Source organism: Marmota flaviventris, chromosome 6 (genome assembly GCF_047511675.1).
Source record: "Marmota flaviventris isolate mMarFla1 chromosome 6, mMarFla1.hap1, whole genome shotgun sequence".
Classification (NCBI taxonomy): domain Eukaryota; kingdom Metazoa; phylum Chordata; class Mammalia; order Rodentia; family Sciuridae; genus Marmota; species Marmota flaviventris.
In genome coordinates this window covers 46,349,569-46,414,637 of record NC_092503.1, presented here as the reverse complement: position 1 = coordinate 46,414,637, position 65,069 = coordinate 46,349,569, and the positions used below count along the sequence as shown (strand labels likewise).

At 36.1% G+C, this 65,069-nt stretch overlaps 1 protein-coding gene and 1 pseudogene across 3 annotated transcripts; one reads left to right on the top strand and one right to left on the bottom strand.

The window, feature by feature from the left end:
• The first annotated feature begins 7,567 nt into the window (after nucleotides 1–7,567).
• LOC139706196 (amine sulfotransferase-like) lies at nucleotides 7,568–34,361 on the top strand. 3 transcript variants are annotated; one of them, XM_071613878.1, is made up of 4 exons: nucleotides 7,591–7,630; nucleotides 24,877–24,971; nucleotides 31,867–32,053; nucleotides 34,045–34,361. In XM_071613878.1, the coding sequence occupies exons 1-4, from the start codon at nucleotides 7,612–7,614 to the stop codon at nucleotides 34,164–34,166; spliced, it is 423 nt and encodes a 140-aa protein (XP_071469979.1). In that variant the 5' UTR covers nucleotides 7,591–7,611; the 3' UTR covers nucleotides 34,167–34,361. The 3 variants fall into 3 exon arrangements, 1 of the variants encoding a protein (XP_071469979.1); XR_011707846.1 differs by lacking the exons at nucleotides 24,877–24,971; nucleotides 31,867–32,053; nucleotides 34,045–34,361 and adding exons at nucleotides 18,733–18,884; nucleotides 20,483–20,621 and having other exon boundaries at nucleotides 7,568–7,630; XR_011707847.1 differs by lacking the exons at nucleotides 7,591–7,630; nucleotides 24,877–24,971; nucleotides 31,867–32,053; nucleotides 34,045–34,361 and adding exons at nucleotides 16,273–16,339; nucleotides 18,733–18,884; nucleotides 20,483–20,621.
• Nucleotides 34,362–60,809: 26,448 nt separating this feature from the next.
• LOC139706195 (amine sulfotransferase-like) overlaps nucleotides 60,810–65,069 on the bottom strand; it is a 15,562-nt pseudogene continuing 11,302 nt past the window's right edge.

Here is a 65,069-nt window from a genome sequence, read left to right as displayed (position 1 = left end):
GTAAATTTAAATGCCTCTTTTGATCATATGAAAGACACTAAATAGAGTAAATTTTCTGGAATGGGCAGTGTTCATGAGCACCACTTACAGGTTGAAGTTTTTATTGTGTTCCAGCTGCCAGTACTATTATCTGTGACTGGCTCCTGAGAGCAAAGGGACACAAAAATAAAAAACAAAAAAACAAAAAAGGGAAAACTTTACCCTCCCCATTCTAGATTCTTCTTTGAGTTTTGTTTCCCCTCCACAATCTTCCTGCCTTTTCTTACCTTTCTGTATCTTCAGCTACTTGTATTTTTGTTATTTGCCTAGAGTTTACAGATGTTTGACAGAGGGTCTCAAAGGGTGGTAAATTGCCATAATGGTATGGAAAATTGAATGGTATGGTTTTCGTTGTAGGGTTTTATGAATTTTTGAATAACCACATGGAGTTTTAACCTCCTGTAAGCCTGATTTATTTGAGAAAAAATCCTGGTCTCTTAAGTGGGTTTCTCTCCTGTATGGTACTTTTTTTTCCCCCACAACTGGCATCTGTAGTTTTTCCTTGGATCCTGTGCTTTCTTGAATTCCCTACTTTCCCAGAATTCCTGATTTTTCCAGTTTACAGTTGTATTGAATTTAAACTTCATCTTCTTCCCCATTTATCCAAGATTCTAGAGGTAAGGGATTCCTTATTTTCTCCTTCAACTTCATTGAAAGGTGAGAAATAGATAGACTCTTGACCTTACCTTCTTTTAAATATATTTTTTTTTTACTTGTCAATGGACTATTAATCTTTTAAAAGAAATTGAACCCAGTGCCTCACACATGCTAGGTATGTGCTGTTCCACCGAGCTACATACAACCCCAGACCAGACCTTGACCTTATTAAGGGGTGACCTGAGAGTTTCAGACTTTCCCAGATAAGTGTAAACCAGTGTGTTTACTTTTATGATAAAATAAAATCCATATAAATGAAAATTTATATTCCTTTTCTAGATCTTTTTAAGGGTCCTGTGTATTTCAGGTTCTATACAGATGTTTGGCTTAAGAAACATTATCTACCTCATTCCCTAACAGTTACAGGGAAGATATTCTTTTTTAATATATATATATATATATATATATATATATATATATATATATATATATATATATATATATATATATATATATATAAGTTATAGGCGGACACAACATCTTTGTTTGTATGTGGTGCTGAAGATCGAACCCAGGCTGCACGCATGGCAGGTGAGCGCGCTACTGCTTGAGCCAATACCCATCCCAACATTCTTTAATCCTTGCAATGACATCCATCAAATTCAGTCTATAGGGGGCATACTTGATCCTTCCCTTCTCAAGATTCTCAAGGTTAGGAGACTTCTGCCCATTTTTGAGAGGAAACATTAAAATTAACATTTAAAATATAATCAGTCCTTATTTTCAGTGGTTCTCTAAGAGCCCAATGCTTTGTTCTCTTTCTTTTTTCCTCTGGAACTTTTTGCATCTGAGCACATCATTGAGTATTCCCTAATTTTTAAACTTTTGCTAACTATGAATTAATGTTTTGTCCATTTAATTACTGCAAGATTTTTTCTGCTCTTTGGAAATGTTTTCTTATTTATTTTATAAATCAAATAAATGTATGGTAAAAATCAGAAAAATATACAAATCCTATGTACACTGTCACACAAATATTCCCAAAAGGAACAGTACTAAGATCAAGGGAAAAGAAAAAATGCTAACATCCCAGAAGTGCTCTCATTTACCTGTTAAGTTACTGCATTATTCCTTGAAGGTGAACACCCACCTTCTAAAACCATCATTAGTTGCACCTTTTTTCGAATCATATAAGAAAACATGCAATAAGTGTCTGGCATGTTTCCACTGAATATTATATTTCTAAACTTGTGTATGTTTTTCAGAGAATTGTAATTCATGCTTCTTTATAGATAATTTGTTTCATAATGTGAAATATCACAATTTACTTATTTATTTGGATGTACATGGATATTGGTTTGTGCTATGGTTTGGGTAAGTGTCCTCCAAAAGACCCCTGTGTTGAAAGCTCCATCCCTACTCCTTAGTGCTCTTGGGAAGCAGACCACCTGTCGGGTCTAGATGGAGAAAGTTAAGTCATCAGGGCCATTCCATTGGGGAATATTAGGACCCTGGACTTTTCTTCTTTCTCTCTTTTTCCTTCCCAGATGCCTTGAAGGGAGGAGCTTTACTCCACTACACACTGCCCATCATGAAATAATGTTTCACTACAGCCCATAATCCACTGAGTCAAGTGACTGTGTCTGAAAACTCTGAAACAATGATCCAAAATGGACTTTTCCTTTCTTATGAATTTATTATCTCAGGTATTTTGTTATAATAATGGAAAGCCAAGTAACACAGGTTGTTTCCATTTGATGACTTTGTATGGTGCTACCCTTAAAGGCTTATAAATCTACTAAACTTTTATTAAATATTCAACTGTTCAATTTCTGTGATGTAATTTTATTGAGTGATACATTATGGATAGAACTTTGTTGTTGTGGTGGTAGTGTTACTGTACTGGGGAATAACCACAGGGGAGTTCTACTACTGAACTATATCCCCAAGCCTCCTTTCCTTTTCTAAAACTTTTGACACAGGGTCTCTGTATGTAGCTGAGGCTGGCTAGAACTTGCTATCCTCTTACCTCAGCTTCCTAGGTCGTGAGATTACAAGTGCATGCCATCCTGACCAGCCTAAAAAACTATTTTTTCATCTAGTGCAAACTGTGATCTGTTAAATTATTAAAAAGAAGTACCTATTTATATAGGACTTCTCCATTTATTCTATATCACATTTGAATATCCACATTGATTTCGAAACCAAAGAATTAAAATTTAAGTACAAGAATAAAATGATTTTTAATGTTTAATTGATCCTGAATTTAATTGTGGGTATTGGAAAATACACAATACAGAATTGCTGGGAGCCATTAGCCAAGTAGGTATGACAATTTCCTTGCCAGCGTACCCCATGTTGCAGTGACATTGAATGTAGGTGACCTTGCTCAAGGACCAAGGCGAATTAGGGCGTTCCCGGTTTAGGTTCCAGGTTTAAGGTTTAAGATTATTCCTGCTGGGAATAGGGCGTATCCTGCTGCCTGAGTTCCCCTTGAGTTCTCACGGGATTCAGACAGTATATTTTGGAGATAGAAGCCCAGTGGAGGTGGATTTGGGCAGAGAACGTGGATTTCCCCAGAACGTGTTTGTAGACGGCTGGTGTGAGTTTGGGAATAAAGAGCTGCTGTTTGAATCTACAAGCTGAAGGAGCCGTCAATTGGCTTGGTGTCGTGGCATTTCTGTATCCTCCTCCCTTCTGCTAGTGATGGTCTAAAATTTGGGGGCCAATGGCTTATGCTGGACCGGTAGTCAGTGACGGGTATGATCCAATTGCAGTGGTATCAACCTAAGACAGGAGGCTGACGCCTAAAGGTCAGTTTTCCGATGACGGGTAAGAACCATATGTTGAATTGGACAACCTACCAGGCACGGTCCTTAAGCCACATTAACCTCACTCCCCCACTGGCACCAAGGCCAAATTTGGGGGCCAACAGAGGTGAGGCAAAGAACCTCACCCCCCCCCCCACTGGTGCATAGACCTATCCACAAGTATGGCTGTATGCTGGACTGGTGGTCAGTTACGGGTATGATTCAATTGCAGTGGTATCAACCTAAGACAGGAGGCTGATGCCTAAAGGTCAGTTTTCCGATGACGGTTAAGAACCATATGTTGAATTGGACAACCTACCAGGCACGGTCCTTAAGCCACATTGCTTGTTGTTTAATTAATCAGAAGGGGGGAGATGCTGGGAGCCATTAGCCAAGTAGGTATGACAATTTCCTTGCCAGCATACCCCATGTTGCAGTGACATTGCATGTAGGTGACCTTGCTCAAGGACCAGGGCGGATTAGGGTGTTCCCGGTTTAGGATAATTGGGTTTAGGGCGTTCCAGGTTTAAGATTATTCCTGCTGGGAATAGGGCATATCCTGCTGCCTGAGTTCCCCTTGAGTTCTCATGGGATTCAGAGTATTTTTTGGGAGACAGAAGCCCAGTGAGAGTGGATTTGGGCAGAGAACGTGGATTTCCCCAGAACGTGTTTGTAGACGGCTGGTGTGAGTTCGGGAATAAAGAGTTGCTGTTTGAATCTACAAGCTGTGTGGTGGCTCGTGATTGTGTGCCCAGCCAGACTGCGGCAAAGAAAGAGTATTTTAAGAATCATTTCATGAAGACTCAGTTGGATGTTTAGGGAATTTCAATAATTTGAAATCCTAGATTTTTCAGTGAAAAATTTATACCATGAATGAACCAAACGTATCCTAGAACTTTCTTAGGAAACACCTGTAATATGATTTGTATGTTTAAGTTATTAAAGAAAAACATCATAGCAAGATACATATTCCACATGAGGTACATTGTCATATTTCATTTATGAAATTTAAATCGCTTGGTTATATATTTCTTCACTTTTGCCTTACCTTCTTTTCCACTCCCTCTTCTACTTTCTCTCACCAAATCCAATTTGATTTCTAAATCATGTCGATTCTGTCTTTAAGATGTGTTCGTTTCCTTTCTATCTCATTATTTAAGCCAATTATCTGCTCCAGTGAGTTAAGAACTAGAAAGAATGAATTTCATATTGCAATCTTCAGCCACACATGACCAAAGACAAGGCATCAAATATTACTCCTCTTTATTAAATGTGACATCCCTAATATCTTGTTTTTAAAATACTGCTTTTGGGCTGGGATTGTGGTTCATTGATAGTGTGCTTGCCTACCATGTGTAAAGCACTAGGTTCATTCTCAGCACCACATGTAAATTAAATAAGATAAAGGTCCGCTGACAATTAAAATATATATTTTAAAAAACACTGTTTTTTCTTTCACAACTGAATTAATGAAACTTCCTCTACCCTCTCAATAACTAGTTGCATTTTATACATAAATACTAGTGTATGTTTTTTCAAATCCCAGAATTGCAATGTGAATTTACTTTTAAGAAAAGTCTCTGTCAAAATACTTTCACATTGAAAAGAAACTCTTCTGTTCAGTGTGGATACAGGCATGAATTGCTTTTCTGGTGAATATGCTTTATTATTTCTCAAATTTTGTTTCTAATTATTTGTTCAATTAGACCTTCTGTCCCAGTGAAGTAAATTTAATAAAAATCATTTTCATTCATATGGTAAGAACCAGCTAATAGCCTTTATAAGTTCCCAGTATGTCATTTCTCTCAAAAAATATTTTAAAATCATCTTTATGCTCAAGGACTTACCACTTTATGCCATTCCCAAACAATTCTTCCTTGGTTTAGAGTGGCTCTTTCTGAGAACACTGAATTGCTGCTATAAAATTTTGTAAATTATATATTTCCTATTCAGAAACTGCATTAGGTTCTTCCATGGCCAAGATTAGAATTGTATTTTTTATTTATTTCCTCCTTTGCTAGAAAGAAACAAAATAAATATAGGCTCAATAATTGTCTATTTACTATTAACTGACCTGAGATATTATTTCTGAGTTTCTTCTTTAATGTGTATGTTTATCTTTGACCTTAAGACTGTCATAAGACATTCTGAATTTAGTTGTACAATGTTCCTGATTTCATACACCAAAGGCATGTCCTAATCTTTGTAGATATATATTAAAAATTTTATGATGTTCTGAAAAGAATCAATATAAATTCTTATAGCTTTTATTTAATTATTTTATTCTCCAGTTATTATTCTCCAATTTCTCTTCATAGGGATTATTTGATAATAGCTAATTCTTGCATCAAATATAGTATAGGTAGTGTATTGTTCACATTGGTTATATTCTCATCATTTATTGATATTTAAGGGTCTTCTAAAAATAATTCTTCCACAGTTCCATTTCATTTGAAAGTTTCATATCAAGAGTATGAAACATATAAAATTACATGATTTCTATCACAGAGAATAAAAGAATTGCCTCTGATAATGTTCACAAACAAACATTTATAGGAAGAGATGTTGGCAAGGAGTAAGGATAGCCATAAATTTTTAATATGTTGAATATTTTTAATATGCTGAGCAAACCAAAGCAAGTAAAGTTCATGTCACAGAAGAGAGAGAGAGAGAGAGAGAGAGAGAGAGAGAGAGAGAGAGAGAGAGAATATGTCACAAGAAAATATGCAGATGCTATTGGCAACCAATGTGAAAGGCAGTTCACAAATCTTATGTTTGAAGTATATGTTGTTCTGTTGCCCAAACATCACTGTTCTTGTTCTTCAACAGGATTGTTTTGACTAGGAGATTCTTTAAAACTTTATCAACCTTGCCTAATTTTTATTTAGTGTTGAAACTCATGGAGAAGCCTCTAGACTAAAAAGATGGTTGTTTGGGGGCAATAGCAGGGTTTTTAAGTAGAGTGTTTGATTTGCTCCAGTTAGGAGCTAAGAAAATCAGACTCCAAGCCCAAAGTCTTATTTTATTTTTCAATATATTTTTAAGTTTCAATATAATGTCCATATGTGCTTTATTCATAGTTCTTCATTTATAAAACTCCCTGGATTTTGTCCTTTCCTTTGTGGGACACTTTTGGAAGTCTGAGCTTAAAGATGATGCACTAGTTTATCTGGTGAAGGAAATTTCAATACAACACAGCATTTAGATCATAGCATTGGTGTTATTGACTGATTTTGATGCATGGGATTGAAAAGCAAAAAGGAAGAGAGCACAGGGATTTGGGAAATTTTTAGCTTGACCAGAAAAGAAAGAGTACAGAAAGTTTCAACTAAAATGGGCATGGCAATGCTTCACACTTGGACAATAAGAAGGATTTCTCAAGAGCAGCCATCACAGGCTCTGAGATATAAAAATGCAAATTTGTTTCAAAAGTATTGCAGAGAAGAATCATTTGAGAAAAGAGCCCTAGGCCACCCTGAATGCCCAGGACGACTTAGAGAATCATTTCTCTATGTATAGCCAATTTGGTAGTCAGAGGCTGCCACATCTGTGGATCAAGCAAGCCAAGGCACAGCTCATAGCAGATGCAGACTTTGGCATTACACACATGATCTCATTGGGCAAGTAGACAGAATGCAAGATGTATCATCATTGTAGCTTCCATTGAAATGTCAGAGGAAATCTTCGGGTGATGTCGGGCAATATCCAGGGTCAAAGTTTTGCAAGGAACTCAGTCTTGTGACAGCTACTCTCTTGAGACATGCCTGTGATTTCCGTGAAGTGTCTTGACACACTAGGACTATGGCTTCCGTGTATGTGCCTGCCTTAAGGCAGATATGGCTTCCGCATGTGCAAACCTAATTCTGCTAAAGCCCTAGCAACAAGGGTGTGCCTTATCTCTGTTGGCTCCTGCTATCTCCTCCATTCTAACCCCTCCTTCTTTCTCTATAAAAAGCCTATGTACACAATAAGAGTTGCTGGGCCAGTTCGGCTGACTCAACTCCGGACTCTGTGTGATTTTTGTCCAGGCGGGGTGGCAGAGGCCGGGTTGTGACACTCATCTCATTAAGCCCTGGGGACACTAGCTGGTCTAGTGCTCTCTGCTAATCTCCATCGGAGGGCAGTTCTGACAGCTGGTGCCCCATGTGAGGAGGGAACTTCGCTGATGAGCAATCAGTCTACGGGTGAGTGTACCCACATAAGTTCTGGGGCAGTCTTCTTCAAAAAATGATCTCTCCCTTCAATCCCTCGGAATCCTCCTTAAGAGTAGAGGTCTCGAGATTTCTGACACTCAGGCGTTTAAGACCTGGGAGACTATGGTTAAGGCTGCTTCCTGGCTACCAGAGAGTAATTTATTTGATTGGGAGACCTGGGATAGGATTGAACAGCTGGTCCGAAAAGCCCAGGTTAATCGGGGTGAAATTCCTCCTCTTGGAGTTTATCCCATCCTGTCAGCCCTTAAGAGTTGTTGCCCTCCTAGTAGGTCGTGTTCCACACCAGAGGTCAAGGGCCCGCAGCTAAGGGAGGCACTCGGGACAAGATCTATTCCCCTAGGAGACCCTGACCACACACCTTCAACTGAAGCCAGTCCTAAAAGGGAAAGGGGCGATGAGGAGTCCGGGGAGAGCCAAAATGCAGGACCCTTGGACCCCTTTGATGCTGCTCCATGGCCTCCTAGACAGGGAAATTCTCTCCACCCTCCATTACCTAGTTCTGAATCCTCTCAGAACCCTTTTAAAGCATCCACCAGCAGCCCTGGCAGGTCACCCTCTGCCCTTCCTCCACCATATCTGAACTCCGGACCGAGGCTGTACTCCCTTCTAAGGGCTCAAAGTCTCCTACCGGTTGCTGGCTCCACACGGAGTCAGAACCCCGCTCACAGCTTAGTTCAGGGCCATATCAATTATTTCCTGTTAATATTAATCCAGGTGGTAATCGCCCTGCAGCCTGGTATCCCTGGGATCCAGGTGATCTCAAGGAGTTACTTCAGGGCTTTGCCCATCAACCATGCACCTTGGCAGATTGGAGGGCTTTGGTCCTGGCGATTCTTCCTGCCCGGACAATGGGCAGCCAACTCCTTGTTGTTTGCCTCACCATGGTAACCATGGGGTGCCTGGGGAAAGAGCAAGTTTCCTGGTCCCACCTCCCACACTTTGGTGGGCTTCTAATTGATTCTTCCACAGTCACTCAGACAGAACTTCTAGTCCCGCCTTCCAATCACTAACCTGTATTTTCTGTTTCAGATTGCTTCCAGAGCTGCCCAGAGCCCATATTTTTAAGAATGCCTATCTGTAAATGCTAACGAAAGATATTTTTTTCAGACAAAATTTAATTCCACAGGTTTCTATGTTGCAGCCCTAAATTTAAGTTAGTTCTGAGTTACATAACCTGACTTTTGGGGCTGGGGATGTGGCTCAAGCGGTAGCGCGCTCCCTGGCATGCGTGCGGCCTGGGTTCGATCCTCAGTACCACATACAAACAAAGATGTTGTGTCCGCCAAAAACTAAATTCTCTCTCTCTAAAAAAAAAAAAAAAAAAAATTAAAAAAAGATAACCTGGCTTTTCTTATAGTTGTGTTACTAAATAATCTATTAATAAGAGATATCTAACATGCTTGTTTGTATTTAACTTTAATTTTGGAGGTTATGGAGAAGCATTTGCTCGCCACAGGAACAAAGCCAGCAATGTTCCTGTAATGACCAAAAAAAACCCTTATTCTAATTCCTGACTATAAAAAATAAAAATGTATACACAAGGATCTTATTTCAGTTACATCAAGTGACATCACATAAAAGAGTGCACTCCTAGGTAAAAATAAATTGAAATGGATCCAAGTATTTTAAAAACCACGTGATTACATAAAGTTAATACAATTATAAGTTATGTCCTTATTCTTAATATAATCTGTAAAATAATTAGTACATGTCTAATTGTTTAGTTAATATATATTTGCCTAATTTTTTTTTAACAGAAAACTCGTAATTTATGTTTTATACGTACATTCATCAGATACTCTGCCTTTTCAGTTACAGATATTTGAGATAAATGTATTTACTATAAATTTGCTTTTAAGTGAAAATACAATCTTCAAGTAGTTTCTAATTCTCAAAGTTATTGTTCAAACTCAAAACATGATAAACAAATATAATTCTTTTTTATTTATTCATTTTTTAATAATTAGTTGTTCAAAACATTACATAGTGCTTGACATATCATATTTCATACATTTGATTCAAGTGGATTATGAACTCCTATTTTTACCCCGTATACAGATTGCAGAATCACATCGGTTGTACATCCACGTTTTTACATACTGCCATACTAGTGTCTGTTGTATTCTGCTGCCTTTCCTATCCTCTGCTATCCCCCTCCCCTCCCCTCCCCCCATCTTTTCTCTCTACCCTAACAAATATAATTCTGTCTACAAAACATCTAAGGATTTAAACTACATTTTTATTGATATTTTTCTTATCAAAGTACAATAATTTGTTTATAGATTCTAAGGTTTCCAGAAATTATTCCAAAGTATAACCAGAAAAAAAAATTCTAAAAGAAAAAGATGCTTCAACAAAGAGAAAGCACACATTGGATCCGAACAGGCAGAAAGAAATCAACATGCTACTCCTGTAGTTCCCCTTACCATGGGGATGCTCGCAGGGACTGCAGAACAATATGCCTCAGGGATACAACAAGCTGCCATTCCCCCCACTCACTCCTCTCTTCTGTCAGTGCCCACACTCAGACCCACCAGGTCCTCTTGCCAGCTAACTCAAAACTCAAACAAGCTGAGTAGAGCCCTCAGACCCCCGTATCAGAGACCTGATGAAAATGGCCTTTAACATTGCTTTGTCATCACTGAAAACAGGTTACTAAGAATTAAAGTCCCTTACAGGCTTTTTGGGATATTCACTCTGGTCTTCCCCTCTGCTCTACCTGTTCAACTGCTCAAGTTTTCCTTGCTAGGAAAATCCCAAACCACTTTCCCATTATTCTTTTACATCTCCTTCCTCATTCTCAGATCCACCAGAGCTGCTCTCAGCCCTGCCTTCCCCGTCTTCCCCCTCCCTACCCAGGCCCACAAAAAGTCTTAACTGACCTTCTCCAGAAATCTTCACCATGGCTGATTTTAGGACTTTCAGCAAAAGAATCCCTATAAAAGAGTTCAGTGTAGATAAACTTCCTTTTTTTCGTGTTGCCCTGTTTTACTTGGCCACTGGCTGGAAAAATCAGTGCTCCAAAAGCTAGACACTCCCTTACTAGTTTTTCACAAAATATGTAAATAAGGCCTCTGGCCTTGAGCTGGGCTTCACAGTGATGGCTACATTTCTAAGATAAGGGAGTTATCAACTAGGCTCCATGGTAACAGCTGGCAGGATGAGGAAAGAAAGGAAAGAAAAAGCTCTCCCCCTCCCAGGTGTCCTTGAAAAGTTAACTTGCCCAGAACAGAAATAAAACAAAAAACAATAAACAAAAACTGCTTTTTGTCAACAGAGTGATATTGTTTTGTCTTGATCCATCATGGCCACAGAGTGGTCTTGTCTAATCCTAATGTTATGTAAGATTGATTATGTTTAATAGGAGAACAACCAGACTTTGTCATGAGTAGCAGAACAGTTTGTCTGATAAAACTGGCCTCATACTCACAGCAGGGCCTGGCTGACAGGCCCCAAAGAGGAGACAAGATACTGGAAGATAATATACTTTCTTTAATATGAAGAGAAAAACTGGGCACAACCCCAGGACATCACATAGGGCAGGTATTTCCCCAGAAGTAAGTACTACAGTCTTAGCTGATGTTGCTGATGATTCTCAAATTACATCAAGGACACCCAGCACCCTGAGTGATACAGAGAAGTGAAGAATCTCCTTACATAAGAAGATCCAATTGAAAAACTTGAAATGTGAAGGATGAACAGCTTAAAAAGAAACCATGAAACCTTGATATGGCATTCCTGCTCCGTTAGATGGCTTTTTGCCACTGTGATAAAATGTTTGACAAGAACAGCTTAGAGGAGAAAAAATTTATTTTAGGCTCATATCTTCAGAAGTTCAGTCTATAGTCTCTTATTTAGTATGAGAAAACTGGTGTAAACTCAAAAAACTGTTGCAAAGGGCAGAGGTTATTTCATAAAATGGAATAGTCTAGTGAATAGGTTACAACTCTCATAATCTAATCATTTCACCTCTGAGCATTCCTGTATTGAGTACTGCAATGAGCTTATTGGGAGACACCTTATATCCAAACCGTAATACCAGCCTAGGAATTTTGCTTCAGTTTAAGTAGGATGGAGTGAGGGAGAAAGGAAGCTCCAAGTGTCCTCTATAACATAAAAAGATTGCAAGCTAATCATCATATTTGTCATAGTTGATGAACCAATATTGATACAGCATTTTTAACTAATGTCCACTGTTTACATTAGGGTTCATTGTTCATGTTGAATTTGTTTTATAGTCTGGACAAATGCATCATGAGTCCAGCATTCAAAGTTCATACGGAATAGTTTCAGTAAAAATCCTATGTGCTCCACGTGTTAACCTCTCTTCCTTAACCCAAACCTTGGAAACCACTAATCTATTCACTATTTCTATTGTTGCCCTTTCCAGAATATGCTATAATTGGTATTACACAGTATTTAATCTTTTTGGACTGATCTTTTTGCACCTTTTGCATTTAAATCTCCTCCTTGTCTTTTCATGATTTCATAGCACATTACCTTTTTCACTAAATAATATTCACATTATTTATGAACAGAACCAGTTTTATTTCTTTCTTGTCAACAAGTATACATTTCATTTCCTTTACTTGTGTAATTGTATTATCTAGACCACGTAGTACAATAGGAGTGATAAAGGCACATTCTTACTTTTCTGTTAGGATAAAATAACTTATTTTTCTACCATTAAGTACAATGCTAGATGTAGGCATTATTTTTTAAAGATATTTATCATAAAATAAAGTCCCACTCCAATATTGAGTTGCTGGAGTTTCTTTTCAAAATGAGCGAGCATGAGATTTTGCGAAATACTTTTTCTATATTTACTGATAAAAGCATAATTTGTCTTCATAAAAATAAAATAAAGGTATTATGTCTACCTACAACTAAAAACTAAATGTTTAAAAAAATTTTGAGACTAAAATCATGTCCTTTTATTTCTATTTACTTATATGGGTATTTCCGTAGAATAATGACATTATCTAAAATAAACATAATACAATTATCAAAAGCAGGAAATGCAACATTGATGCAGTCCTATTATATAAACTACAAATATATATTTTAAAATGTTCAGTTGTAACAACAATATCCTATAGATTTTTTTTCTGTGATAGGATCAAATGCAACATCATGCATATTTATTAATTTATTTATATTGTGGTCTTGGGTATAGAACCCAGGGGCACTGTAACACATAAGTACACCAGCAAGCTCTTCTATTTTTTATTTTGAGACAGTGTCTGACTAACCTTCCTGACTGCCCTCAATCTTGCAATCCTCCTGCCTCTGCCTCCCAAGTCACTGAAATTACAGGTGTACACCATTGTGCCAGACTATGCTTTGTATTTAATTGTCATGTCTAGCTAGTTTCCTTTATTCTCAAATCATTTCTGTCCTGCTTGCTTACTCCTTTTGGCATTGTTAAAAATAGTATATGGCATAATGGGTATTAATGAGTTTTTCTGATGTTTACTCATGATAGAATAAGGTTGAACTTTTTGACAGGAATGCCCTGAATTCAATGTGCTCTCAGTGGTCAACAGGAGAAATGTAGGTTGGCTTAATGTCAGTATTAGGGATGCTACTTTGATTAAATTGGTTAAAGTGGTGTCTATCTGGGTTTTACCTAGTAAAATGACTCTTCTGCACTTTATTACATAAAAATTAATTATTTGACAGTACATGCTTTGAATACATGTAAATAACCTTTTCCTCATTCAAGCATTCCCTCCCATTATTTCTTCTATATTTACTTCTTGATATTTCAGTCCAAAGAGATATTTTTCCTTCTCACATATTTAATCATGCCTTCATTTTTACCAGTATCCATCAGAGATATTTTATCTACAGATGTGAGGCAAATCCATCCCATCATCTGTTTCTATATAGTCTGTGAAGGAAGAATGATTTTCCTTCATGAATGGAAAAAAATTAAAATAATTTTTTTCACATAAACATTATATGAACTCTAAATTTCAGTGTAATTTCATGAAGTTTCATTTTCAAAATGTTATGGTCATTCATTTAATATGTCTCTGATCACTTTTGTATTACATAGTCAGTTTGAGCAATTGTTGCAGAAACTACACCTGGCTGTCTACATGAACATTGCTTTGCACTGTTGCCTATCGCACTACAAGTCACAGTGATGTCATTGTAACACAACAGTGCTTCATGTGGCAGGTGTTTTGTCATACCCTGGTAGTTAGTTAATGTTTTAAAATCACCAGTGCATACTCAGTGTGTAAAAGCTAGAAGAGAAAGGTGTATTATGAATATTTTTAAGGAAACACGGAGTGTGGATTACCTCTTATTAAGGAAGTTGGCAAAGCACCCATTTGGCTACCAAATGCTAAAGAACATAGTGTATATCACCATTATCAGATTAAGCAATCATCACAATATTCCCAAGTCACAAGAAAGAAATGTTTAGAAACATTTAGAAGCTTAAAACCCATCAAATTCCAAATTCTTAGTTTTGCAAATATTTCAACACAGGCTACTAAAGTTATTGAAAGTGTTATATTTTTTGCTCCATTTAAGATTTTATACGTGTTCCACATCTGATAGGATGGGACAAAATATTAAACATGGTTTCATAGATTCAACATCAGAAAATAGTCTGCCCTGCTTGACTATCAAATGAATCACTAAGATGTTGACTTTGATTACAGATTCATTTTTATTTTTATTTTTATTTTTTATTTTTTTGGTAAAAAAAATTTAATGAGATTTAATGGGTGAGGCCTACTAAAGAGTCTAGTCTTTGGAAAGAGGACATAGTAATACTTTTTAAGTGCATGTTTTTTTACAAAAAAAAAAAAAAAAGGAAAAATGAAAATGATGCTGTAAACAAACTTCTCAGTATTCATTTGTGAGTCAAGCAAGGTAGGCTGTTTCCTGCTGTTCATTCAAGTAAATGAACTTTGATTAAAGCAGTTGAACACATGTGCCCAGAGAAAATAAAGTTGCCTAACATCACACTCCCCTTCCAAAATGAGTGCACTCTAATTTTACTACACATGTATTGACAAGAACTGTTATAAATTAGTGTTATCTTTGCATCTGTTAGAAAAAATTAGGGACTTTTTTCTTTCTTGTTGATAACATCTGAATACTATTTTGTTCTTGCCCCTTGTCCTGAAAGGCCTAAAACTTTTAATGTATGTCTCAGCCAGTAAGGTTTGTCTTACCTTTATATAAACTCACATTTCCTTATTGTACTGAAAAGGTTGTGATCTATTCTATGATTATGTATTGCAAAATTCGAATTGTTCTTGAAGTGGTCAGATGTGATACCTGCAAGCTGGCTCTGGTGTCCTTTTGACTTTTTCATTATTCTTTGTGTAAATCTTTACACTGTGGTACAAGATGTCCCACATCTATCCTTTCCTGCCCCACCTCTGCACTCAGCCATTGCTCTGGATTCCTCTCAGGCCGCCTTACTTGCTAGATGCACATAACATCTAGCAAGAAGGGAAGAAGGGAATCAAAATGCTGCCTCTGCTCATGGAAGCAGCTGTCTTATTCACTTGGCTGTTATTACTGACTGGTCTAGATGTCTCACAGCTGATAATTATTGGGAGTCAGGGAGAAAAAGAGGGAAGAGAGGAAGGCAAAAGATTCCAAGAACCTCAAAAGACCCCCTTATACATTCGGTTCATTAAAATTTGTATAATAAAAGAAATTCTTATTGAGCCTGTCATAATAATAAATAGAATACTCCTATTGATTTCTACTTTTCATGCTGTATTTATTTTCACAAAATGGACTATTTTAGAAACTCTAATTTGACAAATATCATGAGGAATAAGAGACAGGTTTAATATTTATAAACTGAAATTAGCCTCAGATTACACACTACTTTCTAACCAGAAGGAATTTTATTTTGAAAAGATTCAAGATCTCTCCTAGGTTCAAATTCTGTATGTAGTGGGAACTTGAAAATCAATCATTAGATAATCATTATCTAAGAGCAGATTTTATGAGCAACAAAAGACTGAGGAATGACTCAATTTTCCATGAGAAATGTTAGAAAGACCTGAGATGAATCATAGTTATTTGTGGAAAACAAAAAGCTAACATCTATCATTAAAATGAATAAAGGCACATTGATTAGAAAAGGCAAACTCTATGTGCACTGGAAAACAAATTTATGTTCTTTTCGAGTTTATATAACCCACTTGTAAGTTTATATAACCCCTAGAGCCTTCTGTAGCCACTGCCAGTCAAACAACAGAAGAAACAAACTGGGTGAGATTATGCAAGGAAAGATCTTAAGAATGATCACCAGCCCCTGAGATGGGCTGGAAAGACAGACTTAACCATCATTCAGGTACAAGGAAGCTGTCCTTGAAGATTTCGAATGTGTTTTTTTGTTTGTTTCATAATTGCTGTAATTCAGTAAATGTGCCCTCTCTTATTCTGAAATTTTTAAAGTATCTCCAAAGGTTTGATCCCTTTAAAAAAAAACCTGGGATAACCTGATATGCTTTCCACAGTGTCAACAAAATCTTACCCAATTTATAAGAGCTGAGTTACTCAGTCAGGTTCTAGAACACTACTCACTGGCCAAAACAAACTCCATAGGACTATTTATTCCTCAGTGACAGAGCAGTTCCTGTCAGCTTAAAATTTTTGTGAGAGCTGGTTTTCCTTCAGCAGCTGATCTCAACAGTGAGTAACAGAATAGTTTCTGAGCCATTGTCAATTCTCATCCTGTTTTGCATGAGAGACAAATATCTGTATTGACCTCCTTTTCTCCATAATTATCTATGAACACCCTCACCCCTTTTCTTTCGGACTTCCATGAAGGAATAAGAAGGAGACACAGAAAGGCTTGCTACTTACACAATTTCCTTCTCCTACATGCATCAAAGACATGCAAACTATACTGGGTAGCCAGACGGCACCTACCTGAATCCTCTTCACATGCAGCTTTTTCCTTTGCTTCTGTGATACCAGAGCTCTCAAAATTTTCTCTCCCCTCAGACTGACAGTTGAGTGACTAAATAGAAGAATTCGGAATGTTTGTAGATGCTGCCTGATGCTCTTTCTCATCACTCAGAGTTTCTGGAACCCTTTGTGAAATTTCAAAGGGTGTGTGGATGGTGTTACTAGCGGTTAGGAAGGATGTGGTAGGGATCACACTTCACTTTTGGCTTTCTCCTCAACTTATATCTCCTACTATGCGCTTCTCCGTTTATCCATGTGATGCAGTATAAATTCTCCCTCACTACAATTTGAAGGCTGAATTCTCCAAGGTTTTTCCTAGGAAATGCAGGATGTCAATATCAAAATAGCTCTCCATCTGCCTGCATTGAAAACAATCTTTTGATGCATCAGCCCAGCTCTTCTGTCCCCAGGACTCAATATTTCATGTTTCCTAGATGTCAACTTAATGAGGGGAAACCTCTAGCAGCTTAGTAGGGCCTTAATTTTATCTTTCATTTGGTAGCCAAGAAACCAGTCATGAAGGCATCACCCAGGTGAGTCTAACATTAATCATTTTCTGTTCTTATTCTGGAAAAGACTAAACTCTGAATTCCTCCTATTGATCAGTTAACTTGGATTGTTTGTAAAGAACTCAATGTTATTTCTTGACATACAATTTAAACAAAGCCATATTTGCAGCTTTTTAGCAAATTCAGTTTCTTGGCATGCACAGAATTAAAAAAAAAACCTGAAATCTATATTGATTCTAAATCTACTATTAGAACTTATGGGATTGTCTCAATCATGTAACCTTCAAGAAAAGATTTCTCAGGAAGAGCAAATAGAAATGCTTGGCTGGTCTGAATTTTGTAGGTATTTTGACCATGGAAATATACATGGAAGCATTCCTCTTGTGAGCACACTCAGAGAGGGTAACTGGAACTCTGTTTCCCACCCTTAGAATGCCCTGAAATTTCTCCTAGGAACTAGTAAGATAATGAATACATGTGCAATGTATAGCTGCTGTGGCAATGCCCCTAGAGTCTTATTAGCCTAGACCTTGATCTCAGGCACACAGCTCCTGGGACAAACACAATGTTTCACTGAGCCTAAACCTCTCCACATAACAATAACTTTATACAGTGGACTTTCTTGAGAGCTACATAAAACACCTAACATTGCACATTGCAATTTAGTATGTAGCTGAGGATTAGCTGCATAATGTTGCTAAGTCTGTAATACAATGAACAATATGTACTAATGATGCCAATGACCTGAAGTAACCTATGGATATAAATAAATATATATGGCAGCTTGGCCATTCTGCCATCTTTCCTCCCTTTGCATCTTGCCTCTATGTCTCCCTTTTTGTTCTCATTACAAAATTTTAATTATATTTGTCTTTACATTGTTTGCTTTCCATTTTTGTTTTAGTTTATTATTGAGATTCATATGATTTCTGATTTTAAAATCTCCTACTGTAAACTAGGATAACTTTCATGAAGTAACTTGTAACTACGAGGGCAGCATTTCTGAAGTAACAACAATTTAAAGAGCAAAGCATTTTCATTTTTCACTTTCAACAGCATCTCAGATCCCTAATTCAGAAGTTTCTTTCAGACGCAATGAGTTATGCATACTCTAGAAAAACATTAGAAATAAAAGAATATCCATTGAAGAATTTCTTATTTCTACAACAATCAAAAAATATAAGCAATAAAAATGTAAAACACTAAGAATTTCTGGATAAAAATTATGAATTCTCTGGCCAAATTATCCCTTCTCCAATCTTTCCAGTTCAGCTAGCTGGACAAGTTTAAATAATTTGGTTGACTTCTCTGAGTTAATTCCTCTTCTCTATGTTGAGGATCATGGTATCTGTTCCTCATGGACCTTTAAGAAGAGTTGTCTCACTTTTCAGCATTTCTGCTGCCTCATCTTTAAAACACTGATGCTAGCAACACAGCAATGTTGGTGTTTTGTGAAGTTTTAAATCATTCATATATGTGCTGTGGTTAGTGTCATTAATATGTTCATACACATCAGTCATTGCAATAGTGCTAGGCATATATTGACCACTCAATAACTATTATTCACTTCTAAAATAACTTGATATTATATGTTTGCACTTGTAGGTGAAAAATTATGGACAACACAGAGGAATACTTATTTGAATTTAAAGGCTACAATTTTGAAAGGTCTTTAGTTAAAATGCATATAGTACGAAGTGCAGATGATTTTGAAATTAGAGATGATGATGTCTTCATAGTTACCTATCCAAAATCTGGTAAGTGTAAAGAGTGGCCTCATGAGAGTAGATTTTTCCAAAGTTTGGTATGTGTGTGTGTGTGTGTGTGTGTGTGTGTGTGATTGTGTCTCTGTGTATGTAAATGTGCTCAGACATCAACAGCAGCCTGACCTACATTTATATATCCATTAGGAATCAGAAAAAAAGTTAGCTAAATCTCAAATCTATACTACCAAAGCTCATTTGCAATAGATATATTGTCAATTCTGTTAAATATATATATATATATATATATATATATATATATATATATATATATATATATTTCTTTATATATATATATATAAAGAAACCAAATACTGAGCCATGAGCAGGTACTGGGTAAAGGGTGACCTGTTGGCTTGGTCTGTTGGACAGACCTGAGACAGTCCAAACTCATCTTTTCTCTAATTTGTAAATGCTTCCTGAGTTGGAAGATTTATCTTCCATAATTATACATGTTTTAAGATGTTTCATTTTCTTGAGAAGTATTCCATGTCAGCTGAGTTCCACTGAAGATTCTCAAAAACGTTTTCAACCAGTAAGTTCTACTAGAAAATGAAATAAGAATGATTTTGAGATTTGTGAAGATAATCATTACAAAGAAGTGGTAAAACACAATCCTGTTGGGCTAAACAAGTACTAATAATAGTAATAGTGACTTCTACTTCAGCAGGGCGGGATGCTTGGCTTGGTTTGAGTTTTTAGAGTGGCCCATGCAGACTAAGGAGTAAAGCTGTAGTTATTAAGATTTTACATACAATGTTTTGCTTATTTATAGTGTGGTTTCCCCAGAACACCACAAAGAAGTTGATCATACATGATTAGGCCAAACAAGTGAATAAAATGATATATATATATATATATATATATATATATATATATATATATATATACACTCATGTCAAGTTCTGCTATTTCCTGACATCCTTGGATGCTTAAATAGTTTACAAAACCACCTTACATGGTAAAGAGAAAAGGAGGGGAAAGTGAACTCGCTATAATTTTGTTAATTTGTCTATAATTCTAAAGGGTAAAGTTCTGAAAAAGGAATTTCATGAAAGAAAAACAGGTACCCACAAAATATAGTCAAAAGGGACTCAGTAACCAATAACATATTGTAAGAAAGTACAGAAGGAATAAGCTCGAAGACTCCAAACAGAAAGAAATGACACAGAGAAGGAAATGCTAATTTCCCTGATGTGATAGTACAGGGTGTATGCATGTGTGGAATACCACACTCTACCCCATCAATATGTAGAATTATTATAAGTTAAGGAAAAAGTTAAAAACACGAAAAAGGACCTAACATGGAGCAGGAAACAGAGAAGGAGAGGCAGAATTAATCTAAATCATTACTATCATGGAATCAGAACAAACACAGCTCTTCAAGTGACAAAGGAATTTAGAGTCTTTGATTTTATCTTTATTAACTTTAAAGTTTCATAGAGACAAAAATGAAAGTTGGACAAAGTTGTTAGCATACTTAGAGTGTTTAAAAGAAAAGAAAGCTCAAATGATTATGGTGAATGACACTATTGTTGAGTTAATTTTTAATGACTAATTGAGTTTGAAAACAAGATGATTTATTTTTTCAGGTACCATCTGGACTCAGCAGATACTAAGCTTGATTTATTTTGAGGGGCATCGTAACAGAACCGAAGACATCAAAACAATAGATAGAGCTCCCTTCTTTGAATACAATAATCATAATTTGGACTTTACCAAAATACCATCCCCTCGAATCTTCAGTTCTCATCTTCCATATTATTTAGTTCCAAAAGGTCTGAAGAACAAAAAAGCTAAAGTATGTCATAGAGCTTAGTCTCTCTCTCTCTCTCTCTCTCTCTCTCTTTTTTTTTTTTGCAAAAGCAAAATAACCTGCTTTAAGTAGATTCCCCAAATTATGTTTAGGATATTGCCTTCCACAATAAAAATATATGAATGTCCTAAAAACTATGCCTGTAATAAGCAATTGTGGATATAATTTGCAATTTATTCTATAGCATATAACAAAAATTCTTTCACATTGGCCATAAAATGCCATTCTTTTTTATGATTTCATAGAATTTTATTGTGTGGCTTTGCAATAATTAATGTGTATTTGATGGACAGATAAGTTTCAGCCAATGGATGTCTTGTGTTGTCATAAACATTCCTATAAAGACTTGCACTTTATTTCTCATGCCATGTTTCAATTAATGTGAAGTTTTCAAATTAAAATGTCTAATATTTTAAGTGTTGACAGGGATTACCTACCTGCTTTTTATAATATATGAATCATACTTCATCAAATACCATGTAGGAATGCCTCTGTCCTCACATGCTTACTAATAATGGGAATTTTCAAATTTGCCTAATATGCTAAGTAAGAAAGTAATCTCATTTTTGAGCGAATTTCACTTTCAATTTTAATAAGATTATCTTTTTATATATTTTATAGGCCTTTAAATATCCTTTTTATTTTTTGCCCCTGTGTCTTTAGGTTGTCTTATTTACTGTTTTGTGGAATATTTACTTGGGGCAGTCTTCCCCTTTAAAAAGAAAAGACTTTTCTGAAAAACGGCTTAAAACTTTTAACCTTATGTAACCCAACTGTTAATACTTCTTTCCTGACTTCTGGTTCTGGTGATTTACTAAGAAAACACAACACCAACAACAAAGATTATGTAAATACCCTCCTAGCTAACATTATTTTTAACCTTTTTGGGGGAGGTACATGGGCTTGAACTCAGGATCACTCAACCACTGAGCCACATCCCCGGCCCTATTTTGTATTTTATTGAGAGACAGGGTTTCATTCTTTCATTTCATTTCTGTGGTTATATATTTTCAGCACCTCTCTTTTTGAGGCTGGCTCTGAACTTGTGATCCTCCTGTCTCAGCCTCCCAAGTAGCTGGGACTACAGACTTGAGTCACCAAGCCTGGCTATATTAAAACCTTCTTAGGATTATAAATTAAATCTTATACTACTTATTATATGAGATATGAATATTGCATTATACTTGTCCCAAGAGATACTAATTGACACAGAATATTTTCTTAAATCTTTGACTTGAGTATCTCCACTATTTTGAAGTCTATATATTGATATGCTAAATTTTCATTGTCTCTCTCTTCAGTGTGCAATCTTTATTCCAAAAATAGGTACTTCTGCTGATTATGTAGCAGTTCCTCCCTGTTTTGTACATTTTAACTGATAAGGCAAAGTTTTCTATCTACTTTTTACAATATAGCGTAGTTCCACAACGCTTATCAAATGTGGATTTTAATTTAAGAGAGATTTTTTTCTGGGAAAACAAACATTGCAATATACCAACATTCTTGGAGCTTCATTCTATGTCTCTATTTTATCAGGTCTACTTTAATACCATCAATATGTACCTTTTATTATTCTTTTTACCCACTTGTAGATATTTAACATTGAAAAAAGTATAACTTTTTAATAATCTCGTCAATTTACTCCAATTTTGTGGTTATATATTTGCATTCATGCTGCAAAGATAAAAATTTTATATTCTCTTATTTTTAGAGTTTTCAGGATATAACGAGTTTTCTATTTTACTAGGTTTTCACCCTCTGAGGAACTAGCTTTTTTTCTGGATGTATACTTTCATTTTAATTATTATCTCATTTTAGTATATGTCTTTCTATCTTCTTTAATTAAATGTTCAGTTTACCTATTTCCAGTGTTTATATTTGTCAATATTAACATTTTAAAATGAATATCACTTTTAGTATAACTATGGATATGATTTTGTTAATGTTTAAAACTCTGTTATTTCAGTTTTACTTTTATAATTGGTTTCAGCTCTCTTGAGACTTTTTTAGTTTAAAAGTGTTTGTATAGTTTTCTATCATGGGCAATGATGTTTACATATTCTAATTTTTGGATTTTATTTAAAAGTTAATTGTCAATTGCATGATCAGTTTTCAAACATGTAATATGTTTCATACATGAGAAAAGGAGATAAACTTTCTGTGTTGGGTACTTATACAAATTTTAAAAACTAAATAAAATAAAATTTTAATAATCAATTTTATAAATTTATTTTTGCTTTTATTCTTATGTTAAAGACAGTTCTCTGTAAGTGTTCTACTATGATTGTGGCTAAATCAAAATACTTACAGATTTACTGGAACTTTTCCATTGAAGTTTTTCTATTATGATCATCAGTGGACAAAGGTTCCTTTTCTGTTGGTCTTTGAAAACAAATTATGGGCCATCATGTTAAATCATTTGGCCTACAATTTTACTTAATTTCATTTTGTTCCTTATTCTCTAAATCTCTGGGATTTTGCCACATGCTCTTGTTTGTTCTTGATTTGAAATGCCATTTTCACTGCTGCATAATATAACTTCTGAAAGTAGTTCTATCAGATCTGTACTTTCTCTTCATAGAAAAATTAGAATATTCCAGCATTTGCATATCACTACTTGCTGCTATGAATGTTCTTGAGAATGGCCTTTGGGCACATATGCAGGAATTTTCCTATAATATACATCCAAGAAGGGAACTGCAAAGCCAAAAGTACAAGGATTTTCAGTTCTATGGGATGGGGACTATATTTTCTTAAGAAAGCAGGTGTATCAGTTCCTGCTAAATTGCTAATGGACATGTTTTGACTTCCTCCTAGTAATGATACATATCAGACTTTTAAATTTTTTCAATGTGTTATTTATGAAGAGGTATGTTAAAGTGATCTTAACCTACATGTCCATACTCACTAATGAGATTAAGCCTGTTTTGATAGGTTATTGACAATAATTATTGTGTATTCTGTGAAAGGCCTTTTTTTGGTTCAACTTTTCATTAGTGGTATTTTCATATTAATTTTTTTATACAGTTTCTGTCCTATAAGTAAAAGAATTTATTTCAACACTTTTTGTAATAGAGAAAAATTGGGGGAACACCTAATTTTCCATGACTAGAAGAATGGATTAAGATGATTATGATTCATTCAGCTAATGAATATGATGCAACTGTTAAAAACTTGAAATAATATGCTGGAATTGTTAATATTATTTCTAATTCTTCCTGCAGATTCTTTATATCTACAGAAATCCTAAAGATGTTTTGGTTTCCTTTTTTCATTATTCAAATTGGGTGGCTATATTAAAGAATTCTGAAACTTTTGAGAATTATATAAAAATGTTTCTAGATGGACAAGGTAACTATGAGTTTATTTATCAAGAAACTTAGGAAAGATATGTAGAGAGATGGAAAAGGGCAATTGTACAATGCATGCTCTTGAGTAGTTACTATGACATATCAACTTAGTCTGCCACCCAGTGGCGTTTCCATTCCTTGCCAGGACCATGTGGGTTTTGTCAAGTTTTCAAAGGCATGTTGTTTGGAAAATATTTTGACCAGTCCATAAGAGGCTTACACGTATTCTATCAATTTAAACTAGCTACAAATATAATTAAAACAATACATTCCAGAATCACTAATGATCAGGGTGTTTGTGTACTCTCTCCTGGACCTGTGGTAAGCCTTCTAGGGCCATGGTGGAGTTTATCACTCCACTACTGATGAGGATTGAAGCTTGCAAGGGACTTGTAGTGAGAAGTATCAGGATCTCACTCATTTAAAGATTACATTCAGGTTTTGTCTCATTGTAAACAGGTAGCTTTGCTATCCAGAAATCTTAGAGAATGAGAAGAAAAATGGACATGTGTGTTTTCTGGTGGATATAGGAAAGTGGAGGAAATTGCTTTAAAGAAATCTGATTTAAACTTAGACCCAGGGGCTTTCTCATTTCTTCATTGCTGCCTTCCTACATCCATAAAGTCACTTTTCATGATCACTTCTCTATGAAAACCATGATTGTTCCCCTAAGCAGTAATCATTTCAAAACAGTAATATAGATGTTCAGTGGTTGGGGCCTTTATTTTTGTTTTTGTGACCATAAGGAGGAAAAGACAGAATACTTTGCTATTCAATAAGTGCAACATCTTTACCTTCTTACTAATTATTTTTTGCACAGTGGTGGGAAGTCGTTGGTTTGATCACATAAAAGGCTGGTATGAACACAGACATGACTTCAATATTCTGTTCATGAGCTATGAAGATATGAAAAAGGTAAAATAAGAAGTATTTTTTAAAATTCTATTTTTAAACCTTTTTTCTCCTGGTTTCAGTAAAACTCATTCTCCTAGTCATTTTCATACATATTTCGTAGGCTTTTGGGGGGTAAGTGGGGGGTCTAATTTCCTGCTTATCCATTAATTATTACTGGTTTTCCTCAAGGGTGTCTTCTCACTACACACAGTCACCATGGTTATCATTTAAAAACTGTAGAAATAAAGGCAACCTCAAATATCTAGGATACCAATCTTGTAAATCATTTTTATTAATATTAATTACGTATTAATGGGTTTTGTTATCTGATTTCTATATGACCATGCAACATGCACTGATCATATACAATCTCCCTTCTTCCACTCTTACTTACCCTTCCCCCTGGACCCTTCACAGGCACTAGTATTCATGATTCTAGTTTCAGTCCATATTTGTTGTTGTTCTCACGTGTGCCTCTTGCACTACTTGTCTTTGTATGTCTGGCTTATTTTATTTAACATGATCTCCTTCAGTTCATGAATTTTGCTGGAAGATTTCATTTTTTTATATCTGAATAATAGTCCAGTGTGTGTGTGTGTGTGTGTGCACCATGTTTTCTTTATGTGTTCATCTTTGATAGACACCTAGGCTGAATCCTTATCTATTGTGAATAGTGATACAATAAACATGAACATGTGAGTTGTCTCTTCTATGGTGACTCTATTTCTTTTTGATATATACCCAGGAATGTAACAGTTGGATTATACAGTAGTTCTGTTTTTAGTTTAGTGGGTTTTTTTTTTTTTTTTTGAGGATACACCATACAACAAACTTTTTTCCATGGTACTTGTACTTAAGAAAGTTCATCAAGGAACACCATGACAATGGGGGAAGAAGCCACTTCAAAGACAGGATAATTGTTGCTATAGATGAGGGTGAGGCCTGTGAGGCATGTTCTTCCTGTTTTTTAAAGAGAATCTTCATGTGAAGTCATAGGATGCTTATATGCTGGTGAAAGTTTCAAAACTGCCTGAAAACTTTGTGTAATTCAAACACAAGATAGTTGAAATTTATTGTTCTGTGGACTCTGGTTGGTATGTGGATTCATTAATACATCATATATTCAGTTACTTCAACAATCACTGAATGATTGCTCTGTGACTGGCACTGAATCATGAGTAATAGATGACTGAATTTTTTATAAACAGAACTCATAATCTATCAGGGAAAACAGGTACTCACCAAGCTAGTATATGTAGTTCAAAAGTAATAAGTGAAATTATTAAGGAAAAGTCTAACTATAATGTCAATGTGCATATGTACTGAGAGTATCTAGTATAGTTGAAAGTGAAGGTCTTTTTTTTTCCTGAAATAAATAAATAAGAGCGAACAGAAAGAAAAGAAATGGGAGAGACTTATAAGAAAAAAGGAAAATGCATGAGACCTTTGAAGACCTAAGGGAAGAACTTGAACAATGTGGAAGAGATGAAATATTAATATAGAGGGGTTTTGTAGGAGCCAGATTTTATAAGATCTGTGGACTATGTTAATGAGAGTGATTTCTTTAAAGTTAAAAGTAGTCAAGAGCCTCTAAAAGAATTATTAAGAGGGGTAGCCATAGAATATGATTTATATTTTTGAATGTTATTCCCATTCATGAATTAAAAAGAAAAAATAGTGAGTATAACTAATCCAGTCCAGACACAGACCAGTGTGTTAATCCACTGAACATCAGTGCTTCCTTGGATTGGAGTAATGTCATTATGAATGAAGAGAATACAGAGTTTTGAGGCACAGTTAAGATGTAAAAAGAAAAGGGATTGTACAAAGTACAAATGATAAAGAGAGAGGTATCAAGGATGCTTCCTTTATTTCCAGTTGGTGCAGGTGTGCAGATAGTGGTCTCATTCGTGAAGGTGTTTAGGGCACTCTGAGGCAGGGTTGGGTTAGAGGGGGATCAGAGGAGCTTGAATATGACATTGTTTTTGACCTGTGAAGATTAAAGTGATTTAGAAGAAATCAAATGAATAGAGTGAGAAACAAATGAAAAATACAAATCAAACTCAAAAAGATTTCTGCCTTTAGATATTAATGCCATTAATTTGAACATCATCACTATAAAGAATATAATGGCAGTAGCCTGGGAGGCTGAAGCAGGAGGGTTGAGAGTTCAAAAGTAGCTTCAGCAATTTAGTGAGGCTCTAAGCAACTCAATGAGACCCTATCTCAAAATAGAATATAAAAAGGGATAGGGATGTGGTTCAGTGGTTAAGGGGCCCTGGATTCAATTCCCAATACCAAAAAGAACAAAAGAATGTATGAGAAGAATGAATGTGGATAAAATTGATTGGGGTAGGATGGAGTAAGGAAGTAAAGGAGAGAAGGAATATAGACATTGGTCAACTCAAGTTTTCCGCTTTAGAGCTCTTTCTAGAGAAACCTCACAATGTTGTCAAAAATTAGATATTCAGGGCTGGGGTGGTGGCTCAGTTGGTAGAGTGCTTGCCTAGCATGTGTCAGGAACTGGGTTCTATTTTCAGCAACGTATTTAAATAAATGAATAAAATAAAGGTCCATCAACATTCAAACAATATTTTTTTTAAAAAAACATTAGGTATTCATCAAAGTTGGAATACGTTTTGGAGTCTTCCTTTGTCTGTTGCTTCCCTTGGAAATGTCTTGGCAGTTTTACGAAACACTGCCCATGCCTGCTTCTCCAGTGATAAACCCAGCAAAATGTATAAACTCAGGGCAGTTTCTCTCAGAGGATTTTTCACATTTCTCACTTAATTAGTAGTAGTAGCCCTAGAACCTTAATGACTATGCAGGATTATTTTCTACTTTCCTGTCACAAGTAGAGTCGAGTGGTATATAATTGAACTAGAAGCAATTATAACTATAATGTTTAAAGATTCATATTTAGGTGGAAAAAGTCAAGTTAGAAGACCAATAATTCATTATCATATAATGAGGATGGAGGTTACCATTAGGGGAAGGACAAGGTTTAAAATGAGGAAAGGGTGTTTATTGGGGGATTCTGGAATGCGTGTCATTTTCATATATGTATTTTATTTTAAAATGTAAAAATTCTGGAAATACTTTATCTTAAGAGAAATGATACTCCCCTTTGGGGGGAGTCTAATATGAGAGATTTAATCATTCCCATCCTGTTATCTTTTCCTTCAACATATTGGAACTGGCTGATGCCTCTAGGAAAGAGATGCATATATACCTGAAGGGTGTGGGGCAGTTGTCTTTGGAGACCCCACAAATACAGTGGTAAAGAAGAGAGCTGCCCGTTGTGTTACATGAAAAACCATTTTGTGGAATATGGCTCAGAATTTTGGATAGTAATTGGTAGTAGAATTAGGGAATGGCTGGTGTTCTGAAGAACTGGCCAAAGTACAAGACTGTAGCAAGACCTAGAAAATAATCTCTGAATCCATGTTATGGTTTAATTATGACTTGTCCCCCAAAAGATCATATGTGAGACTATGAAAGAAAAGTTTAGGGATGATATATGATAGGATGATAAAAGGCCTGATCTAATCAGGGCATTAATATCCTAAGTGGTAATTTTAGGCAGGTAGGTAGGGTAGAGCTGGAGGAGGTAGGTCATCAGGGATATCCCTTTGTGGTATAATGTCATGAGCTGATTGGAGCTCTCTCTGCTTCCTGGTGTGATGTCTTGAGTTGCTTTTCTCCACCACATTCTTCCACCGTGATATTCTGACTCACTTCAGGCCCTGTGGAATGGAGCCGGCTGTCTATGGACTGAGACCTCTGAAACCGCGAGCCACCAAAAAAACTTTGCCTCCTCTACGTTTATTCTTGTCAGGTTTTTTTGGTCACAGCAACGAAAAACCTGACTAAAACAATCTGTGTTTCATCTTCCATTAAAATTATTCACTAAAGTCTACATTTCGATTAACAAGCTGGGGGTTTATCTGATACTTTGGTTAATAATAGTTGGCTTTGAGGGAAAGACTTTAATTTTATCTCTTATTTCCTTGTATGTGACAAGTATAGCTGTTTTGAAATTCTTTCGGATAATTTCTACATTTGTAACATCGATAGTTCTATTTTATTGTCTTTTTTATGCTAGAACTTGTTCACATTTTCTTATCCCTTTGTATTCATTTATATCCTAATTTTATTATTTTTTTCTGCACCCAAGTTTGGTGTAGAAATAAGTTAATAACTGTGGTGTGGGAGACCAACCTTGCACATGACTGAGTCACACTCCTCTGCTGGGTGCTGAGGCACTCAATCACAGAAATGTGGCAGAGCTTTCCCCACCCTTCTTGGGTTCAAGGGTTGGTGTTTCGTGCATGGGTGTGTCTTGCTACAGCCCCATGGGTGAAGCTATGCTCACCTGTTCTTTTGTAATATAACCCCTTGCCCTGTTTAGGATAGAATCTTCCATGGAAGTGCCTTGTGTGTGTCCCCTTCTCTTACTCTGCCCTTGGGTGTGGCCTACCCAGGTGTCAGTAAACCTGCTGACAGTGGACATCATGAACATAGACTCAGCCCCCTGAAACCTGACCCGTTGCCTCATTTGAATAGCTTCTCCTCAATAAAAGGGGTCAGGGCATGTGCACTCTCTCTCTTCCTGCGGACCCTTAAGGTCAGAGGAGCCATCACAGCGACCCCAAAGAAAAAGGTATTTGTGTCCCTTGTGTGGTTATTTTGCACAGCCCAATTAGCCCAGTTCAACTGGAGTAACCCCTGAGCATTTTCTGTGGACCTGTTATTTTTATTCATCCTCTCACACTACATTTTTCCCCTACAAGAATACAGCTAACATACTCAGGAAGTTAGCAAGGCCCTGTATCCTCTGTCCCCAACCTGCCAACCCATCTCCATTTCTTGTGAGCACATAGTGTATCAAGCACTTTGAAGTTCACATTTCATAGGGTTAGGGGTTTCAGGTTTCTTTAGTTGGGGGCTCATTTTTTAAAATTTTATCCAGAAAAGAAATCTTTGCTTCTTGAATTGAAAGAAAAGTTCCTTTCTCATGAAAATTGTTATAACCTCTTTGAGATACAGTTTTTCCAGTTAAAGTACTATTGCCTATAGTAATTCTGTTTAGGTTTTATCCTCCCACTGAAGTTTTTACTTGTGATTAAATATCCATGACATAAAGTATATTTTTTACTTGTGATAAAATATCCATGACATAAAATATGCCACTTTAACGACTTTGAAGCGGATACCAGGGATTGAACTCAGGGACACGCAACCACTGAGTCACATCCCCAGCCCTATTTTGTATTTTTTTAGAGACAGGGTCTCACAGAGTTGCTTAGCCCTTGCTAAATTGCTGAGGCTGGCTTTGAACTCACCATCCTTCTGCCTCTGCCTCCTGAGTCCCTGGGATTACAGGCATGAGCCACCGTTCCCAGCCTGCTTTAACCATTTTTTAAGGGAACAGTTGTGTGTCATGAAGTATGTTCATATTCTTGTGCCAACATCACCACTCTCCTACTCTAAAATGAATTCATATTGCAAAACTGAAACTCTATATTCACAAGGCTATAATCCCTCATTCTCCAGTCTCAGCTCCCTGTAGGTCTTGTAAAAAAACATTCTACTTTCTGTGTTTATGAAGTTGATTAGTCTTAGTATATCATATCAGTGGAATCATACAGTATTTGTCCTTTTTGACTGGCTCATTTAACTTAACTTACCATAATGTCTTCAGGGTTCATGCATTTGTAGCATAATGCCTTCCTTCTAAGGCTGAATAATATTCCAATGTACATATGTACTACATTGTATTTGTGTATCTCATACATATACATACATATAGATCACTTTTATATTCTGCATTGTGAATAATGATGTATGAACATGGTGTACAAATCTCTCTCTGAGACTTTAACTTTCAATATTTGGGGTACATACACAGAAGTGGATTTGTTGGGTCATATTGTAATGCTGTTTTTAGGTTCATACTATTTCCATTGCATTTGCAGCATTTTTACATTTCTACCAACATGCATAAATCTTAATTTTTCTGATTCATTGGTCTTATTGTTGTCTGATGTGGTTTATTTTTAATAATAAAAATATTGAAATAAAAATAAATAAAATATTTAAAATTTTAAAATAATAATAGCCTTCCTAATGGGTGTGAAGTGGTACCTTACTGTGGTTGATTTGCATTTCCCTAATGATTAGTGATACTGAGCATCTTTTCATGTACTTATTGGACATGTGTATATCTACTTTGAAGAAATCCTTTGCCAATTTTTAATTGGACTGATTTTTTTATTCTCGTTGATTTGTAAGAATTCTTTATGTATTCTGGGTAGTAGAACTTTTAAGATATTTGGTTTCTTATTCTACAACTTAAATTTCTTTGTTCTAATGTCTTTTTTGTTTTATTTTTTGTTTGTTTTGGTGTGTGTGTGTGTGTGTGTGTGAGTGTACTTGGGGTTTTTAATGTAAAAGATAATCTTATGCGCTAACAGGGACCACTTCATTTGCTTTATTTTCTATTTCAGTACCTTTTTTGTTTTTATTGCTTAGGTGCTGCAGCTAGTATTTCTAGTATCATGATAAATTAAAGTGGAAAAATGGAGTTGAACTTACTCCACATCTCAGATGAAAATCTTTCTCTCTTAGTTGAGTTTGCTGTTAGCTGTTCCATATAAGACTTTTTCATGTTGACGTAGATTCCTTCCATTGCAGATTTATTGAGAGTTTCATCATAAAAAGATGTTGGGTTTTGTTAAATGTTTTTTGTGCATCAATTGAGATAATCATGTCAGTTTGTTTCCCCATTCTCTTTTCATAACAAACTGCATGGTTCATATGATGACACTTCTTTGCATTCCAGCAATCAATTTCACTAGAATATGAAAATGTTGTGTGTTTGGCTGTAACTCATGCATACTCATGACTCTTTCAGGACCTCAGAAGTGCAGTGTTGAAAATCTGTAGATTTCTTGAGAAAGAACTTAGTGAAGAAGTCGTGGATACTGTTGTGAAACAGGCTTCATTTCAGAACATGAAGACTAATCCACAAGCAAATTATGATGATATTGTAAAACAGGAAATGGGAGTGAGAAACAACGAAGGAAATTTTCTGCGGAAAGGTACTATTCAGTAGTTCTTAGTAGCAAGATGTAAGCTGTCATTCAAGTCCTTGATACCTAGGAGAAATAATAAGTGCTTCCATTATGTCTCTCCAAGTAACAGTGACATTTGGAACCTAGAGAAATTAAGCATCTAATTGAGAGTAGGTCTGAAGAGGTTTTCAAGAAACCTAAGTGTTTTAGTATACAAACTGCTTAATTAATATTGCCTTATTTCTAAGTCACATGAGCCTCGTCAGGTATATTAAATGAGAAGAACAATAATCCTTATTTTCCCTTTGTTCTTCTAGAATAATCTAAGGAGTAAACTTAATGTGTGTTTTGCTGTGCTGGGAGGAGGTTTGGATTACTGTGTTACCATGTGTCATCACAAAGAGTGATATCTTATTAGTGCTATCTGCTATGAATTCAGTTACTTCAAAAAATCCTTGAAATCGTTTTTACTGTGATCTTATTACATGCTTGAAGTAGTTGTCAAGAATGAATATTATTTCCCTTGTAACTGATACCCTTTAAATTCAAAGTATTATTATTATTATTATTAGTAGTATAGTAGTACCAAGGATTGAACTCGGGGGCACTCAAGCACTAAACCACATCCCCAGCTGCTATTTGGTATTTTATTTAGAGACAGGGTCTCACACTGAGATGCTTAGAGCCTCACCCTTGCTGAGGCTGGCTTTGAACTCAACATCCTCCTGCTCAGCCTCCTGAGCTGCTGGGATTACAAGCATACAACACCACACCTGGCTTCAAATTGTTAATTTTTAATTTAATCATTTAGTGTATAAACATTCTAAACATTTCACTTCTACTTTATTCACATTTTATGTCATAATTGGCTCATAATTTACCAATAGGATGATGGATATTAATTTATGAACAATTGTATAAACATCCTATGGAAATTGCCCTAGATATTGATATATTTTTAAATTCCTTTTTTTGATGACATTTATTATAAATTCTCCCTTTTAATTCCTCAGCTACAGTAGATAAAAAGCAATTCTCATATCCCTAAGAGCTTGTTATCTTTTCCAAAGGCCAATAATAATGTCTATACATGTGAACCTGATAGCTGGAAATGCCAAGTTATTTTTCACTTAAGAAGAATGGCATAATGTAATCCCTGCGGTTCAGGAGGCTGAGGCAGAGGAATGCAAGTTCAAAGCCAGCCTCAGCAAAAACAAGGTGCTAAGCAACTCAGTGAGATCCTGGCTCTAAATAAAAAACAAAATAGAGGTGGGGAGTGGTTTAGTGGTCGAGTACCCCTGAGTTCAATCTCCGGTACTCACCCCCACGAAAAAGAATGGCATAATGATGGTTTAATCTTGTATAAAAAAAAAAAAAGATGCAGAAAGAGAAGCTCTGGTGCTCTATATGACTTTGATTTTATAGGTTGAAAATACTTGAGTTTTGTTTTTGTTTTTTTTTTCAAATTGAAAAAGAAAGAAATACTTATCTTGGAGGGTTTTAGTAAGAATTATATTACAGTTGATAAATGTGGTGCACTTAGTATGAGGTTCACTTAGTATATATACAGGAGTATATATATTAAAATACTTTTTAAATTCTAATGTATTCATATCTTTATAGTTTTTTTATTCCTAAGGATCACAGAGTGGGAAAGGCTAACATATGGAGAAGTAAATTTTAAATCTCTTTACTGCATTATTTTGTTCCTAGATTCTTTATTCAATCATTCCTGTGTAAGAAAAGATGAGGTCTCCAATCCTGTGGATCTGAACAAATATTTAGCTTGGTTGAAAAGAGATTAACCCATTAATTTCCAATTTTTAAATTCTGTGAACACAATAATATTCACATATTATTAGAAAGTTAAAAAATAGGTATATTGGTTGCTCCATTTAAATTTGACAGGGGTTCCACATCTGGGACAATGGGACACATGGGTTCAAATGGTTGAGGCAGTCTTTAGCATGAAGTGTTCTTTATTCACCAAAGTGACATTCATGTTCATATCCCATTAGGTACCATTGGAGATTGGAAACATCATTTTACTGTGGAGCAGAATGAAAGATTTGACCAGATATTCCAAAGGGAAATGAAAGACTTTCCCCTCAAGTTCGTCTGGGATATAAATGAGGAGTAGAATTCTAATCAAACTATAAAAGAATCATGTAAACTCTAATCAAATGCTATACCTTAACATACATAATAATAATAACATACATAATGCCTACTACTAATTATAAAACTTCATTAACAAAATAAATAAACTATGCTTAGATCAGTTGCCATGAATTCTTTAAAATTTAAAAAAATTAGTTTTACTTTAATAATTAAAATTACAAATCAGAAATTAAAATGCTTTTGCAGCTTTGGTACCCTGCATGAAAATGGCAAAACAGGAAGCATAAAACATGACTTGCAAATATCTTCAGAAATTATTCTGTATTGTGTATTTTCCAATACCCACAATTAAATTCAGGATCAATTAAACATTAAAAATCATTTTATTCTTGTACTTAAATTTTAATTCTTTGGTTTCGAAATCAATGTGGATATTCAAATGTGATATAGAATAAATGGAGAAGTCCTATATAAATAGGTACTTCTTTTTAATAATTTAACAGATCACAGTTTGCACTAGATGAAAAAATAGTTTTTTCAGGCTGGTCAGGATGGCATGCACTTGTAATCTCACGACCTAGGAAGCTGAGGTAAGAGGATAGCAAGTTCTAGCCAGCCTCAGCTACATACAGAGACCCTGTGTCAAAAGTTTTAGAAAAGGAAAGGAGGCTTGGGGATATAGTTCAGTAGTAGAACTCCCCTGTGGTTATTCCCCAGTACAGTAACACTACCACCACTACAACAAAGTTCTATCCATAATGTATCACTCAATAAAATTACATCACAGAAATTGAACAGTTGAATATTTAATAAAAGTTTAGTAGATTTATAAGCCTTTAAGGGTAGCAAAATACAAAGTCATCAAATGGAAACAACCTGTGTTACTTGGCTTTCCATTATTATAACAAAATACCTGAGATAATAAATTCATAAGAAAGGAAAAGTCCATTTTGGATCATTGTTTCAGAGTTTTCAGACACAGTCACTTGACTCAGTGGATTATGGGCTGTAGTGAAACATTATTTCATGATGGGCAGTGTGTAGTGGAGTAAAGCTCCTCCCTTCAAGGCATCTGGGAAGGAAAAAGAGAGAAAGAAGAAAAGTCCAGGGTCCTAATATTCCCCAATGGAATGGCCCTGATGACTTAACTTTCTCCATCTAGACCCGACAGGTGGTCTGCTTCCCAAGAGCACTAAGGAGTAGGGATGGAGCTTTCAACACAGGGGTCTTTTGGAGGACACTTACCCAAACCATAGCACAAACCAATATCCATGTACATCCAAATAAATAAGTAAATTGTGATATTTCACATTATGAAACAAATTATCTATAAAGAAGCATGAATTACAATTCTCTGAAAAACATACACAAGTTTAGAAATATAATATTCAGTGGAAACATGCCAGACACTTATTGCATGTTTTCTTATATGATTCGAAAAAAGGTGCAACTAATGATGGTTTTAGAAGGTGGGTGTTCACCTTCAAGGAATAATGCAGTAACTTAACAGGTAAATGAGAGCACTTCTGGGATGTTAGCATTTTTTCTTTTCCCTTGATCTTAGTACTGTTCCTTTTGGGAATATTTGTGTGACAGTGTACATAGGATTTGTATATTTTTCTGATTTTTACCATACATTTATTTGATTTATAAAATAAATAAGAAAACATTTCCAAAGAGCAGAAAAAATCTTGCAGTAATTAAATGGACAAAACATTAATTCATAGTTAGCAAAAGTTTAAAAATTAGGGAATACTCAATGATGTGCTCAGATGCAAAAAGTTCCAGAGGAAAAAAGAAAGAGAACAAAGCATTGGGCTCTTAGAGAACCACTGAAAATAAGGACTGATTATATTTTAAATGTTAATTTTAATGTTTCCTCTCAAAAATGGGTAGAAGTCTCCTAACCTTGAGAATCTTGAGAAGGGAAGGATCATGTATGTCCCCTATAGACTAAATTTGATGGATGTCATTGCAAGGATTAAAGAATATTGGGATGGGTATTGGCTCAAGCAGTAGCGCGCTCACCTGCCATGTGTGCAGCCTGGGTTCGATCTTCAGCACCACATACAAACAAAGATGTTGTGTCCGCGTATAACTAATATATATATATATATATATATATGGCTGGGAATAGATTTCACCTCTGCTTATGCTCATGGGGAAGTTCCAGTTAAGTAGGCTGAAACCCACTGTCTCTGCAGAACCCACTGTGGAGGAGGTAAGTGGCTTTTCCTTAGTATTTGCCTGGAAGAGATTGGGAAAGGGTGAAAAAGGATTCTGTTCTGCAAGATCTCTTTACTGCCATCCACTTGTTGAGAGAGCAGACCTGTCTCACAAAAATTTTTTTTTTTTTTTTGTACTAGGGATTGAACTCAAGGGCACTCAATCACTGAGCTACATCTCCAGCTCCATTTTGTATTTTATTAAGAGACAGGGTCTTACTGAGTTGCTTAGTACCTTGCTGTTGCTGAGGCTGGCTTTGAATTCACGATCCTCCTGTCTCATCCTCCTGAGCTGCTGGGATGACAGACGTGTGCCACTGCGCCAGGCTCAGAAATTTTTAAAGTATGTGCCCATTGAAATTTCTGGGTATATATTGTCCTTGTATCCAGGCTTGGATATATAGAAGGGGGAACAGACAGAACTTAACACTGGGTAGCTACTGAAGTCCTTAATCTCTGGGAAATCATCTTTTTTTCCTCCATCTTTCAACATCATCTGATAGTTGCTTTGATCAGTTTCTAGTTGTAAATAATAGGAATAACAATTCAGCTATCAAGGAGGTGGAATCGTCAATGAATGAGAGAACTGAATCAAGTTGGTTGATCTCTATAGTAAGAATGGATAATGGGTGATATGTGGACATAATGTAACATTCAACACTGGGTTGAGTCTTTCATGAAGGACAATGGGCTAATTATATGAAGTTAGCAATAAAAAAGAAGGACTGTCAAACACCACTCATGAGACAGAAAATGGCCACAATTGGAAAAAAAAATACTACAAGGAGAGCATTATTTTCATAAGGAAGATAAATGTTTCCTATAATAAAAAGTTGAAGGACAGGTTCCTAGAAGATTGCTGATGTTAAAGAGTATTTGGTTGATAGTTGCCCATGATTTCAAAAGGCATAAGATATAGGGCTTCAGAAGCAGAGGAGGCGTAGAAATTTGGCCAAGTTAGAGCAAATAGGTGAAGGACAGGTTCCCAGAAGACATAGATATTATAGAATATTTGGTTGATAATTGACTATGGATTTCAAAGGGATAAGAGATAGGGTTTCAGAAGCTGGGAAAAGGTGGACTGTTGACTCAGAACAAAAAGGTAAAGGGTATGTTTCAAAAGCAAACAGAGATTTCAGAGTATTTGATTGATAATTAACAGGGATTTCAAAGGGCACAAAAGTTAGGTCTTTAGGAGACAGGGACGGGTAGAATATGCACTCAGAAAAGGTAATTTTCAAAGCTCAGTAGAGCAAAAAAGGAGTGAAGACTTCTGAGAATCTAGTTATCTCCAAGTAACCAACAGGTAAGGGATCAAATGTGAAGTAGTGGAGAGTGGAGCTGCTGAGAGAACTGAGTGAGGAAGGGACTGTGGGAATCTTTCTTGGATCCTATAGCATCCTGGGTTCCCACTGGGGTCCTACCCATTAATGCATATTTGCCTGAAAAAAAAAAAACATGGTTATTCTGAGTATAGAGAAATAACAACATCTTATATCGATTTTTCTGGTCCTAACTTGAGAGAGACCTGCTGGTGAATGGTCTCAATTAAAATGTGCATCTTTTAAGTTTTTACATGTAAGAATGGAAGCAAAGAACTAAGCATTTTTCTGAAGAAGCTAGAAAATGGGAAAAGACGATGATGTTGACAAAGATAAGAACTAAAAGTAATATTTTGAAAATGGTCTAACAATTGGAATGACAATAAATACAAGTGTTCCACATTCTTCTGTTTTTTTTTTTTTTTTCTGAAAATGTGAAGAACAAAACCTGGTAAGCTCATTAAAATGAAAAAAAACACAAACAGGAAATAGTATGCTATATGACCACAGATACAGAGATGATTAAATGAGACTACCTTTTGCAATACCTGTTTACTGAGCTATAATATACTGATGACATGAACCTTTTTTTCTGAGCAAATATGAATGGCCAAAATGGAAGTAAGGATAGAAAAATAGCAGGACGTGATTAAAAGGCATGGAAAATATTGAAAATATTTTATCAAAAATATTATTTTCCTTAGATTTCTGTAGCTTAGTACCACAAAACGAGTGGCTTAAAACAGTAGAAATTGGGCTGGGATACAGCTCAGTGGCAAAGCACTTGCCTCATATTCTCAAAACCCTGGGTTTGATCCCCAGTTCCATAAAAGACAAGGAAAAAAACAGTGACAATTTATCCTTTATACATTTAGAGGCTACAAGTAGAAATTCAGGCGTAGACATGTGGGGCCATGTTCTCTCTGCTGCTTCTAGGGGAGAATTCTTCTGTGGTTTGGATATGGATTTTTTTCCTCAAAAGTTCATATGCTGACATCTTGATCCTCAGTATGATGGTATTAGGCTTAGTCCCATTTTGTTTAAGAGATAGAGCCTAGTAGAAGGTGTGTTAGTCAGTTTTCTATTGCTATGACAACATACCCAAGAAAAACAATTTGAAAGGTGGAAAGTTTGTTTTGGCTCACAATTTCAGAGGATTTAATCCATGTTGCTTTGGGTCTGTGACACAACAATGCATCATGGTAGGAATGCATGTTAGAGGAGGCCTGTTAACATCATGGTGACAAAGAAACAGAGAGAGAGAGAGAGAGAGAGAGAGAGAGAGAGAGCGAGCAGGGGTGGGGGGAGGGGCCAGGGTCTCAATAACTCCTTCAAGTGCATGCCCCAAATCATGTTTTTTCCATTAGGCCTCATCTTCGGAAGATTCACCCCCTCCCAATAGCACCACAGTCTGGAGACCAAGTGTTGAATACATGAACCTCCCAGTGGTCATTCAAGATCCAAACTACAAAGTCATGGGAGTCCACCATTCATGAATGGATTGATGCTGCCTCAGGAGGGATGGTTGTCATAAAGTGAGGCCAGTCCTTGCCTTGGCCCTTTCTATACACACCTAGGTCCATTTCTCCACTATGTTATGACTCCGCCATAGTCCCCTCACCATGATGTTGATGACATGATGCTTGCACCATACATTTACTGTAATTGTGGAGGAAACCAAGTATGAGATATTGCTTTCAAAGATACTTTAGTAAAGTTCTTTTAAAAAAGTTTCAAATTACTCACATATTCAAAAAGAAATCATAATTTCTTTTCATATGTAGTAGTGAATACATGTCAATAAACTACATGTCAAACTTGCAGCTGCAGCTAATGCTGAACTTAGATATTTATAGCTTTAAAAAATGTTCATTTAAAAAAAGTAAAAAGTCTTATAGTAAATGAGTTAAACATCTAATTTTTTAAAAATTAGAGGAATAACAGAATAAAACGAGAGAAATTAGATGAAATAATAAAGAGCAACAATTGATAACATAGATAACAGATATTTAAAATAATCAGAAGTCCCGTTTCTGAAAGGTTGAAATAAATTCCTAAAAATATATTTGACAAAACTGAACAATAAAAAGGTTAAAAGACCCAAGTACATAATACTATGAATAAAAAGGAAATTTCAACTACAGATATAGTAGAAAATAGAACAAAAGATGTTATTGAAAACTTATTTTTAATATGTTTTAAATTTAGTTAAAATTGTTAAATTACTAGGAAAGATTATATTACAAAAGTGATTCAAGAAAAAGTAGGAAAAAAGAAAAAAGAATGCCAACACTCTTCAAGTTATTCCTTAAAATATAAAAAAAATAAAATTTATTCTATGTAGCTAGTATCATTCTAATACCAGAACCAGGTAAGGACATACCAAAGAAAGAAAACTCATAGACCAAAATCACTGATTAAATTATATTTAAAAATCTGCAATAAAATATTAGCAAATCATATTCAACAATATATTGAGAAGATTAGATATCTTCACCAAGTTGATTTCAACCCAAGGTTACAAGGATGGTTTAACATTTGCAATTCAATTAAATGTAATTCACTTCATAAATAGGATTAAGGATATAAATCACAAATCATCTCCATAGATGTAGACAAATCTTCAACAATGTTCAACTCTCTTTCATGATAAAAACACTAAAGGAATGAGGGGTAGGAGGAACTTACCATAACATCCTATAGACTATATATGACAAACCCAAAGCCTTATAGTGAATGGGGAAAAGCCAAAAACATTTTCTTTAAAATCCAATATAAGTTAAGGATATCCACTCCTACCACTCCTATTCTATATAGAATTAGAAATTCTAGCCAGAACAATATGGCAAGAGAGGGAAATACAATGGATAACAGGAAAGGCAAAATTTAAATTTCCACTGTTTATCAGAATGTGGAAGATGGCGGCGAATGGAGTGCATCACCCCCGTGTACCGCGTCACTGCGCTGGTGAATGACGAGTTAGAACGGCCAAAAGCTATCTTGTTAGGAATTTCCAGCAAAATTGGGGTGCACCAAAACCTAGAGGAAGGATTTCCATCGCCCAAGGATCAGTTACTGGGGCTCAACCATGAGTGAACTGTCCGCCCAGAGATTCAAGCTGTTTATTCAGTGGCCCACCCCGCTGCTAGAGACTGTGGCGTGCTGGGAAATGGCGTCCCTAGAAATGGCAAGCTAGCAATGCAGAGAAATGGTGCTGCAGATTCTGTGGGCTCCTGCCAGCTGTGCCCTCACTGTGCTCCGGGCTGAGTTCTGGGTTTGAGACGGGGAAGGAAGCGGTTCAGTTCTATCCTCCACACTGGGCAGCCCACCTAGGAAGCCAGCGGCCACCATCTTGGAGAGCTGACGTCACCATCGCCAGTTTTCGACAGATTGCAGCTCATTTAGCGATAGAACAGGTCTGTGTCATTTAGACCATCTCCCATACAGTGGGGAAATCACATAAAATCTCTCCCCGGCTTTCTGGGGGTGTGATTAACAGAGTGAACGTGAATGGACCTGTGGGGAAAGGTAAAGGCACCTGACCTCCAACTCCCGCCCCCAACAGCGGCGAAAACAAAACCTGTAGCGCCAGGTCTTGGAGGAGGGGCTAGTGGAGGGAATCAAAACAATAAGGTGCCAGTTCCCAAAATCTGCGCTCCATGTCCAGGAAACTGCAGGCACAGAGTGTAGTTTGAACTGCTGAGAGGTATCACACCGGGAAAGGCCTGGCTGACAGGAGAAGTCAGGAGACTAGAAACCAGTAATAAACCTAAGCTAACAGGATTTGAGAGACACCAGGGGGGGGAGGAGGTTGTGGCCTCACATGGATTGTTTCCTACAGCCAGAGGGCAAAATCTTGGCCCAGAAGACACAGCACCACCTACTGGAAGCGAAGAAAATAGAAGTCTAACAGTGTCCCATTTTTCTTTCTTTTTTTTTTAAATTTTTTAAAAATTTTTTAATTTTAATTTTTTTTCTTTTCTATAATTATATTATTATTTTTTAAATGTAATTTGTATTTTACTGCATTTTATTATTATTTTTTATTATCATTTCTTTTTCTTTTCTATTCTTTTCTCTTTCTTTCCTCTCTACCTCTCTCTTTCTTGGATTGCTTCCTTACCTTTTCCCCATCTTTCCTCTTAAGCATGACCACCCAGATTATGTACAACTTACTAAATGCAAATAGATGAATACTACAAATCGGTCCATAGTCCGCCTAAGCCCTTAACTACTCCCAAGTACTCCTGTCTTTTCTCTTGTTAATATCCGCCTGCATTTGAGCAACACCCCAAAGAAGCTAACATATACTAACCTCCATACCATCAAATCGCCCGACCTCAACATAAAATCCTAAGTTCAAACCTCAATTCTATACATGCCATCAAATTCTGTAGGCCTTTAATGAAACTAATGAATTTACCTTAAATCACAATTAAATCCAACATTTCTAAACATTGTCTCCCAACACAAAGGAGAGATATTGGAACTATAAAAACCAAAACAAATTTAAAGAAGAAAACAGAAACAGAGTAGTCAAACAGAGTTGGAAAGTAACGTGAGCACCATGAAAAAACAAGGGAAAAAAGGATTACAAACAATGCAGGACAACTTAAATTCACAGGAGAACCTAGAGGCATCAGAAAAATGGACAGAGAAAGAACTCAAGGCATACCTAACTCAGATGGAACGGAATCTTAGAGAAGACATTAGACAGCAAGTCCAAACAATGAAAGTATACTTTGGAAATGAATTAAATAGGCAAATTCAAATGGCAAAAAACGAGCTCTACCAGGAGATAGAGATTTAAAAAAAAATCAAACAGTAATCCTAGAAATGCAGAAAACCATAAACCAAATTAAAAACTCAAATGAGAATATTACAAATAGACTAGATCAAATAGAAGTCAGAACATCAGATAATGAAGACAAAGTTTATCAACTTGAAAAGAATATAGTCAACACAGAAAGGATGCTAAGAAATCACCAGCAATCTATCCAAGAGATATGGGATGTCATAAAAAAACCAAACTTGAGAGTCATCGGGATAGAAGAAGGTATAGAGGTTCAAACCAAAGGAATGAACAATCTACTGAATGAAATAATCCTAGAAAACTTCCCAGATATGAAAGATGGATTGGATTGCCAAATCCTGGAAGCCTACAGGACCCCAAACATACAAAACCGTAATAGACCAACTCCAAGACACATAATTATGAAGATATCCAACAGACAGAACAAGGAGAGAATGTTAAAAGCTACGAGAGAAAGAAGGCAAATTACATTCAGGGGTAAACTAATTAGGTTAATGGCTGATTTTTCATCACAGACATTGAAAGCAAGAAGATCCTGGAACAATGTATTTCAAATGCTGAAAAATAATGGATTCCAACCAAGAATACTGTATCCAGCAAAATTAAGCTTCAGATTTGACAATGAAATTAAAATATTTCATGATAAACAAAAGTTAAAAGAATTCGCAGCCAGAAAACCAGCACTGCAAGGCATTTTGAGCAAAACACTACAAGAAGAGGAATTGAAAAACAGCACCCAAAACTAACAGTGGGAGGTAACTCAGTAAAGGGAAGAAAAAAAAATAACCAAAAAGGAAAAACGAGCCATATTAAAATAAATAAATACATAAGCATGACTGGAAGTACAAACAATATATCAATAGTAACCTTAAACCTTAATGGCTTAAATTCACCAATCAAGAGACAAAGGCTAGTAACCTGGATTAAAAAAACAAATCCAACAATATGCTGCCTTCAGGAGACTCATATGATAGGAAAAGACATACACAGGTTGAAAGTGAAAAATTGGGAAAAATCAAACCACTCGCATGGTCCTTGGAAGCAAGCAGGAATGGCCATACTCATATTGAATAAAATCAACTTCAAACCCAAGTTAATCAAAAGGGATAAAGAAGGACACTATATACTGTTAAAAGGAACCATCCACCAACAAGACATAACAATTATCAATATGTATGCACCAAACAATGGTGCTGCAATGTTCATAAAACAAACTCTCCTCAAGTTCAAGAGCAAAATAGACCACAACACAATAATTATGGGTGACTTCAACACACCGCTCTCTCCATTGGACAGATCCATCAGACAAAAGCTGAATAAAGAAACTATAGAACTCAATAACACAATCAATAACCTAGACTTAACCGACATATATAGAATATATCAACCATCATCAAGTGGATACACGTTCTTCTCAGCAGCACATGGATCCTTCTCAAAGATAGACCATATATTATGCCATAGGGCAACTCTTAGTAAATATAAAGGTGTGGAGATAATACCATGCATCTTATCTGATCATAGTGGAATGAAACTGGAAATCAATGATAAAAGAAGGAAGGAAAAATCCTGCATCACCTGGAAAATGAACAATATGTTACTAAATGATCAATGGGTTACAGAAGACATAAAGGAGGAAATCAAAAAATTCTTAGAGATAAATGAAAATACAGACACAACATATCGGAATCTATGGGACACAATGAAAGCAGTTTTAAGAGTTTAAGAGGGAAATTCATTGCCTGGGGTTCATTCCTCAATAAAAGAAAAAACCAACAAATAAATGAATTCACACTTCATCTTGAAACCCTAGAAAAGGAAGGAAGAGCAAAACAACAGCAAATGTAGTAGAAGGCAAGAAATAATTAAAATCATAGTGGAAATCAACGAAATTGAACAAACAAACAAAAACCATTAAAAAAATTGATAAATTAAAAAAATTGTTGGTTCTTCGAAAAAATAAATAAGATCGACAGACCCTTAGCCATGCTAATGAAGAGAAGAAGAGAGAGAACTCAAATTACTAACATACGGGATGAAAAACGCAATATCACAACAGACACTACAGAAATACAGAAGATAATTAGAAATTATTTTGAAACCCTATATTACAATAAAATAGAAGATAGTGAAGATATCGATAAATTTCTTAAGTCATATGATTTGCCCAGATTGAGTCAGGAAGATACATACAATTTAAACAGACCAATAACAAAGGAGGAAATAGAAGAAGCCATCAAAAGACTACCAACCAAGAAAAGCCCTGGACTGGATGGATATACAGCAGAGTTTTACAAAACCTTAAAAGAAGAATTAATACCAATACATTTCAAGTTATTTCAAGAAATAGAAAAAGAAGGAGATCTTCCAAATTCATTCTATGAGGCCAAGATCACCCTAATCCCGAAACCAGAAAAAGACACTTCAAAGAAAGAAAACTACAGACCAATATCTCTAATGAACTTAGATGCAAAAATCCTCAATAAAATCCTGGCGAATCGAAAACAAAAGCATATCAAAAAAATTGTGCACCATGATCAAGTAGGATTCATCCCTGGGATGCAAGGCTGGTTCAATATACGGAAATCAATAAATGTTATTCACCACATCAATAGACTTAAAGATAAGAACCACATGATCATCTCGATAGATGCAGAAAAAGCATTCGACAAAGTACAACATCCCTTTATGTTCAAAACACTAGAAAAACTAGGAATAATAGGAACTTACCTCAACATCGTAAAAGCTATATATGCTAAACCTCAGGCTAGCATCATTCTGAATGGAGAAAAACTGAAGGCATTCCCTCTAAAATCTGGAACAAGACAGGGATGTCCTCTCTCACCACTTCTATTCAATTTAGTTCTTGAAATACTAGCCAGAGCAATTAGACAGAAGAAAGAAATTAAAGGCATAAAAATAGGAAAAAAAGAATTTAAATTATCACTATTTGCGGCTGATATGATACTATATCTGACAGACCCAAAAGGGTCTACAAAGAAACTACTAGAGTTAATAAATGAATTCAGCAAAGTGGCAGGATATAAAATCAACACACATAAATCAAAGGCATTCCTGTATACCAGTGACAAATCTTCTGAAATGGAAATGAGGATAACCACCCCATTCACAATATCCTCAAAAAAAATAAAATACTTGGGAATCAACCTAACAAAAGAGGTGAAAGATCTTTACAATGAAAACTACAGAACCCTAAAGAGAGAAATAGAAGCAGACCTTAGAAGATGGAAAAATATACCCTGTTCATGGATAGGAAGAACTAACTTCATCAAAATGGCGATATTACCAAAAGTTCTCTATAGGTTTAATGCAAGGCCAATCAAAATCTCAAGGGCGTTTCTTGTAGAAATAGATAAAGCAATTATGAAATTCATATGGAAAAATAAAAGACCCAGAATAGCAAAAGCAATTCTAAGCAGGAAGTGTGAGTCAGGCGGTATAGCGATACCAGATTTTGAACTATACTACAGAGCAATAGTAACAAAAACAGCATGGTACTGGTACCAAAACAGGCAGGTGGACCAATGGTACAGAATAGAGGACACAGAGACCAATCCACAAAATGACAACTATCTTATATTTGATAAAGGTGCACGCAATGGTGGCAGGATAGCATATTCAACAAATGGTGCTGGGAAAACTGGAAATCGATATGCAACAAAATGAAACTGAATCCCTTTCTCTCGCCATGCACAAAAGTTAACTCAAAATGGATTAAGGAGCTTGATATCAAAACAGAGACTCTGCATCTGATTGAAGAAAATGTTGGCTCCGATCTACATATTGTGGGCTCAGGCTCCAAATTCCTTAATAGGACACCCAGAGCACAAGAGTTAATAACAAGAATCAACAAATGGGACTTACTCAAACTAAAAAGTTTTTTTCTCAGCAAGAGAAACAATAAGAGAGGAAAATAGGGAGCCTACATCCTGGGAACAAATTTTTACTCCTCACACTTCAGATAGAGCCCTAATATCCAGAGTATACAAAGAACTCAAAAAATTAAACAATAAGAAAACAAATAACCCCATCAACCAATGGGCCAAGGACCTGAACACACACTTCTCAGAGGAGGACATACAATCAATCAACAAGTACATGAAAAAATGCTCACCATCTCTAGCAGTCAGAGAAATGCAAATCAAAACCACCCTAAGATACCATCTCACTCCAGTAAGATTGGCAGCCATTATCAAGTCGAACAACAAGTGCTGGCGAGGATGTGGGGAAAAGGGTACACTTGTACATTGCTGGTGGGACTGCAAATTAGTGCCACCAATTGGAAAGCAGTATGGAGATTCCTTGGAAAGCTGGGAATGGAACCACCATTTGACCCAACTATTCCCCTTCTTGGACTATTCCCTAAAGACCTTAAAAGAGCATACTATAGAGATACTGCTACATCGATGTTCATAGCAGCACAATTCACAATAGCTAGACTGTGGAACCAACCTAGATGCCCTTCAATAGATGAATGGATAAAAAAAATGTGGCATTTATACACAATGGAATATAACTCTGCACTAAAAATGACAAAATCATGGAATTTGCAGTGAAATGGATGGCATTAGAGCAGATTATGCTAAGTGAAGCTAGCCAATCCCTAAAAAACAAATGACAAATGTCTTCTTTGATATAAGGAGAACAACAAAGAACAGAGCAGGGAGGAAGAGCATGAGAAGAAGATTACCATTAAACAGGGACGAGAGGTGGGAGGGAAAGGGAGAGAGAAGGGAAACTGCATGGAAATGGAAGGAGACCCTCATTGTTATACAAAATTACATATAAGAGGAAGTGAGGGGAAAGAGAAAAAAAACAAGGGGGAGAAATGAATTACAGTAGAGGGGGTAGAAAGAGAAGATGGGAGGGGAGGGGAGGGGAGGGGGGATAGTAGAGGAAAGGATAGGCAGCAGAATACAACAGACATTAGTATGGCAGTATGTAAAAAAAGTGGATGTGTAACCGATGTGATTCTGCAATCTGTATATGGGGTAAAATTGGGAGTTCATAACCCACTTCAATCTAATGTATGAAATATGATATGTCAAGAACTATGTAATGTTTTGAACAACTAATATTAAAAATTAAAAAAAAGAAAAAACACTACAGAAGATACTGGAAGGTGGAAGGAACTTTCATGGGCAGAATTATTGTTAATATTGCCATATTACCAAAAACAATGTACAGATTCAATGAAATTCCCATCAAAATACCAAGGACGTTCTTCACAGAATTGCAAAAATATTCCTAAATTTATTTTGAGAAATAAATGATCCCGAATGGCCCAAGCAGTTATAATTCAAAAAGCAGTGCTGGAAGTATCACAACACCTAATTTCAAATTACAATATAAAGCTCTAGTAACAAAAAAACACATAATACTGGCATAAAAACAGACATATAGACCAATCGTACAGATAGATGACACAGTGACAAACCCACACATTTACAGTCTTTTGATCCTTGACAAAACATACATTGAAGGCACCAAAAACATACATTGGAGAAAAGATAGCCCCTTCAACAAATGGTACTGGGAAAACTGAAATCCATATGTGACAAAATGAAATTAAACCCCTATCTTTCACCATGCAACTCAACTCAAAGTAGATCAAGGACCTAGGAATTAAACCAAAGACCCTGCATCTAATAAAAAGAAAAAGTAGGTACAAACCTCCATCATATTAGATTAGGCTCCTATTTCCTTAATAAGACTCCTATAGTGCAAGAATTAAAATAAAAAATTAATATGTGGGATGTATTTAAACTACAAAACTTCTTCTCGGCAAAGGAAACAATCAGTGAGGTGAATAGAGAGCCTACAGCTGGGGAGCAAATTTTTACAACTTGCACATCAGATAGAGGTATCTCTAGGGTATATAAAGAACTCAAAAAGCTAAACACCAAAAAAAAAAAAAACAAAAAAACAAATAACCCAATCAATAAATGGGACAAGGAACTGCTCTCAGAAGAGGATATACAATCAATCAATAAATATATGGAAAAATATGTTCAACATCTCTAGCAATTAGAGAAATGCAAATCAAAACTACTCTAAGATTTCATCTCACTCTAATCAGAATGGCAGCTATTAAGAATAGAAACAACAATAAGTGTTGGTGAGGATGTGGGGGAAAAGGCACACTCATACATTGCTGGTGTGACTGCAAAATGGTGCAGACAATACAAAAAGCAGTATGGAGATTCCTTGGAAAACTTGGAAGGGAACCACATTTGACCCAGCTATCCTACTCCTCAGTCTATACCCAGACGACTTAAAAACATCATTCTACAGTGACACAGCCACATCAATGTTTATTGCAATACAATTCACAATAGCTAAACTGTGGAACCAACCAAGATGCCCCTCAGTAGATCAATGGACAAAGAAAATGTAATACCTATACACAATGGAATATTACTCAGCAATAAAAGAGAATAAAATCATGGCATTTGCAGGTAAATGGATGTAGTTGGAAAATGTAACGCTAGGTAAAGTTAGCCAATCCCCAAAAAACAAATGCTGAACGTTTTCTCTGATTTTAAGGAGGCTGACTCATAGTGGGGTTGGAAAGGGGAGCAAGGAAGAATTAAACAAATTCTAGATAGGGCAAAGGGATTGGAGGGAAAGGGAGAAGGCATGGGGATAAAAAAGGCGGTGGAATGAGATGGACATCATTACCCAAAGTACATGATTAAAGACATGAATGGTGTGAATATACTTTGTATACAACCAGAGATATAAAACATTGTGCTCTATATGTGTAATATGAACTGTAATGCATTCTGCTGTCATAGATAACAAATTAGAATAAAAAATATATTGAATAAAAGATACCCTTTTAAACAAATGGTACTGAGAAAACTGGTCATTCATATGTAGAAGAATAGGACTAGATCCTCATCTCCCACCCTGCACACAAGTGAACCCAAAATGGAATAAAGACCTAAGAATTGACCAGGAAGTATGCAACTCATAGAAGAAAACATAGGTTCACCATTCCAACATATAGATTCAGGCAACAATTTCTTAAATAGAACTCCTAAAGCTCAAGAAATAATATCAAGGGGCTGGCTTTGTGGCCCAGTGGTAGAATGCTTGCCTAGCACACGTGAGGCACTGGGTTCAAACCTCAGCACCACATAAAAATGAAATAAAGATATTATGTACACCTACAACTAAAAAAATAAATATCAAAAAGAAATAATACCAAGAATTAATAAATGGGATGGCATCGAATAAAAAGCTTCTGCATGGCCACAGAAGCAATCACAAATGTGACGATAGAATGTACATAATGGGAGAACATCTTTGCTAGCTACTCTTCTGACAGAGGATTAATATCCAGAATATATAAAGAACTCAAAAATCTGAACACAACCACCCACTGAAAACCAAATAACCCAATTAATAAATGGGCAAAAATGAACGAAACAGACATTTCTCAAAAGAAAGAAATAGTTCAAATGACCAACAAATACATGAAAAAATGTTAACATTTTTAGCAATCCGGGGAACTGCAAATCAAAGGCAGACAGAGCTCTCATCTCTGGTTAGAATGGCAGCCAGAAAGAATACAAGCAATAATAAATGCTTGTGAGAACGTATCAGAAAAGGAACATTTTTACATTGTTGGTTGTATAGTAAATTAGTATGATCACTATGGAAATTGGTATGGAGTTTCCTCAAATGTCTAGGAATGGAACCACCACCATATGACCCAGCTATACCACCACTTAGTATTTACCCTAAAGCATTAACGTCTTCATACTATAGTTATAAATGCATATCCACGTTTATAGTAGCATAATTCACAATAATCAAACTGTAGAACCAACCTAAATATCCATCAATGAATGAATGGATAAGGAAAATGTGGTATATATCCCAAATTGAGTTTTATTCAATCCAAAAAAAAAAAAAATAAATTATGTCATTTTTAGGAAAATGGATGGAACTTAAGAACATTATGTTAGGTGAAATACGCCAAACTCAGACAGCCAAGGGCCATATGTTTTGTCTCAGATGTGTAAACTAGAGAGGAAGAAGCAAAAGAAAAGATAGCGGAGATTTTATGAAAATAGAAGGGAGGCCACTAAGTAGAGAAAAGGGACCAGAGGGAGGGAGAAGGGGAGGGAGAGGATAAACGGAAATGATATTGAACCAAGTGAATTGTTATATCATGTGCATGTACAAATATATAACGAAAAATCCCTTTATTATGTATAATTATAATGTAAAAATAAAAAAACAGGAAAGAAAGAAAAAGTGGAATATTTAAATGGTTTGATATTTATAAGCTATTTAAGGCCTTCCCAAACAGAGTTACTGGGAGTTATATTTTACATGTGCTATCAGGGAAATAAGAAACCTAAGAGATATTTAAATTGAGTTCTGAGTTAGGTTAGAGAGAAAGAACCATGCACCTATCTAGGAGAATGCCACTTCAAGCAGAGGGAACACCTACTGCCAAAGACATGGTTGAAAAATAGCATGGGACACCTGAAGAGAATTAAGTACTAGTATAGCTCATGTGTGGTGATCTTGAAGACAAGTCGGGTAAGACACGGGAGTGTCAGGCACAGCTTTACTTGCAGTAGTTTACACAAGGATAAATGCTTTCCTTAGGAATGTGGTTTCATTCTGCATGCAGCAAAAAATTCTTCAGAGTATATTAAGAAAATAAATGATGTAGTTTAATCCTATGTTCAGAACACCAGTAAGATAGTTCGTGATTACTCCCTAATTTTCACTGGAAATTATGGTTACTAAGGATTAAAAATTATATCTGTAATTTAAAGTACTAATATTATAAGAGAAACAACCATGTATACAAGGAAAATACATGTATTTTCATGTATTTACAAGGAGAGTTATAAGTTATGATGATGTGTTTTTGTTAAGGGGAAAAGAGAGCAATTAATTTGGGTTTTTTTTTTTTTGCATTTTTTATTTGTGGGTTTTAGGTATACATGACAGTAGGGTGTATTTTGACATATTGTACATACATGGGTTGCAACTTATTACAATTTTCATCCCATTCTTGTGGTTGAATAGGATGTGGATTTACACTGGTCGTGTGGATTTACAATTTTCATCCCATTCTTGTGGTTGAATAGGATGTGGATTTACATGACCATTTACACTGGTCGTGGATTTACTTTCCTATATATGAGTATAGGAAAGTTATATCTGATTCATTCTACTGTCTTTCCTAGTCCCATCTCCTGTCCCTTCCTTTCATTCCCATTTGTCTAATCCAATGAATTTCTATACATCCCCTCATTACCCTCCCTTGTGATGGATTAGCATCCACATATCAGAGAGAACAATTGAACTTTGTTTTTTGGGGACTGGCTTATTTCACTCAGCATTATATTCTCCAGTTCCATCCATTTACCTGCATATGCCATAATTTTATTCTTCTTTATGGTTGAGTAATATTCCATTGTGCAGACATATCATATTTCTTTACCCATTCATCTATCGAAGGGCATCTAGGTCAGTTCCACAATTTGGCTATTGTAAATTGTGCTGTAATAAACACTGATGTGGCTGTGTCACTGTGGTATGCTGTTTTTAAGTCCTTTGGGTATAAGCTGAGGAGTGGGATAGCTGGGTCAAATGGTGGTTCCATTCCAAGTTTTCCAAGGAATCTCCATACTGCTTTCCATTTTGGCTGCATCAATTTGCAGTCCCACCAGCAGTGTATGTGTGACCCTTTTTCCTCACATCCTTGCCAACATTTATTGTTGCTTGCATTCTTGATAATTGCAATTGTGACTGGAGTGAGATGGAATCTTGGTATTTTTAATTTGCATTTCTCTAATAGTTAGAGATGTGGAATATTTTTTCATATATTTGTTGACCGATCATATTTCTTTTTCTGTGAACTGCCTGTTCAGTTTCTTTGCCCATTTGTCGATTGGGTTTGTTTTTGATTGATTGATTTATTGATTTGTTTTCTTGGTGTTAAGTTTTTTGAGTTATTTGTATATCCTGGAGATTAATGCTGTATCTGAGGCGCAGGTGGTAAAGATTTTCTGCCCTTCTATATGCTCTCTTTCATGTTATTGTTTCTTTCCATTGCTGTGTAAAGCTTTTTAGTTTGATATCATCCTATTTATTGATTCTTCATTCTACTTCTTGTGCTTTAGGAGTCTCATTGGGGAAGTTTGTTCCTGAACCTATATGATGGAGAGCTGGGTCTACTTTTTCTGCTAGTATGTGCAAAGTCTCTGTTCTAATGCCAAGGTCCTTGATATACTTTGAGTTGAGTTTGTGCAGACTGAGATATAAGGGTTAAATTTTAATCTACTATATATGGATTTCCAATTTTCCCAACACCATTTGTTGAAGAGGCACCTCAGATAGAGCATTAAAGTGGACCTGGAAGAGAATAAACGAGGTATCAAGAGAGAGTCCAATTAATCAAAAAATATCTAAAATTAGAACTCTGATAAAACAAAACATTTCGAGACACTGGAATTGGTTAATAGCATGCAGTAAGTGGAATACCTATCATATATGGATTCCTATTTCTTCTTGCTAATGTATTTTAAGTAGAACCTTTCTTTTTGAGATTTCAATTGTAGTGTATCTTAACCATTGCTGGGAGCCATTAGCCAAGTAGGTATGACAATTTCCTTGCCAGCGTACCCCATGTTGCTGACATGTTGCAGCGACATTGAATGTAGGTGACCTTGCTCAAGGACCAAGGCAGATTAGGGTGTTCCCGGTTTTAAGATAATCGTGTTTAGGGCGTTCCCAGTTTAGGTTCCAGGTTTAAGGTTTAAGATTATTCCTGCTGGGAATAGGGCGTATCTTGCTGCCTGAGTTCCCCTTGAGTTCTCACGGGATTCAGACAATATATTTTGGAGAAAGAAGCCCAGTGGAGGTAAATTTGGGCAGAGAACGTGGATTTGGGCAGAGAACGTGGATTTCCCCAGAACGTGATTGTAGACGGCTGGTGTGAGTTCGGGAATAAAGAGTTGCTGTTTGAATCTACAAGCTGTGTGGTGGCTCGTGATTGTGTGCCCAGCCAGACTGCGGCATTTGTGCCCAACCAGACTGCGGCATTTGGCGGCTCGTACGGGGAACTTCTAAAGCTTGGAGGTAAGTGAAATTGCTCGCCCCTGAGGAAGAGCGAAAGAATGGGTGACCAATTCAAAAAACAATGTGTTATTGTTTTGATTTATCTTGTTTTTGTTTCAAGCTGCCTATCCCTAGAAATTTCTCAGGCAAACTGGAAAAAATGGTTGACTAAAGGTTTGAAGTTTGTCGGCCCTGAGGAAGAGAAAATTGATACAATGATTTTTTATTCCGTTTTTGTTTCATTCAGTTTCGGCTTTGTTTTGTGCTATCTTATTGGGTTGCGTTATCTTTATAGTAGATTAGAAATAAGTAAAAAACAAACCAAAAAGATGTTAAGTAAATTGTTAGAGGTTCAGACCATGGAGAAAGACATTTTAGATCAAACAAAAGAGATGGTCTCTCGAGCTAGTCAGACAGAGGAAGAAAATTTAAAGGAAAAGGGGTTGTTAGGAAAAAGGCCACAACAGGAGGCTGTTACTAACTCTGTTTTATCACAAGAGGGCGTAATTCAACCAACAGCCCCACCGATGGAGACAGCTGAGTGGCCCTCAAACCCCGTAGTTGATAAATGGGATCCTGAGACAGGACCTCAAAGATTAGCATGCCCTGTACTTGAACAGGCAGGAGGGCAGCGAATTCACTGTGCATTAGATTTTAAAACAGTGAAGCAGTTAAAGGAGGCTGTAACAACCTATGGTCCCCAAGCTCCCTTCACGGTAAGCATGGTTGAGTCCATTACTAACTTGGACATGACGCCAGCAGATTGGGCTAGCATGTGTAAATCTGTACTAAATGGAGGACAATATTTGTTATGGAAGGTTGCCAATGAGGAATTTTGCACGGAGACAGCTAGGCGAAATGCAGCAGCCGGTTACCCTCAAAGAAATCTAGATATGTTGTTAGGAAAAGGACCTTATGAGGGTCAACGGCAACAAATTGAATATGATCCTGCTATATATGCACAAATTGCTGCAGACGCAGTTAGGGCATGGAAGACTTTACAAGGACATGGAGATTTACAAGGTCAGCTATCTAAGGTAATACAGAGAGCTAATGAACCTTACGCTGACTTTGTAGATAGGCTAATTCAAACGGCTGCCAAAATTTTTGGGGATACAGAACAAGCAATGCCATTAATAAAACAACTGGCTTATGACCAAGCAAATCGTTGCTGCAGAGAGGTTATTAGACCATGGAGACATGAAGATTTAAACACATATATTAAATTATGTAGAGATATTAATGAACAAGGGCAAGTCTTGGCAGCTGCAGTACAACAGGCTTTAGATGCCAGGCCAAAAACATGCTATGATTGTGAACAAACAGGACATTTTAAAAGGAATTGCCCCATAGGAGGAGGGTTTAACAAAAGTAGGTATCAAAGGAATAGAATACCGGGTATTTGCCCACGATGCCATAGAGGGAGACATTGGGCTAATGAATGCCGTTCTCAAACCACCATAGAAGGTACTCCCTTATCAAAAAATGGACAAAGACCAGGTATTTATCCAAGATATCGTGGAGAAAGGCATCAGGCTCCATTGCCAAAAAACGGACAGGGGGGCCCAATGCTCCGGGGCCCACAACCACAAATCTACGGGGCAGTGGAGGATCCCAGCAACACCATCAGGGTAGTGCCCAGGACACATTGTCCATTAAATCCCTCATCAGACAAACCCGAGGGAGCGCAGGGTTGGACATCTGCGCCTCTGCCAGAGCAGTATTAACTCCAGAGATGGGAGTTCAAATCATTCCCACAGGATTAAAAGGACCTCTTCCCCAAGGAACAGTAGGCTTATTACTGGGACGTAGTTCATCTACATTAAAAGGACTTATGATAAGTCCTGGGGTAATTGATCCCGATTATGTAGGTGAAATAAAAATTATAGCTAGTTCTCCAAGAGGTATATCAGTAATTTCACCTGGAGATAGAATAGCACAGTTGTTAATAATACCCAGCCTACATAATAAATTTCCTAGTCATAGTGTAGAAAGAGGTTCCAGGGGATTAGGCTCCACAGGTGTAGATTGGGCTATGTTGTCTTTAAATTTAGATTCTCGCCCAATGCTAAAACTAAATATTCAAGGTCATGAGTTTAATGGGCTACTGGACACAGGAGCTGACCTTAGCATCATATCTCGTCAAGAATGGCCAAAACATTGGCCATTACAACAAGCCACTCAAACACTTCGAGGCCTAGGAGTGGCGACTAATCCCCATAGAAGTTCTATGATATTAGATTGGAAGGATCCTGAAGGATGTGAAGGAACTATACAGCCATATGTATTGGATCATCTTCCTATAAATTTATGGGGATGAGATGTCCTAGATCAATTAGGTTTGACGTTAACAAATAACATCAATCCTAATGTGCCCACTACTAGGGATAGACAAGGCTTTAGGAAAGAAAAAAGATTAGGAAAACAAGGGCAAGGTATAGCAGCACCAGTACAAATAGATCAAGGAACAGACAGACATGGGTTGGATTTTCAGAAAGGGCCACTGAGACAATCAAAATTACTTGGAAATCAGAAAGACCAGTGTGGGTTCCTCAGTGGCCCCTGACTAAAGAAAAGACACAAGTAGCCCATGATCTGGTCAAACAACAATTAGCGGAAGGACATATACAACCTTCCATATCTCCTCATAATACTCCCATTTTTGTCATCAAAAAGAAATCTGGTAAATGGAGATTATTGCAAGATTTAAGAGCCATTAATAATGAGATGGTTATTATGGGACCTGCTCAATCAGGGATTCCTCAATTGTCTGCTTTGCCAAAAACCTGGCATGTTTTAGCTATAGATATTAAAGATTGTTTTTTTTCAATTCCAATTCATCCCAAGGATAGTCCACGTTTTGCATTTACTATCCCTTCATTAAATCATGAAGGTCCTGATCAGAGATATGAATGGAAAGTACTCCCTCAAGGGATGGCTAACAGTCCAACTATGTGCCAAATATATGTTAACAAAGCAATCCAGCCACTTAGAAATCAAAATCCTGAACTACAAATATTTCACTATATGGATGATGTATTATTGGCACATAAAGATAAAAACATATTGCTGGAATGTTATGCCACACTTACAAACTTATTAAAAAATTATAATCTAGAGATAGCAATAGATAAAGTACAATTAAATTTTCCAATTAATTATTTAGGAGTTCTATTATCCTCAACCATGGTCCGTCCACCAAAAATTCAAATACGAGTAGATCAACTCAAATCACTTAACGACTTTCAAAAGTTATTGGGAGACATAAATTGGATAAGGCCTTATCTAGGTATACCAACAGGAGAGTTGGGACCTTTATTTGATATTCTAAAAGGTCCATCAGATCCAAATTCACCCCGCATGTTAACTCGTAAAGCAAGAAAGGCATTAAAAATTATTGAAACATATATGGAAAATATGCATTTGGATAGAATTGATATAAGTTTGCCTTTATTATTTATTGCACTACCAACAAAAAATATTCCTACAGGAGTATTTTGGCAAGAAGGTCCATTATTATGGATACATTTATCTTATTCTCCTAACACTATTCTTACTAGGTATCCTGAGGCTGTAGGACAATTAATACTCAAAGGAATAAAAGCAGCGAAGGGAGTGTTTGGAATTTCTCCCAATAAAATTATTACTCCATATACTATGGATCAAATTGATGAGTTAGCTAATGAGTTAAATGCTTGGGCAATAATCATGTGTAAATCTAATGTTTCATTTGATAATCATTTACCATCTAATCCTTTGTTGTCTTTTTGGTCTAAGCATCCTGTAGTTTTTCCTAAAATGACAAGAAAAACACCTATCATGAATGCTCCAAATATTTTCACTGATGGGTCAAATAATGGTACAGCAGCAGTAGTTACCCCTGATCAAACTTTTACATTTTTAGTACCCAAACAATCAGCTCAAAAGGTAGAGCTTAATGCAGTTTTACAAGCTTTTTTGATGTTTAAAGATTCTGTATTTAATTTATTTTCTGATAGTCAGTATGTAGTTAATGCTATAGTATCTCTTGAAGATGCTGGTAGGATTTCCCCTTCTTCTACTGTTTTCTCTTTGTTTTCCACTATACAAAGTCTAATCTGGGACAGAAAAGATCCATTCTTCATAGGACATATTAGGGCACATACAGGATTGCCTGGAGCCCTTAGTTTAGGCAATGATTTAGCAGATAAAACTACACATGACATACATATTTTCTCTACATTTGAAGAAGCTACAAATTTTCATAAAAGGTTTCATGTTAATGCTAATACTTTACAAAAGCATTTTAAAATAACTAAGGAACAAGCCAGACATATAATAAAACAATGTCAAAATTGTGTGACATTTTTACCACAAGTTAATCTTGGAGTCAATCCTAGAGGACTGATACCTAACCATATTTGGCAGATGGACGTCACACACTTGCCAGAATTTGGAAAATTAAAATATTTACATGTTACATTTGATACTTCTTCCGGATTTCTGATGGGCTCCCTTCATGCCGGAGAAAAAAACTAAAGATGTTATAGCTCATTGCTTACAAAATTTTGCCACTGTGGGCGTTCCTAAACAGTTAAAAACCGATAATGGTCCTGGCTATACCTCTACCTCTTTTAAACAATTTTGCTCATCATTTGGTATTACTCATATAACAGGAATCCCATACAATCCACAGGGACAAGGCATAGTTGAAAGAGCTCATCAAACTATTAAAACATACTTATTAAAGCAAAAAGAGGGAATTGGAAAGGGGTATATATCCCCCAAAGATAAACTTAAAATAACGCTTTTTACTCTAAACTTTTTAAATTTGGATTCATCAGGACTTAGTGCTGCAGAAAGACATATGTATCCAAAAAATGTACATAAGCCTAAAGTACTTTGGAAAGATATTCTAACAGGACAATGGAAAGGTCCTGACCCAGTGATTGTCTGGAGTCGGGGGTCTGTTTGTGTTTTTCCACAGGGAGAACAGCAGCCCTTTTGGATTCCAGAGAGATTAACTAAAACAGTCTCTACAGATCGAAAAGAAGATGATTTGACTCAAATCCATAACAGCTGATATCCAGAACTCCAGCTTGGCCATTCTTACATCTGCGACAGTGATTAACCAGGATGCTTTTTTCAATAGCTATTTTATTATTGCATTTTTCCACATCATAAGGTTCTATTTTTATTTTTTGAGCTCATACAAACCTAGGTTAATGTTTTTCTGATCAGTTTTATTTTTTGACGGTGGAGTTTTTAAACATTGCAATGGAGATTTCACCTAGGTAAAGCTACAAGGCCTTTACTATTTTCTTATGTGTTGTACGTTTGTGTACACTCTTGTGTTTTGTGTTGTATGTCTGTATGTGCGTATGTCCATATTTCTTATATGAGGAGCGCTCATGAAAAAATGGATCTGAATTATTATTTTTTTTTTATTCACATGATTTAAATGGTTTAATTTAAATTAGGTAAGCAGCTGTTAAGGACTGTTTTTAAAGGTGGTTAGCAGATCTGTTTGTTTACTAATTTAAATTAGGTAAAAAGCTGTTAAGGATTGTTTTTAAAGTAGGTTAACAGATCTGTTTGTTTACTTTCACCTTTCCTTTTCATTATATTTAATAATTCTTTTCAGGATAATGTCTTTTTAGCATCATTGCCAGAATTCCTATCTTCATCCCAGTGCCGGTGAAGACAAAGATAAAACCAAACTACAGCTTCTATGATAGCTATCACAGTAAACTGTATAAACTGATGCATCAATGAATATAACTCCACAAGTAATGCTCAATCAAGGAGTCAACTTACTTTGGGAGGAAACGGATTTTGGGAGGAAATGGACATATTGATAGATTCCTCTGCTTTGAACTGCTTGCAGAACTTGCCTGGACTACGTAACTATCGTTTGGTGCAGCGAATTGTGGTAATGCTGGCATATCTTTGCTGATGGTGTCACTAGTGATGCAATTTTTATTTCCTTGCCAGCGCACCCCATGTTAATTGTGGTAGTGCTGACATATCTTTGCTGATGGTGTCACCAGTGATGCAATTTTTCCCAAGGAGCCGTCTATTGGCTTGGTGTTGTGGCATTTCTGTATCCTCCTCCCTTCTGCTAGTGATCGTCTAAAATTTGGGGGCCAATGGCTATATGCTGGACCGGTAGTCAGTGACGGGTATGATCCAATTGCAGTGGTATCAACCTAAGACAGGAGGCTGACGCCTAAAGGTCAGTTTTCCGATGACGGGTAAGAACCATATGTTGAATTGGACAACCTACCAGGCACGGTCCTTAAGCCACATTAACCTCACTCCCCCACTGGCACCAAGGCCAAATTTGGGGGCCAACAGAGGTGAGGCAAAGAACCTCACCCCCCCACTGGTGCATAGACCTATCCACAAGTATGGCTGTATGCTGGACCGGTGGTCAGTGATGGGTATGATTCAATTGCAGTGGTATCAACCTAAGACAGGAGGCTGACGCCTAAAGGTCAGTTTTCCGATGACGGGTAAGAACCATATGTTGAATTGGACAACCTACCAGGCATGGTCCTTAAGCCACATTGCTTGTTGTCTAATTAATCAGAAGGGGGGAGATGCTGGGAGCCATTAGCCAAGTAGGTATGACAATTTCCTTGCCAGCGTACCCCATGTTGCATTGACATTGAATGTAGGTGACCTTGCTCAAGGACCAAGGTGAATTAGGGCGTTCCCGGTTTAGGTTCCAGGTTTAAGGTTTAAGATTATTCCTGCTGGGAATAGGGCATATCCTGCTGCCTGAGTTCCCCTTGAGTTCTCACGGGATTCAGACAGTATATTTTGGAGATAGAAGCCCAGTGGAGGTGGATTTGGGCAGAGAACGTGGATTTCCCCAGAACGTGTTTGTAGACGGCTGGTGTGAGTTCGGGAATAAAGAGTTGCTGTTTGAATCTACAAGCTGTGTGGTGGCTCGTGATTGTGTGCCCAGCCAGACTGCGGCACAGAATCGTCTCTAAATATATTTCCAAGTCATGTTTTATGCTTCCTGTTTTGCCATTTTCATGCAGGGTACCAAAGCTGCAAAAGCATTTTAATTTCTGATTTGTAATTTTAATTATTAAAGTAAAACTAATTTTTTTTAAATTTTAAAGAATTCATGGCAACTGATCTAAGCATAGTTTATTTATTTTGTTAATGAAGTTGTATAATTAGTAATAGGCATTACGTATGTTATTATGTATGTTAAGGTATAGCATTTGATTAGAGTTTATATGATTCTTTTATAGTTTGATTAGAATTCTACTCCTCATTTATATCCCAGACGAACTTGAGGGGAAAGTCTTTCATTTCCCTTTGGAATATCTGGTCAAATCTTTCATTCTGCTCCACAGTAAAATGATGTTTCCAATCTCCAATGGTACCTAATGGGATAAGAACATGAATGGCACTTTGGTGAATAAAGAACACATCATGTTAAAGACTGTCTCAACCATTTGAACCCATGTGTCCTATTGTCCCAGATGTGGAACCCCTGTCAAATTTAAATGGAGCAACCAATATACCTATTTTTTTAACTTTCTAATAATATGTGAATATTATTGTGTTCACAGAATTTAAAAATTGGAAATTAATGGGTTAATCTCTTTTCAACCAAGCTAAATATTTATTCAGGTCCACAGGATTGGAGACCTCATCTTTTCTTACACAGGAATGATTGAATAAACAATCTAGGAACAAAATAATGCAGTAAAGAGATTGAAAATTTACTTCCTCATATGTTAGCCTTTCCCACTCTGTGATCCTTAGGAATAAAAAACTATAAAGATACGAATATATTAGAATTTAAAAAGTATTTTAATATATATACTCCTGTATATATACTAAGTGAACCTCATACTAAGTGAACCACATTTATCAACTGTAATATAATTCTTACTAAAACCCTCCAAGATAAGTATTTCTTTCTTTTTCAATTTGAAAAAAAAACAAAACAAACAAGACTCAAGTATTTTCAACCTATAAAATCAAAGTCATATAGAGCACCAGAGCTTCTCTTTCTGCATCTTTTTTTTATACAAGATTAAACCATCATTATGCCATTCTTTTTCGTGGGGGTGAGTACCAGAGATTGAACTCTGGGGTACTCGACCACTGAACCAGTCCCCACCACTATTTTGTACTTTATTTAGAGCCAGGGTCTCATTGAGTTGCTTAGCACCTTGTTTTGGCTGAGGCTGGCTTTGAACTTGCATTCCTCTGCCTCAGCCTCCTGAACCACAGGGATTACATTATGCCATTCTTCTTAAGTGAAAAATAACTTGGCATTTCCAGCTATCAGGTTCACATGTATAGATATTATTATTGGCCTTTGGAAAAAGATAACAAGCTCTTAGGGATATGAGAATTGCTTTTTATCTACTGTAGCTGAGGAATTAAAAGGGAGAATTTATAATAAATGTCATCAAAAAAGGAATTTTAAAATATATCAATATCTAGGGCAATTTCCACAAGTTGTTTATACAATTGTTCATAAATTAATATCCATCATCCTATTGGTAAATTATGAGCCAATTATGACATAAAATGTGAATAAAGTAGAAGTGAAATGTTTAAAATGTTTATACACTAAATGATTAAATCAAAAATTAACAATTTGAAGCCAGGTGTGGTGCTGTATGCTTGTAATCCCAGCAGCTGAGGAGGCTGAGGCAGGAGAACGTTGAGTTCAAAGCCAGCCTCAGCAAGGGTGAGGCTCTAAGCATCTCAGTGTGAGATCCTGTCTCTAAATAAAATACCAAATAGCAGCTGGGGATGTGGCTTAGTGCTTGAGTGCCCCTGAGTTCAATCCCTGGTACTATACTACTACTACTACTACTACTACTACTACTACTACTACTAATAATAATAATAATAATAATAATAATTTGAATATAAAGGGTATCAGTTACAAGGAAAATAATATTCATTCTTGACAACTACTTCAAGCATGTAATAAGATCACAGTAAAAATGATTTCAAGGACTTTTTGAAGTAACTGAATTCATAGCAGATAGCACTAATAAGATATCACTCTTTGTGACGACACATGGGAACACAGTAATCCAAACCTCCTCCCAGCACAGCAAAACACACATTAAGTTTACTCCTTAGATTATTCTAGAAGAAAAAAGGGAACATAAGGATTATTATTCTCATTTAATATACCTGACCAGGCTCATGTGACTTAGAAATAAGGCAATATTAATTAAGCAAGTTAATGTGTCAGTTTGTATACTAAAACACTTAGGTTTCTTGAAAACCTCTTCAGACCTACTCTCAATTAGATGCTTAATTTCTCTAGGTTCCAAATGTCACTGTTACTTGGAGAGACATAATGGAAGCACTTACTATTTCTCCTAGGTATCAAGGACTTGAATGACAGCTTACATCTTGCTACTAAGAACTACTGAATAGTACCTTTGCGCAGAAAATTTCCTTCATTGTTTCTCACTCCAAGTTCCTGTTTTACAATATCATCATAATTTGCTTGTGGATTAGTCTTCATGTTCTGAAATGAAGCCTGTTTCACAACAGTATCCACAACTTCTTCACTAAGTTCTTTCTCAAGAAATCCACAGATTTTCAGCACTGCACTTCTGAGGTCCTGAAAGAGTCATGAGTATGCATGAGTTACAGCTAAACACACAACATTTTCATATTCTAGTGAAATTGATTGCTGGAATGCAAAGAAGTGTCATCATATGAACCATGCAGTTTGTTATGAGAAGAGAATGGGGAAACAAACTGACATGATTATCTCAATTGATGCACAAAAAACATTTAACAAAACCCAACATCTTTGTATGATGAAACTCTCAATAAATCTGCAATGGAAGGAAACTACCTCCACATGAAAAAGTCTTATATGGAATAGCTAACAGCAAACTCAACTAAAAGAGAAAGATTTTCATCCGAGATGTGGAGTAAGTTCAACTCCATTTTTCCACTTTTATTTATTATGATACTAGAAATACTAGCTGGAGCAACTAAGCAATAAAAACAAAAAAGGTACTGAAATAGAAAATAAAGCAAATGAAGTGGTCCCTGTTAGCACATAAGATTATCTTTTACATTGAAAACCCCAAGTACACACACACACACACACACACACACACACCCCAAAACAAACAAACAAACAAAAAATAAAACAAAAAAGACATTAGAACAAAGAAATTTAAGTTGTAGAATAAGAAGCCAAATATCTAAAAAGTTCTACTGCCCAGAATACATAAAGAATTCTTACAAATCAACAAGAACAACAAAATCAGTCCAATTAAAAATTGGCAAGGGATTTAAACAGAGATTTCTTCAAAGTAGATATACACATGTCCAATAAGTACATGAAAAGCTGCTCAGTATCACTAATCATTAGGGAAATGCAAATCAACCACAGTAAGGTACCACTTCACACCCATTAGGAAGGCTATTATTATTTTTAATTTTAAAATATTTTATTTATTTTTTACTTCAATATTTTTATTATTAAATATAAACCACAACAGAAAAGAATAAGACCAATGACACAGAAAACTTAAGATTTATGCATGTTGGTAGAAATATAAAAATGCTGCAAATGCAATGGAAATAGTATGAACCTAAAAACAGCATTACAATATGACCCAACAAATCCACTTCTGTGTATGTACCCCAAATATTGAAAGTTAAAGTCTCAGAGAGAGATTTGTACACCATGTTCATACATCATTATTCACAATGCAGAATATAAAAGTGATCTATATGTATGTATATGTATGAGATACACAAATACAATGTAGTACATATGTACATTGGAATATTATTCAGCCTTAGAAGGAAGGCATTATGCTACAAATGCATGAACCCTGAAGACATTATGGTAAGTTAAGTTAAATGAGCCAGTCAAAAAGGACAAATACTGTATGATTCCACTGATATGATATACTAAGACTAATCAACTTCATAAACACAGAAAGTAGAATGTTTTTTTACAAGACCTACAGGGAGCTGAGACTGGAGAATGAGGGATTATAGCCTTGTGAATATAGAGTTTCAGTTTTGCAATATGAATTCATTTTAGAGTAGGAGAGTGGTGATGTTGGCACAAGAATATGAACATACTTCATGCCACACAACCGTTCCCTTAAAAAAATAGTTAAAGCAGGCTGGGATCGGTGGCTCATGCCTGTAATCCCAGGGACTCAGGAGGCAGAGGCAGAAGGATGGCGAATTCAAAGCCAGCCTCAGCAATTTAGCAAGGGCTAAGGAACTCTGTGAGACCCTGTCTCTAAAAAAATACAAAATAGGGCTAGGGATGTGGCTCAGTGGTCGAGAGTCCCTGAGTTCAATCCCTGGTACCTGCCTCAAAGTCGTTAAAGTGGCATATTTTATGTCATGGATATTTTATCACAAGTAAAAAATATACTTTATGTCATGGATATTTAATCACAAGTAAAAATTTCAGTGGG

Excerpts from the sequence above, each read along its gene's own strand:
- LOC139706196 (XM_071613878.1), top strand. Across the intron at positions 24,972-31,866 it reads GCTATGAAGATATGAAAAAG|GACCTCAGAAGTGCAGTGTT; the intron begins GTAAAATAAGAA and ends TGACTCTTTCAG. Across the intron at positions 32,054-34,044 it reads AGGAAATTTTCTGCGGAAAG|GTACCATTGGAGATTGGAAA; the intron begins GTACTATTCAGT and ends ATATCCCATTAG.